The sequence below is a fragment of the Indicator indicator genome, chromosome Z (genome assembly GCF_027791375.1).
Source record: "Indicator indicator isolate 239-I01 chromosome Z, UM_Iind_1.1, whole genome shotgun sequence".
In the NCBI taxonomy this organism is placed as follows: Eukaryota; Metazoa; Chordata; class Aves; order Piciformes; family Indicatoridae; genus Indicator; species Indicator indicator.
Genome location: NC_072053.1, coordinates 32,902,635 through 32,974,587, shown reverse-complemented (window position 1 = coordinate 32,974,587; position 71,953 = coordinate 32,902,635). Strand labels below are relative to the sequence as shown.

The 71,953-nt window shown below is 43.2% G+C and overlaps 2 protein-coding genes across 2 annotated transcripts; both read right to left on the bottom strand.

The window, feature by feature from the left end:
• Window positions 1-23,315: 23,315 nt before the first annotated feature.
• CDK7 (cyclin dependent kinase 7) lies at window positions 23,316-54,269 on the bottom strand. The gene is made up of 9 exons (XM_054397261.1): window positions 54,128-54,269; window positions 53,873-53,932; window positions 46,559-46,669; window positions 45,430-45,548; window positions 44,334-44,433; window positions 42,050-42,136; window positions 28,094-28,243; window positions 26,353-26,500; window positions 23,316-23,355 (listed from the first exon to the last, which is right to left on the bottom strand). Exons 1-9 carry the CDS (start codon window positions 54,185-54,187, stop codon window positions 23,330-23,332), a joined length of 861 nt encoding a protein of 286 aa, XP_054253236.1. The 5' UTR covers window positions 54,188-54,269; the 3' UTR covers window positions 23,316-23,329.
• A 2,437-nt stretch (window positions 54,270-56,706) lies between these two features.
• Window positions 56,707-62,003, bottom strand: MRPS36 (mitochondrial ribosomal protein S36). Its single transcript, XM_054398086.1, has 4 exons — window positions 61,947-62,003; window positions 61,111-61,174; window positions 58,032-58,234; window positions 56,707-56,842 (listed from the first exon to the last, which is right to left on the bottom strand). The coding sequence occupies exons 1-4, from the start codon at window positions 61,983-61,985 to the stop codon at window positions 56,825-56,827; spliced, it is 324 nt and encodes a 107-aa protein (XP_054254061.1). The 5' UTR covers window positions 61,986-62,003; the 3' UTR covers window positions 56,707-56,824.
• Window positions 62,004-71,953: the final 9,950 nt, after the last annotated feature.

The following is a 71,953-nucleotide window of genomic DNA, read 5'->3' as shown; positions in this document are numbered from 1 at the left end:
GCCTACAAAACTTTGCCTGCGAGATATCCAGACATGCACCGCTGACATTCTGCAGCACATCAGCTTTGCTCAGGTCACCAAGCAAGGTGTTGCACTTGGATCCTGACCACAGTTTCACTTGCAGATGTTACACCCTTACATGCATCCACATTACTTACTCCCAGCTCATTTCTACATGGATTATTGCAACTGAAGCAGAGATTCTCCCTGTTCCGCTTCACTGCAAATGCAGTATTACTACTACAACAATGAATTAGCACAGTACAGGGAAATAATAACAGGAATGCTCAGTGACTCTGTGCTTCCTCAGTACTTGCATAGTATATATCATCTTAGTATATTTTAGAGCAAGAATGTTAGTACTTGTGGTGTTTTACTTCACATTTTCTGAAAGGAACCTGCCATTTGGAATGCTCTTTTCAGTATTTTCTAATGTCAGGCTTAAAGGACTTTGGTTTGTGCCAACTGGCAAAGAGAAGAGCACAAAAAGTCTGTATCCGATGAGAAGGAGGAATCTACCACTTGGCTGTTTTTCAGGTAAAATGAAATATTAAAAAAATCTTTCAAAATTAAATTGGAATCAGAAAGAAAATAAAACCAGACTATTATACATCACAGTGACTGCTTACATAAAGTTATTCATTTTCATAGTGTAAATTTAGATTTTATACAACTGTTAAAATACAAAAGATGTCCAAATGCTTTTTAGGTAAATGTGTATTTTGCTGGAGCCCAGCAATTAGACATCAGTTTAAAACGTGGTTATAGGAAGGAGTGGAAATGCCTATGCGTGTCCATGCTCATGTTTTGGGATCACAAAATCAAAGAATCATTTTGGTTGGAAAAGACCTCTAAGATCAAGTCGAGCCATTACCTAACTCTTCCAACTCTGGTGCTAAACCATGTCCCTTAGCACCACATATATGAGTCCTTTAAACATTTCCAGGGATGTGGATTCAACTATCTCCCTGGGGAGTCTATTCCAGTCTTTGATAACCCTTTCAGTGAAGAAGTTTCTTCTAACACCCTATCTAAACCTCCCCTGGTGCAACTTACAGACATTTCCTTTCCTCTTATCACTTGTTACCAGGGAGAAGAGACCAACAACCACCTCACTACAACCTCCTTTCAGGTAGTTGTAGAGAGTGAGAAGTTCTTCCCTCAGCCTTCTTTTCTCCAGAGTAAACAACCACAGTTGCCTCAGCTGCTCCTATAAGACCTGTTCTCCAGACCATTCACCCGCATTGTTGCCCTTCTCTGGACACAATTCAGCAACTCAGTGTCTTTCTTGTAGTGACAGCCCCAAAACTGAACACAGTACTTAAGGTGTGGCCTCCCAGTGCTGAGTACAATGGGACAATCACTTCCCTGGTCCTCCTGATCACACTACTCCCAATACAAGCCAGGATGCTGTTGGCTTTCTTTGCCACCTGGGCACACTGCTGGCTCATGTTCAGATGGCTGTCAGTCAACACCCCCCAGATCTTTTTCTGCTGGGAGATTTCCAGCCACTCTGCCCAAGCCTGTAGCATTGCATGGGGTAGTTGTGAGCCAAGCGTACAAGCCAGCATGTTGGATCTCATATGGCTGACACTAGAACACTGGTCCAACCTGTCCCTCTGTAGAGCCTTCCTACCCTCAAGCAGAACAGTCCCTCCAATTTTAGTGTCATCTGCAGACTTACCAAGGGTGCGTTCAACTTATTCATCAGTGATAACAGAATCACAGAATGTTAGGGGTTGGAAGGACCCGTGAAAGACTAAGTCCAATCCCCCTGCCAGAGCAGGATCACTTACAGTACTCACACAGGAATGCATTTAGGCAGGTTTTGAATGTCTCCAGAGAAGGGGACTCCACAACCATTCTGGGCAGACTGTTACTGTGCTCTGTCATCTTCACAGTGAAAAAGATTTTTCATATGTTCACATGGAACCTCCAGTGCTCCAGCTTGCACCCGTTGCCCCTTGTCCTGTCACTGGACAGAGAAGAGCCTGGCTCCATCCTTCTGACACTCACCTTTCACATGTTTGTAAACATTAATGAGGTCACCCCTTAGTCTCCTCCAAGCTAAGTAAGACCTAGCTCCCTCAACCTTTCCTCATAACGGAGATGTTCCACTTCATCATCTTTGTAGCTCTGCACTGAACGCTTTCAAGCAGTTCCCTGAGGCCCTTCTTCTTCAAGAGGATGCTGTGGGAGACAGTGTCAAAGGCTTTAGTCCAGGTAAACAATGTCCAGAGTCTTTCCCTCATCCACTAAGCAGGCCACCAGGTCATCGAAGATCAGATTTATCAAGCAGGGTATGTCCTTCATGAACCTATGCTGCCTGGGCCTGATCACCTAGCTGTCCTGCATGTGCTGCATAAATGGCATTTAAGATGATCCACTCCATAACCCTGCCAGGCACTGAGGTCAGATTTCCTTCCAGCCCTTCCTGTAGATGCATATCACATTTGCCAATCTCCAGTCATCAGGAACCTCCCCAGTTAGCCAGGAAACTACCACTCAGATCTAAACCAAACCTCTTATTAAGCTCATGACCCAACTGCTGTGATGTTTGCTGGAATAGTTTTCTCTGGAAAAGGTATTCCAGTAAAGGGGAACACCACACAAAGCAGTGATGAGACAGGAAGGAAGTATCACCTAGCAGTTTTACTTGTGTGTGACTGTAAGACCACTCCCAAATCACAGCTAGGTAGCTGCAAGCTGTACTAAACTCATTACTTCCTCATGTTTCAGCATCTGGATTATGGACCACTTCTTCTCAGATCCTCTTAGGTGGCCAGGGACTTCCAGAATCTTGGGATATCTTCCAAAACCCAGTTTATCCAGGAATCATGCCAGGATCAGCTGCCACAGCACAGCACCTGACAAAAAGTAAGTGGGAGTAGTCCACTTAGACATAAAAGTGCAGCATGAGCAGTTGAAGCATCACAGAGGTGTTTGAATGCTTGGCTCAGTGCAGGAAGCCCACAAGTAGGGTATAGCACACACTAGTACTTTCTAAGACCACCTGGTCACCAATTACACTTTTAGCTCAGAATTCTTGGCTGCTACACATTACTTATTTGACTCTCCAGTTGCTACTCTGCTTAAAAATAAATGCCTTGCATTAATGGCTGCAAAGATTCCAATAATAGAAAGCAAAAAAAGTGTAACTTTTATTTCATCTTTTGATGTTTGAGTTTCTAGGATCTAAGATTTTAAGCTGTTGTCAGCCTCTCTAGGGGCATGGGACTACAGCAGCTTTCAGAAGAACAGTTGGCTTGGGATCTAGTACCAGACTTACCTACTATGGTATTTGTTACTATAATTGGATGTTCACTTTCAAGATGGTGTGTAAAGTGCAGGGAAATACACAGAGAAACAATAATAACAATGAAAGCACTGAATGATCTACCACTGCAAGGCACGAGCAACCTGCAACTCTCTATCTCCAGGATGGGGCTGATGACAGAGATTTGTGTGGGGCCAGAAACACAGGTGTAACCATCCCTACCAGAGTATCAGGTTAGTCACAAAGCTAAATGGTGGTATTGTCTACTACATCTTTAGTAGTGTTCTGTAATGCAAAGTAGTATTTTCTAGTTGGAAGTAGTTGTGATAAAGTATATTTTAATATATTTTGCTATTTAATATCCTGGGCAGTGGTATCTTTAAACACTGCTGTAACTTATTTACAAAGTATATTTACAGGTTCTATTATTCAGTTGTGGGTATTACATTCCACATATAAAGACAGTTAAATGACTTAAGCACAGACCTAAGAGTTTCCAATGCAGCAATTCAAATTGGAAATAAAAGTTCTGTGATCTGTGGTTTCCCACAAATGGGATTCTCCAGCAGATTAGCTGGAGACTCACGGCTTGCTCCTCTGTCTAGTATCTTCCTAGATGCTGTGGCTATAATTTGAGTTGCCCTTGGGTCAGAGAGGGCTAGGGGCCTCTCTCCTCTCATGCCCAGTCACGGTCTGGAGCTTTTCCTTGGCTTGGAGAGGGCTAAGGGGACCTCTCTCTCTTGTGTGCTCCATCACTGGACTGTAGCCTCTCCATGGCTCTTCTGGGATTCAGTTCTCTTGGGGATTTCCCCCTTTCTGCCTTGGTCCAGATGCAAGGCTTGGGTGTAGTCATTGCCTGTTAGGACAAGCCCTTCAGCTGCTACTTGGGCAGCATTTGGCTCTTGTTGCTGTCTAGGTGAGAATAAGGCAAATTTCCTACCTTCTCCTCTGGCTTAAATACTGTCCCAAGACAATTAATGCCCTTTGGTAACATAGAAACCGGATAACTGGACCTATAGGATGGTGCATATCCAAAAATGGCCAGGGGCACACACAGTTCACAGCTGTGTCACCAAGTTAATTGTATGTGCTACACGTTTATCTGGACCCCAGAAAGTGTCCAAGTTTGCACATTCAGAGATGCTTACAACGTTAATTATGCCAGTGTGCACTTGCAGCCCAGAAAGCAAACCAGATCCTGGGCTGCATCAAGAGAAGCATCACCAGCAGGTCAAGGGAGGTGATTCTCCCCCTCTACTCCGCTCTGGTGAGACCCCACCTCGAGTACTGCGTCCAGTTTGGAGCCCCTAATACAAGAAGGATCTGGACGTGCTGGAACATGTCCAGAGAAGGGCCACCAGGATGATCAGAGGGCTGGAACACCTCTCCTATGAGGACAGACTGAGCGAGTTGGGGCTGTTCAGTCTGGAGAAGAGAAGGCTCTGAGGAGACCTTATTGTGGCCTTCCAGTACCTTAAGGGGGCCTACAAGAAAGTTGGGGAGGGACTTTATAGGGTGTCAGGTAATGATAGGACTAGGGGGAGTGGAACAAAAATAGAAATGGGTAGATTCAGATTGGAAGTTAGGAAGAAATTCTTCACCATGAGGGTGGTGAGACACTGGAACAGGTTGCCCACGGAGGTGGTAGAAGCCTCATCCCTGGAGGTTGTTAAGGCCAGGCTGGATGTGGCTCTGAGCAACCTGATCTAGTGTGAGTGAGTGATCCATGGCAGGGGGGTTGGAACTAGATGATCCTTGAGATCCCTTCCAGCCCTAACAATTCTATGATTCTACATGTGCTATACATTTGCCTTAACCATCTGGATCCCAGATACTGTCCAGGTCAGCACATTCACAGGTGCTTAACCTTTTGTCTGGGCTAGGGCATGTTTTGGGGTTTGACCCTTCAGGACTGTAGTTATCAAAAAAATATTAAAATAAATCCATGCACTTAGGTAGTCAAATGTTTCAAATACTTTGCTGGACTTTAAGGAAGGCATTCCATAGCATGTGAAGATTTTAGTATTAAAAAACCCACAAGGCTGGTACTTCCAGGGAAATTTACTTAAACACCACCACTCTTTGCCCTGCTTCCTCCCGCCCCCCTTTTTTTTTTTATTCTAAGCTATTTATGATAGCTTCATAAACTGGTTGTTTTGTTGTTTTTTTCACTCCAGAGTAACTCCAAGTGTATTAAAATTTGCATTGTCTACTAAAGAAATGCATTGACTAAACCTTTCTGACCAAGTTAATTTTTGTAACTGAAGTACAGAAGAGTAGTATTACAAAACTTTGCATTGAATTCTCTGGGTACTTCATTTGCCTGTTCTTTGTTCACACTTTTTAGCACAATACCATGCAATGCCAATTACAAATGACATTCTTTCTGACCTCTCAGCTTCTAAATTAGAATTTTATCATATTATGTCTCAGGTTTCTTAACTGCAATACCTTTACCTTACAAATAACTGACATAGGCATAAACATTTAACACAGGTGATACTAAGGAAGAATTGTGCCAGGAGAAAAGGAGACAGTAGTGTTTCCCAGCACATTTACACGTTTCTGATGCTGAAGTGAGAAAACCAGAGGAAGCTTCTGAATATGTATAAATTTCAAGTAGCAAGAAAAAGACATTTTTTGTGTTTGTCAATCCAGGATTAGTCTTCTTCAGAACTATGAGATTGCAATACTTTTGTAAATCATCTGATAATCATCTTTGTCAGTAAACTTTTCATTTTTTTTCTTTTTAATTAATAAATTGATAGCATAGATATTCTTTGAGGATACCTGCCTACCAGCCTGACCCAAACTGGGAGTTACCCTAGGGGGGGGGGTTGGGGGGGGGGGGGGGGGGGGGGGGGGAAAATTTTAATTTTGAATGTGGTGAGAATTAAGGGGGGGGGGGTGTGAGAATTTTAATAGTTAGGGGTGGGAAAGGGGTTGGTATTTGAGAGGTGGTTATTGTTTGTATTGAATAGTTGAGGAGGAGGTTTTTGTTTAAAAAGAGAAGAAGTAGGAGAGTATGTATTGGGGGGGGGGGGGGGGGGGGGGGGGGGGGGGGGGATATAATAGAGGAGGGTGATTTGTTATTTATAGGATGGTTGGGAAGGATATATTGGTTGAAGGTAGTTTTTGATATAATAGGTGGAAGAGGGGGTAATGGATGATTAAGAGATGATTTGAAGATGATTAAGAAATTGGGGATGGAGTTTTGGTTTAGAGAAAGAGATTATAAGGTATAGGTGTGGTTTGTGGGTATTGTTTTGTTTAGGTTTGGGAGGTGGTTGGGAATATTTTATGTTGTTGTTTTTTTTAATATGTGTGGTTTGGTGGAGTTGATTGTGAAAATTTAATTGGTGAGGGAATAATTAGGGGTGTGAATTTTTGTGAGGATAATGATTTGAGGGTGGAATTTTTGGTGAATATTAATTGATTGATGGGAAATATGAGATATAGTTGGTGGAGATATGGGTTGGAAATTTGGAATTGGTTTAGGAGGACTGTAAAGGAATCTTTAGACTGAAGAACAAATATTTGTGCCCTCGAATAAGTGGCTGAGTGGGAGTTTAGCAAACACTGTACATGTAGTAAATCAAGAGAACAGAAATAGTCACAAAAGCCAAAACCAAACACAGGTAAAAACAAAGAACTGGCAGTGCTGCCTGGAATGCTGACAGCATGTGGTATGCATAAGGTAGGCCACAAATGCACAGCAACAACTGTGTATTACAGAATCACAGAATATGCTTGGTTGGAATAGATCTTCAAGATCCAGCCCAACCTTCGATCCAGTACTGCAAGGTCAACACTAAACCATATCCCTAAATGCCAAATCCACACACCATTTAAAGACTTCCAGGGATGCTGACCCCACCACTGCCCTGGGCAGACCATTCCAGTGTTTGATAACCCTCTCTATGAGGAAATATTTCCTAACATTCAGCCTGAACCTCTCCTGGCACAGCTTGAAACTATTTCCTCTAGTCCTGTTGCTTGCCAAAAAGTAGAAGAAGCTGGCACCCTCCTCACTCCAATCTCCCATCAGGTAGTTCTAGAGAGCAGTAAGATCTCCTTCACCCTCATTTTCTCCAGACTGAACAACCCCAGCTCTCTCAGCCCCTCCTTGTAGAAAATGTGCTCTAGGCCCTTCACGAGCCTCATTGCCTTTCTCTGGACATGCTCCAGCACTTCTATGTCCTTCTTATAGTGAGAGGCCCAAAACTGAACTGGTATGACCTCTCCAGTGCCTAGTACAGGGGGATGATCACCTCCCTGTTCCTGCTGGCCACAGTGTTTCTAATATAAGCCAGGATGCCATTGGTTTTCTTAGCCACCTGGGCACACTGCTGACTCATGTTCAGTCAACTATCAATCAATGCCCCCAGGTCCCTCTCCAAGTTGCACCTTTCCAATCACACAGTCCTAGGTCTGTAGCTTATAATGGGGTTGTTGTGACCCAGGTGGAAGACTTGGCACTTGGCCTTGTTGAACTTCATACAATTAGCCTTGGCCCAGCAGTCTAACCTGTCCAGATCCCCCTATAAAGCTTCCCTAGCCTCTATCAGATCAACACAGACACCCAGCTTGGTGTCATCTGCAAACTTGCTGAGGGTGCACTGAATCCCCTCATCCAGATCATTGATAAAGATATTAAAGAATACAGGCCCCAGGACTGAACCCTGGGGACACCACTAGTGACTGGGTGCCAGCCAGATTGAACTCCATTGTGGCAGTTTAGGCTGGGTGCCCCCTGCCACTGCTGCATGAGATACACCTCTGGTGTCCCGGGTGCCCACCCAATAGGGGTGGACACAGGAAACGGCATATTTCTACCCATAAATCCTGCGCCCTATAAAGCCATCTGCAGAGTCATTCTCTTCCTCTTTCTTCCCTATCTGCTCCCATGGGAGATGTCCTCTCTTATCGGGTAATGCCGGGGGAGTATCCTCAAGGCCTCTTTGGCCTGTCTAGGCCTAATGCCAGGAGGAGAACGGAGGGGGGGGCGGTCTCAGACCTGGCCAGCCTGCGACTTGCCTAGCAGTGGGAGGGGGAAGAAAGAGCCCTGGGGGTTTGGGTAGACCCTCAGGTGGCAGGAAGGGAGGATTGGGAAGCTTTTGGGAATTCTGTGAGGGGTTCTGTATGCTTTAGGATGTTCTTTTCCACTATGCTTTGTAGATTGTAGTTCTCTGTAGCTTCACCAATCGCTTTTTTTTTCCATTTAAACTTTCCATCACTCTCCAATCCGTTTGTGTGAGTCTCATTCTTTTGTCCCTTTCGGGGCAAGAGAGGATCTGTCTGGCCCCAAACCAGCAGAGATTTTTGGTAGCAGAGGATGGTTCCTGTGCTGAACTCTGCAAATTGGATTGGAGAAGAGCAGGGGTGGAAAAGTTAAAATGGTATCTGGGCGTGGTTGGTTTTTGGTGGCTGGGCTCAAGGTTTTGTGCTGGGGCGACCGTGTGGGCGTTTTATGGGTTCCGAGGGGACACCCTGGTGCGTAGCCGTGGCGTAGAATCCCGTCTGCTGTTCTAAGGCGGCAGCGGTGACTCTACAGCTACTGGCACTGGGGAAAGCTTAAGAATGCGGTGCCTGTCCCTTTCCCTTTCGTTCCCCGCGGCGCCAGCGGCGAGCAGAGCGGCACGGAGCCGAGGAAGGGGGAGGGACAGTCGGAAGCAGACCAGGGTCGGCTTGTCCCGCGGCGGTGGGGGCTAGCCGCAGCGGGAGGTGAGCAGTGGCTCCCACAACTCAAGAAGGCGGGCGGTGGCTCCAGTTCAAAAGTTGCTTCCGAGGACCCAGGGAGCGAGTGTAGCTTTGGCTGGAAAAGCTGCTCTTGTGGCCCGAGGGGTGGCAGCGGTTTTGATCTGTACCGCGGCTGCAGAGGTGACGGCGGCTCTCGCTGTTATCTCTCCCCTGATTTTCGGACGTGTTCCGAAAAAAATGGCACCTAGCACCTGGCTCCACCTCTCTTCTCGGCGGGTTGCAGTGCAGCCACTCCTTCTCCGGGGGAGGGCTGTGTAGCCGGATGCCTCCATGCCTCAGCATGCGTACGCTCAGGGGGAGCGGTGTGCCTGTGCGTGGTGTGCATCCGTATTAGCCTTGGGCCACAGCTGGAAGCGGTCAGCACTGGGCTTGGGAAAGGTCCGTGCAGCTTTAGGAAGTCTCAGCGTGCTGTTGCCTGCAAGGGGTGGAAGGAGTCGAGTCGAGGAGCCGGATTATTCTGACTCGATTGCCCCGAGGGGTGGAAACATGCCGCTTGAGTGGATAGACAGATGTTTGATTGTGTGTCAGTGGGAGCTGAAATTCCCCCCCCAACCGACAATAACCAGGCTAGCTCAGTCTGGAAGCAAATGAAGGCTGTATTTACAAGCAGATGAAATGCAATGAATATGTACAAATATACAAAATTCACAACACTTACAAATATATACAATCAACAGAAAAGCACAACCAAGCTCCCTTTGCTTCCCCCCGCAAGGGGACCCTCCCAAAGGGGCCTCCCTCTCCCAGGAGCTTCCCCCCCAGACCCCCCTGGACAGAGAAGCAGAGTTAGTTAAGCAGAAAGTTGTTAACTTAGCTGCCAAGGTCAGTACGTGTTATCTTCAGCCAGAAGAGAAGAAGAAACAGCAGCCAGACAGCCCAGCAACTGCCCCCACTGCCAAACGCAGAATGTGCAGAATGCCTACTTTGTTTTGGGTAATAGTTCTTAAACATTTCTATCTATCCAATGGAAGTGTTTAGAACAATCGTTATTTTGCTTTCTTACACCCAGTAGTGACTTATTTACATTCTTTCACTTTCTCTGTTCTGAACTTTGCAAGGAAAAATTAAAAAGACAGTTTCAAACCATCACAGATTGAGAAGTTATGAGGTTGTTTCCAGGTGGCCAGGATGCCCATCGGATCCATGAAGAGTTCACCGTGCAGAAGAATGAACTCTGCGTCGCTGGGAGGTTCCACCAATGAGGGAGAAGAGCTGGACTGAACTGTTACCTGAGCCCAAGGGAGAGACTCTGTGGAAGGACGCCCAGATGGAGACTTGGACTTTGCCAGACATGTCATCTGAAAGTTGTTTCTGATTTGATGATATGTTTTGGGTGCAGGAATTATGGGTATGAAATAAGGGGTGGGATGTGGCAGTTTAGGCTGGGTGCCCCCTGCCACTGCTGCATGAGATGCACCTCTGGTGTCCTAGGTGCCCACCCAATAGGGGTGGACACAGGAAACGGCGTATTTCTACCCATAAATCCTGCGCCCTATAAAGCCATCTGCAGAGTCATTCTCTTCCTCTTTCTTCCCTCTCTGCTCCCATGGGAGATGTCCTCTCTTATCGGGTAATGCTGGGGGAGTATCCTCAAGGCCTCTTAGGCCTGTCTAGGCCTAATGCCAGGAGGAGAATGGAGGGGGGGGCAGTCTTAGACCTGGCCAGCCTGAGACTTGCCTAGCAGTGGGAGGGGGAAGAAAGAGCCCTGGGGGTGTGGGTTTACCCTCAGGTGGGGAGAAGGGAAGGATTGGGAAGCTTTGGGAATTCTGTGAGGGGTTCTGTATTCTTTTGGGATATTCTTGGCACTATCCTTTGTAGTCTTTTGTAGCTTCACCAATTGCTTTTCCATCACTCTCCAATCCGTTTGTGTGAGTCTCATTCTTTTGTCCCTTTTGGGGCAAGAGAGGATCTGTCTGGCCTCAAACCAGCACAGATTTTTGAACCCTGGGGACACCACTAGTGACTGGGTGCCAGCCAGATTGAACTCCATTCACCACCACCCTTTGGGCCTGGCCATCCAGCCAGTTTCTCATCCAGTGCAGAATGCACTTACCCAAGCCTTGTGCCATGAGTTTGTGGAGGAGAATGCTATGGGAGACAGTGTTGAAGGCTTTACTGAAATCCAGCTGGACAATGTCCATGGCCCTTCCCTCACCCACTAAGCAGGTCACCTTATTGGAGAAGATTAGGTTAGTCAGGCAGGATCTGGCTTTCATAAACCCAGGGCTGGGCCTGACCACCTTGTAAGTGCTGTGTGATGGCACTCAGGATGACCTGTTCTGTAACTTTTCCTGGCACTGAGGTCAGACTGATAGGTCTGTAATTCCCAGGATCATCCTTCTGGCCCTTCTTATTGATGGGTGTCACATTTGCTAGCCTCCAGTCAACTGGGACCTCCCTGGTTAGCCAGGACTGTTGATAAACAGTGGTGAGTGGCTTGGTGAGCAAACTGCACGCAAGACAAATGCTGTAACCCAGAGACATAAGAAAGCTCGAAGATGATTAACTCCTTGACCAGCGGCATCATCAACCAAGTCCTAGGGGGACAAGAGGAAAAGTCTATGGCAGCCTAAGAAAGGTCAAACACCTTGGCCCTTGACAAAAAATAATATAAGGCTGTAACTGGGACAAAAAAGCCTGGCTTCAAGGTAGGGAGGCAGAGACGAAGTTCCAGAAAAAGGGATCCTTTTGAAATGGACCACTGAAAGTCAAATGCTGACACAGCCTGGAATGATACTGCAGAAGTTGACTGACCAAAAATTCCTGAGGTGCAAGACCTATCCAAGCTTTCATCTTATGACTCAAGAGAAGATGATCCCAACCAGTGTTATGCCAATGACCACAAGCACTCGAGACCCTCATGGGTTTTGTGCTGATCAAGTGCAAAGAGTGATGAGACTATTGAGACCTGAGGATCATGAGACACATGAGGCAGATTACACAAGGTGCACAACCACAGGCTAAAAAGCCCTGCCTGGAACATACTGGCATCATGCCAAGAATATCCTACTGCCTTTATTTGCCCCCCAAGGGACCTCTTCCTTGATGGCTCTTTTATCTGTGACTACGCTAAAATATCTCTTTGCATTTCCCAACCTTGACCCCTCCTCCCAGAGTTACCTGGCAAAGACCAACCCCTAAACATAGTGCTCAGGTGACTGGGAGGCTGAATCCATCCTGTCCTGGTTTAAGGCCAGACAGATCCTCTACTGCCCCGAGAGGGACAAAAGAATGACACTCACACAAATGGATTGAAGAGTGATGGAAAGTTTAAATGGAAAAACAATTGGTGCTTTACAGAAACTACAAGCATAGTGGCAAAAACATCCTAAAGTGCACAGAGTCCCTTCTACAATACCCAAAGGCCCCCAACACTTCCCTTCTCCCCACCTGAGGGTATACCGAAAATCCCCAGGGCTCTTTCTCTCCCCCCTGCTCCTAGGCTAGTCTCAGGCCAGCACCTGAGACTGCTCCTCCCCCACTGCTTCTCCTCCTGGCATTAGGCCTAAGAGGCCTTGAGATACTCCCCCAACATTACCCAATAGGGAGCATCTCCCACAGGAGCAGACAGGGAAGAAAGGAAGAGAACAACTTTGCAGATGGATTTATAGGGGGCAGGATTTATGGGTAGCAATACGCCGTCTCCTGTGTCCACCTGATGGGGTTGGACACTCAGGACATCGGAGGTGTAGCTTATGTGGCAATAACAGGAAGCACCCAGCCTGAACTGCCACACGCCCTCATCAAAACACTTATCAGGTAACCACGATATTCCTGCAGTTGCCAGGTTCCTTTTCATCACCTACACAAAACAAGCACCAGCAATAAACATTTTTGCAGTCACAGACAGTAGGTCTGGAATGGAAGTGTGGCTTTCTGCTCACCTGCTCCAGTTCTGGTATCAGATGTCATCACACTCTGTAGCACTTCAAACAACAAAACCCAGAAAACTAATCTTTCTTGGCCAGATCTCTTTGTGTAGATGCATATGAGATGTTCACCCCCACCCCTGCTACATCATCTCAATGGTATCAACAACATGCAAAATATACTGCAAAACTGGCTCCATCCATGGTTCTGGCAAGCAGAATTTATGAAATTATGATGGAGTGCCTCCCACTGTTGGCCATTTCACTGACCAAATGAGGCAATTGGAGGATAGTCTCACACGTACTTCTTTGGTTTCAGCCATTGAAACTCTGTCTGGAGAAATAAAGAATTGCATGAAAGAGCTGAAGGAGGAACCTAAAACCTCCATATCCAACTTGATGAAGGGGGATGATGCCAGTTCCGCTTCCTCCAGGTGGATACAAGTTTCAGCTGTCAGGAACAGATGACCTCCAAGAAGGCCATTCCAGAATAGGTCAAACCAAAACAGACAACAGATGCAATCACTTGGCAGTATCTGGATAACTGTGTGATCAGTTTGGTGAGAACATGAACAGATGGGAGGGCCAAGCAACTTCTGATCTTTTCAGGAGGTTACGGGAGCTGCAGAGTGGCAGAGCCCAAGGCAACAATACCAGAAGGGTAGCTGTAAGTTCCTCAGTTTCCCAGGGCAACTCCAATAGCTCCAACAGTGATTCTAATTCTCGTGCTGGACGTTGTGCCAGCTGTACATGTGGATGTAATCCCCACAACTAGGGGTGCCCTGCCTTCCGCCAGGGGGAGGTAAGGGATAATGGAGATAACAGAATCTATAACTATTCAGGGAGTCACTGGTGGATCTCAAGAGTTGTTTAAGATAGAGGTTGATGTAAGTTTAACTGGGAAACAGTGGAAGAAACACACTATTGTAACAGGACCTAATGCACCTTGTATTTTGGGAATTGATTTTCTGAGAAGGGCATTTCAAAGACCCTAAGGGTTACAAATGGGCTTTTGGAATAGCAACTGTAGAAATTGATGGAGGAAAATTGAAGTTGTCTATCAGACCTGAGCTTTCAGATGAATCTGCAGTTGTAGGACATCATGAGATAGAGGACGTGAAGTTGCCAGTTGCTTCTCAAATTGTGCATCACAGACAATACAGAACCAACTGTGACTCTTTGGTGCCCATTCAAAACTTGATTCGTCAGTTGGTGTGCTGGTTTGGGGCCAGACAGATCGTCTCTTGCCCCGAAAGGGACAAAAGAATGAGACTCACACAAACGGATTGGAGAGTGATGGAAAGTTTAAATGGAAAAGCAATTGGTGAAGCTACAGAGAACTACAAACTACAAAGCATAGTGGAAAAGAGTATCCCAAAGCATACAGAACCCCTCACAGAATTCCCAAAGGCTTCCCAATCCTTCCCTTCTTCCCACCTGAGGGTAAACCCAAACCCCCCCAGGGCTCTTTCTTCCCCCTCCCACTGCTAGGCAAGTCTCAGGCTGGCCAGGTCTGAGACTGCCCCCCCCCCCCCTCCATTCTCCTCCTGGCATTAGGTCTAGATAGGCCTAAGAGGCCTTGAGGATACTCCCCCGGCATTACCCGATAAGAGAGGACATTTCCCGTGGGAGCAGAGAGGGAAGAAAGAGGAAGAGAATGACTTTGGACTTGGCAGATGGCCTTATAGGGTGAAGGACTTATGGGTAGAAATACGTCGTTTCCTGTGTCCACCCCTGTGGGTGGGCACCCAGGAAACCAGAGGTGTATCTCATGCGGCAGTGGCAGGGGGCACCCAGCCTAAACTGCCACAGTTGGAAAGTCAGAAAGTCACCAGCAAAACTCATTCACCTTACAACAGTCCAATCTGGCCTGTGTGAAAGCAGAATGGAGAGTGGCGTCTGACCTTGATTTCCGTGCCTTGAATGAAGTAATTCCACCCATGAGTGCAGCTGTACCAGACGTGATGAAACTCCAATAGGAGCTGGAATCCAAGCAGGCCAAATGGGATGCTACCATAGACATTGCTAATGCTTTCTTCTCTATTCCCGTAGCAGAGGAATGCAGGCCTCAGTTTGCCTTCACCTGGAGAGGCATTCAGTACACATTCAATCGTTTGCCCCAGGGGTGGATTCACAGTTCAACCATCTGCCATGCAGTGATCCATGATGCTTTGGAGAAAGGTGGAGCTCCAGAACACATTCAGTTCATCGATGACATCATCGTCTGGGGTGAGACTGCTGAAGAAGTCTTCGAGAAAGGTAACAAAATCATTGACATTCTCTTGCAAGCTGGTTTCGCTATCAAGCGAGACAAGGTGAAAGGACCTGCCAGAGAAATCCAGTTTCTGGGAGTGCGGTGGCAAGATGGTCGCCGTCACATCCCAATGGATGTGATAAACAGAGTCTCCACCATGGCAAATCCCATCAACAAGAAAGAAACTCTGCGTTTCTTAGGCATAGTGGGATTTTGGAGACTGCACATTCCTGGATACAGTCAGATTGTGAAACCTCTCTATGATGTGACTCGAAAGAGAAACAGTTTTCCAATGGGGTCCTGAGCAACAAGCAGCCTTTGACCAGATCAAGCGAGAGGTAGTCCAAGCGATGGGTCTGGGACCTGTCCGAACTGGTCCAGACATTAAGAACATTCTGTACACAGGCCGCGAGTGACAATGGTCCAACCTGGTGCTTATGGCAAAGAGCTCCAGGGGAGACACGAGGACGTCCTCTTGGTTTCTGGGGTCGTGGCTACAGAGGCTCAGAGGCAAACTACACTCCAACAGAGAAAGAGATTTTAGCTGCTTATGAAGGAGTGAAAGCTGCTTCTGAAGTGATTGGAACTGAGTCACAACTTCTTCTAGCTCCTAGATTGCCAGTTCTGAATTGGATGTTCAAAGGCAAAGGTTCTTCACCACATCATGCAACAGATGCTACCTGGTCTAAGTGGATGGCTCTGATAACACAGAGAGCTCGAATGGGAAATCTCGAAAGGCCTGGTTTGGTGGAGGTGATCACAAACTGGCCAGAAGGCACAAGCTGTGCAAAACCTCCAGAGGAGAGAGTAACTCGTGCAGAGGAAGCTCCTCCTTACAGTGATCTGTCTGATGATGAAAAGAGATATGCTTTGTTCACAGACGGTTCCTGTCGTCTTGTTGGGAACAAGCGAAGATGGAAGTCTGCAGTGTGGAGTCCAGCACGCAGGGTTGCAGAGGCAAGAGACAGAGAAGGAGAATCCAGTCAATTTACAGAGGTAAAAAGCTGTGCAGCTAGCTCTTGAAATAGCTGAACGTGAGAGATGGCCAAAGCTTTATCTCTACACCGACTCATGGATGGTAGCCAATGCCTTGTGGGGTTGGCTAAAGGACTGGAAAAAGAATGGATGGCAGAGAAAAGGAAAGCCTATCTGGGCTGCAGATCTGTGGCAAGACATTGCTTCCCGCATTGAGAGAATCCCAGTGAAAGTGAGACACATCGATGCTCACATTCCTAAGAGCAAAGCTACAGAGGAACAACAACACAACCATCAGGCAGATCTAGCTGCAAGAGTTTCCCAAGTGGACAGATGCATATGAGATGTTCACCCCGACCCCTGCTACATCATCTCAATGGTATCAACAACATGCAAAGTATACTGCAAAACTGGCAAAAAAAAAAAAAAAGTATACTGCAAAACTTCAATGAAGTCAGGAATTCCAGGGACATACAATGCACATAGAACAGAAAAAAAAAATTCAAACAAACTCACAATATTATTAAACTGTCTTGCTAGTTCTCAAAACTCAAAACAAAATTACTAATCAGAAACACAAAGCTGCCTACAACTGTACTTTCTGCTGCATATGCTGATGAAACTGGACCCATTCTGAACTTCTTCCCTCAAACAGACACCTCACCTACTCCAAATTCATCTGCCCAAACAGCTGGGCCAGCTCAAAAGCTGCCAGTGCCTGAAGGAACTGGACAGTGCTGCCGTCGGAAGGCCAAGAGCAGCATGACTACCCTAAAGAGAGTCTGTGGCACATATACCTCCCAGGGCCCTGCACAGCACCCTTCACACAATTCCCTGGGGAAGGGGCAGGAGGAACCAGCAGAAGGCAGAAAAGCTGCTGCAGAAAGAGCAGCCAAGTTCTCTCCTCTAGGTTTAACATTTGTAAAAAAACTAAACAGAGAGAGTGACTCTCAATGGAACAGCAATACCTACTCCTTTAAATCACTTAAAATTATGGGGATCACAGGATGTTAGGGTTTGGAAGGGACCTCTGAAGATCACTGAGTCCAACCCCCTGCCAGAGCAGGGCCATAGAATCTAGTGCAGGTCACACAGGAATGCATCCAGATGGGTCTTGAAAGTCTCCAGAGAAGGAGACTCCACAACCCCTCTGGGGAGCCTGTGCCAGTGTTCTGTGACCCTCACAATGAAGAAGTTCCTCCTCATGCTGAGGTGGAACCTCCTGAACGTGAGGAGGAACTTCAAGGGGTGCCTTGGAAGTCTCTCTCATCCCTTAACAGAAAACACCAAAATACCATGGAAATACATGAAGTACATTAGAAATTATAGAAAGCATCCTAAATAATTTTAAAACAGCAACAAAGCAGATGAGGCAACAGAAAGGGTGACCTGAGTAACAGATGCAAAGGCAGGAAGAATTCTGATATGAAAAGAGCGTGAGAGAACATTTTCAAAGCAATAAGGTATGTGACAAACAAGAAATAATTGAAAAACAGAGTCAGGCAGCTTGATAAAAAGTAGACACAGAACAAAAACTTAAAAGGGTACAAGGCAGAGGAGTTAAAAATGCCCAGGCAGGACAGCAGAGATGAACTGTGACACACATGAGAGAACATGACTCACCACAAGCAGGAGTCCTTCACTGCCCCAACACTTCTGCCTCTGCCCCTGCCGCCTCTGCAGTGACACCTTTCTGACTCTGGCCCACTCAGCAGCACAAAGTGGAAGACCTACCAATGCTCCTCATGGAGACTCACACATCTAGGCCATGGAGGCACTGAGCTCTCAGCACCATGTGCTAGCATCTCCTCACTCTGGGATGGTTCAGAGAGACCCTTCCTTGCTGCATGAACTGGTCATTCTCTCCTGGAGGCACCTACCTGCAGGACCCCCTTGGACTCAAAGAGTTCCCCTTCATCCACTCCCTCCAGCAGACATGCCCAGGCAGCTAGCACCTTTTCCACAGTAGGGACAGGCCATACTCAGCCTCAGTGGCTACACTTGGGGTGCTCAAGCCTCATCTGCATTCCATCAGAAACACAGACCGTGGACAAAGCCCTACAGCCCCTCACCTCCTTTCCCTGCACATCTCTATAGCAATCAATTGTGCATAGAGGGGCTGCAAACACATCCACGGGCACAGAAGAGGAGGAAGAATTTGTCTGTTAATGCACAGAAGGGACAGAGATGGAGAAATAAATAACAGAGACACAGAGCAGAGACATGGAAGGTGCCAGCAGGATGGGAAGATAGACAACAGATGTGGAAAAAAATCTGAAGTGATAGGTTAAAAGACATATATAGGCAAAACCTAATAAACAGGGACAGGGAGATCACAGTATCACAGGATGTTAGGGGTTGGAAGGGACCCAAATAGATCATCGAGTCCAACCCCCCTGCCAGAGCAGGACCATACAGTCTAGCTCAGGTCACAGAGGAACACATCCAGATGGGCCTTGAAAGTCTCCAGAGAAGAAGAATCCACAACCTCTCTGGGGAGCCTGTTCCAGTGGTCTGTGACCCTTACAGTAAAGAAGTTCCCCCTTGTGTTGAGGTGGAACCTCCTGTGCTACAGCTTACGTCCATTGCTCCTTGTCCTATTACAGGGAGCAAGTAAGAAGAGCCTGTTCCCTCCCTCCTAACACCCAGCCCTCAGATATTTATAAACATTTATTAAATCCCCTCTAAAACTTCTCCAGACTAAAAAGTCCCAGGTCCCTCAGCCTCTCCTCATAAGGCATATGCTCCAGTCCCCTCATCCTCATAGAGATGCAGAAAGAAAACGTAAAAAGGGGCAGGATACAGTAAAGAGATGGAAGAATTAATAATGACTGACAAGGGCATGGATGAAGGGTGACTTAGAAAATTTTAGAAGCATCAGAATATGGGGATATCAGCCAAGATTTAAAAAACAGATACACAGAGCTTGATAGAGGAAGATATAGGAAGGATATTTGAAAAGCAATGGGTACAAGAAACATATGTAATAATTTAAGAAGTAGGGATGGAGAGTTAGAAATAATGTTCAAAAGCAATGGGATACAGCAAACACAACCAATAACATAGGAAGAGGGAACGTGATGAAGGAAACTGTGGTTTGACCTTGTCTGGCTGCTGGGTACCCACCAAGATGCTCTATTACTCATGCTCAACGAGACAAGGCGGGAAATACAACAAAAATCTTGTGGATTGAGATTAGGACAGAGAAATTACTAAGCAGTTACCATCACTGGCAAAACAGACTTGACCTGGGCAAATTAGTTTAGCGTATTGTCATTAAAAATCAGCTTAGGATAACAACAAATAACAAGAAGTCTAAAACACACACATACCCCCCTCCCTAATTTTCTGGGCTCATATTCATTCCTTATTTGTCTACATCCTCCCTTCTACTTATTTCTGCCACTCCTTCCTCCTCACATTCTTCTGCTTCAGCATGGGCTCCACTCCACAAGGTCACAGGTGTGGACAGGAGCCTTGTCCAGCACTGGCTTTCCATGGCGTCACAGCTTCCTTCAGGTGCATCTACCTGCTCTGGTGTGTGCATCTACCTGCTCTGCAATGGGCTGCAGGGAGAAAACCTATGCCATCATGCTGTTCACCACAGGCTACAGGGGAATTTCTGCTCTGGTGCCTCGAACACCTCCTCATCCTTCTTCACTGTCCTTGCTATCCACATGGCTGTTTCACACTGTTTTTGCTATCAAAGCAACATTTTTTTAGCCCTTCTGAAATATGTCATCACAGAGGTACAACCAGTGTTGCCAACAGGCTCAGTTTTTCCAGTGATAGTCTCATCTCAGAGCTTTTTGTGTCTGACAGGAGAAAACAGTGAAGTGGAAAATGGGCTATGGGACAGAGGGAAGAAATTAAAGCAGGGACAGGGAACTGGAACAGGAGAATCTATGAAACAAAAAGGGTATCAAAATACAGGGCAAAAAAAAGAATTAAAAAATAGGGACATGGAGTCAGACAGAGTAAGGGAGACAGAACTGTGAAGGGCCGAGAGAAATTTTAAAAACTGGATAGAAAGGCAGATAGAAGGGGGGGAAAAAAAGAGACAAAAATAGCAAGAGGCTGCAGGACCGCGACAGAGGATGGTCTCGCTCACACCGGGCACCACTCCGGCTGCAGACTTCCATAGCAACGTGCAGCCCAACTGCTCAAGCACTAACCCCATAGCAACATGGGTATCTGTCTTATAAAATCCTTTTTGATATAGTAGATACACATTTCTTTATTTTTAAACCCTTTAACTATAAATTAATACAATTTCTCAACATCAATATAAAAAATGAGAGACTTTTGTCTGTTTAACTTCTCACACCAGTGATTACAGTTTTAATTTTTTTTAACACTCCCCCCCACCCAAGAATTTTCAGACATTTAAGGAATTCAGGGCACTCGGTCACGAGGCAGCAGTACTGAGCACTGACGGTGAGGCCTATGCCGCTGCAGAATTGCAGTACCCATACTTAAACAGCGAGCGGCAGCGCTGAGCACTGACGGGGGGACACAGGCCGCTGCAGACCTGCGATACAGACAACACAACTCAATCTGGCTCTGAGCCTTCTTTGTCAAAACAAACGGCTGTAGGCATGATGCAGTATTGGCACCAATCAAGAACCAGGGAAACAAGATGAGGCTGTGACAGATAGTACTTCTTGTTCTCCGTGAGAAAATGAAATCAGTTTTGTTGAAAACAGAGAGCATCTTCCCCTTTTGTGTTGTGTTCATACAATTAGTTTTGCTATGTCTATTGAGGCAAAGTGGAAAGAAGAGAACAATTCAATTATATAAAGAATATCAGTATAATGCACAGAAGTTACTCAAATTCCATTAAGTCTCAAGGTAGAAGCCATCAACATTACAAACACAAATACTAGCCTTTCAGAAAGAAACAACAGTAACTCATAATAAAACACTTGGTAAGGGCAGAACAACTGTCTCAATCTAAGAGAAAAGGCATTTAGATGATGTTCCAGTTTGCACAAGTGTACGACTTAAGATATTTGCACAAGCATGCACATTGCAGTCTCAAGACAAACCACCTTTGATTGTCATGGTTCTGAAGAGAAGAGAAGCAGACTGCAGCAGCTGTATGTGTAATGGGTTGGTGTGATAGACTGTCAAAACTGAAGTATCATTAGCATGATATAAAGCTTACAGGATAACCAAGACACAAATTAAACACCACTCAGCTGACTAATAGCTTACTAATCATGCTTTGTACTGAGTCCCAAATACTCCTTCTAAACTTCTGACCTAAGTCACAGAAGTTCAATTGAACTGTCCAAAAGCCTGAAATTAAGAAAAAAAAAAAAAGTGCTGATCCTTTTTTAAATCTTGCCATACTCTGTGATGCGTGAACACTTGATTTGTGACCACCACCACCATGAACAGCAAGGCAACTTTAGCCCCTGACAGTTGCTTCAATGATGAACTCTGCTGAAAATAAGACTTCCTGTATATCCTCACAGTACAGAACAGGCCCCAGCCATATACAGTGCATAATGTGCCACATGAACTGCAGTGTGGGAGCTGGAGGGGAACAGCTCCTGAACTTAGAGAGAACCATTGCTATTTCTGAACATCCGTTGTGGTAAACATATGACTTGAAGCATACAAGATAATAGCCCCAGTCAAATACCTTCTCTCTTTAACCCCAGTAACCATGCTCTATACGCTCAAAACACTCACTACCCATCTAACTCTGTACCTACTCTACAACTATTCCCAAAGGAAGCTTTAGAGGATTGTTCTTCTGGAAGAGGTTTACTTCAGAGAAGGGCACTGTCCAGGCACATGCAGCATTTGACCAGAAGGGAACAGGGTTATTCCTAAAACAGTGCTGAGAGAATACTTAAAAGTTCTCACTGTCATGAGAACTATTTGATATACCAAACAGAATACTCACTGAAAAAAATGCAGTATTTGTTTTAGCAGCTGAAGGCTTCCAGACTTAGAATTGCAGTCAGAATGCTGCCATGGATAGGCTCAATGCAAAAATTTTACAGTACTACTGACTCTCTCACACCTATCCAGGCTAACATATCTGTGAGAAGTAGGACTGCAGTTCGGTCAATCCCCCAGCCTGCACTGGGGAATTCCCTACCTTTCTACACTGTCAGTGAGATCATAGCAGAAAACTTAATTTTCGATTGACAACAACCAATACAGAAGACAGTAGGGTATCAGAAGACTGGTAAGTGTTCTCCTTTACAAGGCCAGCCTGTTTTATATTGACTCAAGGTAGGAGTAAAAGAAGAAGATGGTTGCTTTTCCTCTACAAGCCTCAAAGCCTTCTCCACTGCTGCATACATTAGAAAACAAGGCTGAAAGAGGCTCACAGATACCCCTGAGATGCATTGCACAAGTAGGGTAGGCATGCAGTTAAGCTGCATCAACAGCAGCTTCTTTCTCTCCATTGCAGAAATTGTTACCCAGTGGCCATGTTGCAAAACAGCCATGCTTAGAAGTCAGGCAACAGAGCTGAGCTCAGTATAAAACTTCATATACAATTGTTCAGCTGTCACAGGTTGGCAGAAAGGCCGGTACAGTTTTCCCAGCTAGATCTTCTTCTATCTCTTATTGAAATATTGAGGTTGTGAAAGAAACAGTATTCGTATGCTCCCAGATTTCTCCTGGATGACCAGAGTCTGCAATGAAAGAAGGCCAACCCTTCATAATCAATCTGTGCATCATACTGTTTTCAATATTGTAGACATGTCCTTGAAAAGTCTTAATGCATGACTGCTGAGAGAGGACATGCAAACTCATTTGTTACTAATACTAACTGCAACAACAACAAACAAAACCAAAACATGCTACCCCCCACCCAAGACACTTTTTTTCCCCAGGTAAAAAGGATGATTTGTGTAGTTCTGCTCCTTAGGATGTGCATTTGTACAGGATAGCATGTGATTCTGCAAAATCAAACTCTGAATCTGTAGCCAGTAAGCATTTTCAACATTTACTACCCTCAAAGCACAAGTTTAAGTAACAAGAACACAAATCAAAGAATCTTGTACTATTTTAAAATAATTTTTATTAACAAAAGCAAGGTTAATGAAAGCTGTTTCAGAAAACAACAAATTCATATTTTCCACGTGAAAATATTATAAAATAACAATCCAGCAACTACTCCAGTGTTTTTTTAATCATTGGGACTCAGGCCATTTTCATCCACAGCAATCAAAAAACCAATTTTTTTGGTAATCCTGAAAAGTGTAAATCACATCATTACCAAAGTAAAGGGGTCCAGCCCCCTCCTCATGGTTTTAGCATTTGTTCTTGAGATACTTCTACTCTGAGCTGCTTAATCCTGTTTGTTGTGGTGCCAGTATGTGATAACTTTTCCCTATTAATCTATGAAAGAGCATTATAAAGTTCAGTTGAATCAGTAAATGTATTCTAAATGAGTCCCAAATTCTATACTGAATTGCATCTGGGATACATGTATCATTTTTTCATTGTTGGTATAAAAAGTTAGGCAGTTAAATTTTACTTTTAAACCTAAGAGAGGCAAGCTATTCTAAAGCTTAACCCTCCCTACCACACATACACTTTTGGGATTTTTAACATGCTGTCACTAGCCAGCAATAAGTTGCCTGCAGAAAGTAACAGCCCTTTTAGTCTCTGCCTCATTCTTTAATCATTTTCTCTGTTTAGTATCTAGCTGTAGATGAGGGCAGCTGTACTTTTGATTATATTCCAGATCATGTTCTCTCTTTCTTCATATGCTACTTATAGTGTAGGTAGCATAAACCTTAGCTGTCTTCTGGGATGGATATGAAGTGTACTATGAAAGGGATTCATCTGTTTTTGCCTGCCCTACAGGCAGAGATCTTCTCTAAACAAACACTGACATTGAATCACACTCATGGATTTTAAAGGCCCAAACAACACACCTTAGATATCAATAGAATGCTTAGATACATTTTTCCCCAAAACCAGTGTAGAACAGTTCTGAAATGAGGTAAATCCCTTACATTAACTCAAAAAAAAAAAAAAAGAGTATCTTTTATACTGTTTTGTGAATCTGTGCCTCTGGGTAACCCATAGCATTACTTTTGGGTAACTGCTTGCCAGAGCGGAGAAGACAGATAATGGTTTCACTGCAGTATCAGTGTCTGAACATACCTCACTGATCAGAAAAAAAAGTGGTAACAGCAGCTAGCAATGATTCATACATAATACCTTCCACAGGCAGCCATTCATCTAGGGATAGTATTCCCCTGACAATAAAAGAGGCTGCTTTCTCAAAATACATCTGCTGCACATTGAAGTTTGGTGAACACACCCCACAGGCTACAGGTTTGTTCTTGTGGAAAAGCAGCACATATGGGGATGGCATAAATTCTTTCTAGGGTACACTTAGAAGTAATCATTCAGTCCATTCTGTTAAATTCCAGAATATGACCTCAAAAAGGTTGACAGAAAGCATGTACTGTACAGGATGTAAGCACAGGCCTACGTAAGAATTTCAGAGGCTGCAACTTATTTTTCTTTGAAATTACTTTTGCACATTTGCTCCCACAGTTATCAATAGAAAACATGCTGTACTTCAAATTTTATTTAAACAAAGACTGTGGGATTGTTCTTGTAAACCAATATTCAGACTTTTACTTTAGATGATAATTCTTGTAAGAATGTCAAATGAAATCCAGGATAGCAAATTTGCTAGCTCTAATACTGTTTCTCTCCTTTGATGTTTCTTGGCACCAGAGGATCTACCTTTGAGACACCCTGTTTCTCTCAGCCCAGTGAAGGCATTAACAGAGTATCATGGAAAATCCAAACTAGAAAATCCATTATATTTCCGTTTCCTGAAAATGATACTGCATTTTATATGGATATTCAAATGTCTCAAAAAGTAATGCTGAATTCCTAAATGCCTTAGTTACAGCCAATCTCAAAAGTAGCATTTTTAACACGCAAGTCTGATTCCCTCTTACCAGACACCTTTCAAAAGACATTAAAGCAACTAGTGTTCTAGCGTGATACAGCTCTGTAAACTCTGCTCGTCAAATGCATTGTCTCTGCATTGTCAAATGCAAGACTTCAAATGGTTAAGTGACAGAACTCAAAGAAGCACTGTTTTTTTCTTTCCTGCTCTTTACTTAACAGGCATTTTACGTCATGAACTCCAAAAACACTGATCAGCTCCTCATGTGGTCCTTGCAAAAGGAGCTAAAATGTTTCAATTAATTACCTAGGCTAACTTAATTTTCCACATACTAATTCAGCCACAGTACTGCACTCAGAAAGCATGGATATAGTCAACTGATTAAATTTTTCTTTTAGATTAGAACCTCAAGCCAGTGAACTAATGCACGTCACTTTTAATTTGACAAAGACTAAGAAACACAAAGTCAAAGTGCCTAAAAAATAAGTTAAACTAATAACATAGCTATCTCTGAATTCAAGAGGAAAGGCACTTTCATGAAAGCAGTCACCATTCCAAAAAGATGACTCTTGTATCAAAACAGCACCTCATACCTGGCAGTTACAAAAGGCTGATAATAACCTGACAGCTGGCTACAAAGCATATTCTGGCTGTTAAAAAGATGAACTCTAAGTGGTCTTAGTAATTTAGTATCAGAAACAGATCTTGAATCCTCTGATCTTCATAGCAAGAAAAGCTATGAAGTATATGCAGTTATCTGAGGATGACTGGAGGTTCCATATAGAAGTAAATGTTAGGGAATAGGCTTGCCTTTCAAAAGGATCACAGAAATGTGCTTAATGCTCCTTACTCTGAGCAGTTTTACCAGTTAACTTGCTTAGTTTAAGAGACAACAAGCAGAGATGTCTCTTCTAAATCTGACTTACATTCTCCACTGTCTTCTGAATGAATAACATGGTATGTTTCTCTGACACACCTTTTGTTTTCAAGTAATGTGAACTTATTTCCACCTCAAAAAAAAAAATCATAATAGCCTGTACAGAGACTAATGGAATTAGGTATTTCTTCTAGCAAATAGATTCCTAATGTCTTAACTGAGCCTTTTTGGTACCAGTTCTGTTAGAACACAGAAATAAGTCATAAGTCATGCTCACCCTAAAGCATTTATCCTAAAGCAGAAATCATTAAAGGGTTTGAGATGGTGCTGTTTACCAGGCAAGTAGTCCCATTCACATTTTTGTTCTTTAAGTATCACGTTCTCTGAGCATGTATCTCACATTTTATAACAGGTTAAGCATTAAGAGATTACCTTCATCTAGTCCTTCTGGTCTTTTCCTTTTTAAATTTAAGATTGCATTTTGTTCTTCCTGTATAACTTCTGCAGGACAGTTAGGTCTTGGCAGCTGATTTCCTGGAGTAGGTCCTGGTCGGTTACTGAAATACTTCTGTTTTAATGCCTTAATTATAATGGAAGGAAAAATAACCAAGCAATGAGCATAACATGTCAGTACACTGTTTATAAAGAACTTATACTGAAATAAAGCACTTGCTATTGGGACTTTAGAACTACTTGAACATTTTTATATCCGAAGGTGGCCTTTCAGCAAACCAAGATTGTGTTCTCAAAGAATACCCACAGCACTTCAATTTGTAAGCAAAGAGAAACTGTGTACTGCTGTTTTTAACTAATGCTCTTACCTCCTAACAAAACTCCAGACTAAGACACAGAAGGTCTTATACAAACAGCAAGTTTCTAGCTCTGAATACCTTACATTCTGAATAGGCAAATGAGATGAGGATAAAGAAGAAAAGTAGGAATAAGATTAAAAGAGTATATCTAAATAGAGAGATCTTGATCAGGTCTGGAACCTAGCAGCTACTTTGCTACATTTTACAATAGGGTCTTTCCCAAAAATTTCTTTAAACTGTGCTGTTTTAACACTGTAAACTGTGGTAAAAATGGAGTTTGAATTAGAGTGGAAGACAGACAACTGAGTGAGGTTAGCTTTCATGTAATGGAATTACATACCCTGTTTAAATTTTAGGAATTCCACAGCTTCCATAAACCATGGCCCAGTAAAAAATGCTAAGCTGTCCCTTGGGTAATCATTACTCTTGCTAGCATAAGTCACATGGTATTCAATGCCAGCTATAAATCAAGCCCATGAGTAAGTGCAAGTTGTTTCCTGCCTTAAACTGTAGTATCATCAATAAAAATGCTAGACCAGAAAAATCATATATATTTAATATTCAAGTCACGATCTTGTAACATAACTTCCTAGTTACAAACTAGTATCATTAAGTCCCAAACATAGCAAAACTAATTATTTGGAAACTTTAAATATAAGTTCTTAAAAATGGTGACAAAAAAACCTGCATGTGCTCTGAAAAATTCCTCTATTAAAAAGATACGTAACACATGCACCAATTCCCTGGACTGAGATCTGCTTTGTTTAACAAGCAATGAGAGAATAGGGGCAGCCGTTTCTTGCACGCTTCCCTAAGAAGGAAGGATGACAGAAACTGTTTTGAAACTGCTAGCTGCTGTATCTTCCTCACAGCAGAAATCAGTATTCTGAACTCCATGAAAATCTTGTCGAATGTTATAAAGTCCTTTATATCTCTCCCCATCAAGGAGTAGTGAAATTGAGATCTGTTTTCACCCAAGCATAATGGAAAAGGATATTCAAATCAGAATACTGGCTTAAATCAGAGAACTTCATATAAAAAATGGAAAAAAAAAGTTAAATTGAAGAAGAATTTGGATGAAAAACTTTCAAACTCAAGGATTAAGATATACTACATTAAGACAATGTTTAGGTGACTGAATTTTGAGTATCAAATATAATGACTGAAGGCCATGACTCATACATTTTAGTTGTCTGTGTTTACACTGGGAATGGAGATGATCAGTAAAAAAAACACTGGAAATACATTTCTAGTATTTAATAAACAGAACTATGACATTTAATTTCAAGCCTTTAAACCATTTTTACCAGATGTCAACAGTAGGTTTACGAACATCAGGAAATAATACAAGTATACTATACCTGAGTAGCTGTAACTCTAGTACAAGGATTAAATGTGAATAAACCTTGTAGAAGATTTAGCAGATCATCGCCAGCTGCACTGAAGATATGTTGAAGGGGTGTTCCAGGGAAAGACTTAAATATGACGTAATCTGGAAGACTTGTCATTCCCTACAAAGATCACAAATTAAATGCACCTTTTTCAAGTTCAAAAGAGTTCAGCATTGTCACAGAAAGGAAACTTCATGCAGTTATCCTGCTAGTAACAGCAGGATTTTGAGTTCTTTGATCACAGGCTACTCTACCAGACTCTAGGCCTGCTGACTATAGCCAAAAACCACTTGTCTTCTGGGACAAGAACTGGCAGGGCTGATTGATACGTCTTTAAACTAATTTTGAAGGGCGAAGAGGAAAAAATGAGCCTCACTGGGGACACTCCTGGGAAATGTGAGTCAGGGTACCAGCTCCATTGCTATCCCAGGGGCTGTAGGGGATAGTGGATTATGCGACACCCAGAATGGTAACAGATACTCCTCTGCTAAGTCTCTGAAGTGTCTGTATACCAACACAAGAACATGGGGAATAAGCAGGATGAACTGGAAATCTGGGTGCAGTTGCAGGGTTGTGATCTTGTTGCAGTTACAGAGACATGGTGGGACAGCTCCCATGACTGGAATGTAATTATGGACAACTATGTTCTTTTCAGGAAGGACAGACTGACAAGGCGAGGTGCTGGAGTTGCTCTCTATGTGAATAAGCAACTAGAATGTGTTGAGCTTAACCGAGGGGAAGATGATAAAAGCATTGAAAGCTTATGGGTAAGAGTGAAGGGACATACAAACATGGGTGATATGGTTGTGGTGTTTACTAGAGACCACCAAACCAGGAAGAAGCTATTGACAACTTTCTCCTGCAAGTAGTTGAACAGGAGAAGTGCAATGCTGGACCTGGTATTAACAAACAAAGAAGGACTGGTTGTAGGTGTCAAGGTTGGGGGTAATCTTGGTTGCAGTGACCATGACATGTTAGAGTTTAATATCAACAGACAAAGAAGCAGGCTGATAAGTAAAATTTCAACCCTGTACTTTAAAAGGGCCAACTTTCCCCTCTTCGAGACTCTACTTGGATATATCCAGTGGACTAGGGCTCTGGAAGGAAGGGGAGCCCAAGACAGCTGGTTGACGTTCAAACATTACCTCCTCCAAGCTCAGGAGAAATGTATTCTCTTGAAAAAAAGTCAAGTAAGGAAAGCAGAAGACCTGCATGGATAAGCAAGAAACTCTTAGTAAAACTCAAAAATAAAAAGGAGGTTTATAATATATGGGAAAAAGGACTAGTCAGTTGGGAGGATTATAGAGATATAGCCAGAGAATGTAGAGAAGCAACAAGGAGAGCCAAGGCCCTCCTGGAACTGAATCTTGCCCGAGGGGAGAAAGAACAAGAAGAGTTTTTTCAAATACATCAATAATAAAAGGAAGAGCAGACAAAAGGAGGGCCCACTGCTGAATGATATGGGAGATATGGTAACTGATGATGCAGAGATGGCAGAGTTGCTGAATGCCTTCATTGCCTCAGTCTTTACTCTTAAGACCAGCCCTCAGGAACCTCAGTCTCTAGAAGCAAGGCAGCAGAACTGGAGAGATGTCCTGTCTGACTAATCTGATAAGCCTTCTATGAAATTATGACCAAATGGGTAGATGAGGGAAGAGCAGTGGATATCACATATCTTGACATCAGTAAAGCTTTCAATACTGTCTTCCATAACATGCTCACAGAAAAGCTCACAAAATGTGGCATAGTGGTTGTTACATGAAGTGGATTGAAAACTGGCTCAACAACAGAGTTAAGAGGGTCATCAGTGGGACAGAGTCAACTTGGAGACATGTGGCCAGTGATATTCCCCAGGGATCAGTATTTGGTCCAGTTTTGTTCATTATCTTTATCAACGACCTGGATGAGGTTTGCTGGTGATACAAAACTGGGGGGGTTGGCTGACACCTGTCAGGCTGTGCAGCCATTCAACGTGACCTGGACAGGCTGGAGAGCTGGGTGCAGGCAAACCTCATGAAGTTTAATAAGGACAAGTGCAAGGTCCTACATCTGGGGAGGAATAACAATATGCACCAGTACAGGTTAGGGGCTGCCCTGCACGAAAGCAGCTCCACGCAGAAAGACCTTGGAGTGCTGGTGGACAGCAAGTTCTCCATGGGACAACAATGTGGCCAAGAGAGCCAATGCGAGTGAGGGAAGGAAGGAAAAATGGTAGAGCAATTCAACAGATTAATTCCCTCCTTTTCTCCCTCCTGCAGCTGTGAAACCAATCCATTGTATTCAAATTCTACCATAAAAATTACCTTGTAACAGTCAATTATCAAAATATAGTATTTGAACAGAGTTTCAAGTATTTTAAACCTCTGGTCCTTACACTTCACTAATTTCATCCAAGATGTGCTGGGACACACCCATCCTGGATGGGGCTGAGAAGAACCCAACCCCAGGTGGACAAAAGAAATTTAATCTGGGGAGGGCTTGGCCCCTCCCCTGCTGGGAGAAAGTGGTCCCCTGACTCAGAAGTGGTCTATTCCACTTCCCCTTCCTGTCCAGCAAGCCTATAAAAAGGGGGGACATCTTGCTGCTCTTCCCTTTTTCCTGCCTCGTCTGCTCGAGAGGACTTCTTGCTGCTGTTGCTGTCACTGTCTCCTGCACCGGACCACGTGGCTGGGGCCCTTTCTCTCTCTCAACTGAACCCACCGACATCCAGGGGAACACAAGGCCCTCCAGGCTTAGTTTTGTATATTTTTCTTCCCACTAACCCTCATCCCTCACCTCTGTGAACCCCCCCCTGTTACTGATATATATATATATATATATGTAAAAAAATTTTTTTTTTCCTTTCCCTTTTGTGAAAAAGGAAAAAAATTTACTCCTCCTACTTTCAAATCGACTTCAGAATATTTCTTTCACGAGTTTTTTGGTTTTGGTTTTTTTTTTTTCTTCTTCTCTCTCTCTCCACCCTGCCGAGAAAAAAGGGAGAAGGGCTGGGGGAGGAATTTATATCTATTATCATTTGAGCTCCTAAATTCAGAGCTCAAACCACCACAATATTTCTTTTGGCGCTTCCAACGTGAGGCTTGGGAAATAATATTTTTTTCTTTTGCTTGAAAATAACACCTGATTGGGAAAGAAGGGTTTGGAAGTAGAGATGGTAATTTTACAGATTCTTATGGTTCAAGTTAACTGGCCAATGTGACGCCCATCCACAAGAAGGGACGGACAGAAGAACCTGGGAACTACAGGCCTGTCAGCCTGACCTCAGTGCCAGGGAAAATCATGGAGCAGATTGTCTTGGGGGCAATCACTGCGCACCTGAAGGATGGCCAAGGAATCAGGCCCAGCCAACATGGATTTAGGAAGGGCAGGTCCTGCCTCACCAACCTGATCTCCTTCTATGATCAGGTGACCAGCCCGGTGGACGTAGGAAAGGCTGTGGATGTAGTCTACCTGGACTTCAGCAAGGCCTTTGACACTGTCCCCCACAGCAAACTCCTGGCCAAGCTGTCAGCCTGTGGCTTGGACAGCAGCACTCTGCGCTGGGTTAGGAACTGGCTGGAGGGCCGAGCCCAGAGACTGGTGGTGAATGGTGCCACATCCAGCTGGCAGCCTGTCACTAGTGGTGTCCCCCAGGGATCAGTGCTGGGCCCCATCCTGTTCAATATCTTTACTGATGATCTGGATGAGGGGATTGAGTCCATCATCAGGAAATTTGCAGATGACACCAAGCTGGGAGCAGGTGTTGATCTGTTAGAAGGTAGAAGGGCTCTGCAGAAGGACCTTGACAGGCTGGACAGATGGGCAGAGTCCAACAGGATGGCATTCAACAAGTCCAAGTGCCGGGTGCTGCACTTCGGCCACAACAACCCCATGCAGAGCTACAGGCTGGGGTCAGAGTGGCTGGAGAGCAGCCAGGTAGAAAGGGACCTGGGGGTACTGGTTGACAGGTGCCTGAACATGAGCCAGCAGTGTGCCCAGGTGGCCAAGAGAGCCAATGGCATCCTGGCCTGCATCAGGCATAGTTTGGCCAGCAGGAGCAGGGAGGTCATTGTACCCCTGTACACAGCACTGGTTAGGCCACACCCTGAGTACTGTGTCCAGTTCTGGGCCCCTCAGTTTAGGAAAGATGTTGATTTGCTGGAGCATGTCCAGAGAAGGGCAACGAGGCTGGTGAGAGGCCTTGAGCACAAGCCCTATGAGGAGAGGCTGAGGCAGCTGCGACTGTTTAGCCTGGAGAAGAGAAGGCTCAGGGGAGACCTCATTGCTGTCTACAACTACCTGAAGGGAGGTTGTAGCCAGGAGGGGTTTGGTCTCTTCTCCCAGGCAACCAGCACCAGAACAAGAGGACACAGTCTCAAGCTGTGCAGGGGAGGTTTAGGCTGGAGGTGAGGAGAAAGTTCTTCACAGAGAGAGTGGTTGGCCATTGGAATGTGCTGCCCAGGGAGGTGGTGGAGTCACTATCCCTGGAGGTGTTCAAGAGGGGATTGGACGTGGCACTTGGTGCCATGGTTTAGATAGGCATGAGGTGTAAGGTGACAGGTTGGACTCGATGATCCTTGAGGTCTCTTCCAACCTTCTTGATTCTTGATTACATATTTATTTAAGTTTTTGGATGGGATGTTGGCTGGATCTTTTGGACACATGTGTATAAACTACTGACTTACCATGTGCTTTAGTTAATTATAGAGATGCTGCTTGACTGGATAAAAACTCTGCCAATGCAGTTTTTCATGTACCTTTTGAATTCCATCAATCTTACTGGCGGTGGGCACTTCTCAAACTTTTCTGACATAAAAAATTTCTCTGAAACCTATTATGAAACTAAACGTGTGGATAAAAATATTGCTGAAGGAGAATGGGACTATGTAAAAATATGCTCTGTAGGTTTAAATGTAATCTTGATAATCATACTCGCTCTGGCCATGTGGGGAAGGGGGTGCCCCAACCCATTAAGAGCTATCTGTGGAGGGACAATTGGTGTAGGGAATTCTTTTGTAAGCCTTAATGGCCCAAAGGGGGAGAGCTGTAAGCACTGCAGGCACTGTGATAATGTTTATGAAAACAGGAGGGAGGGGTCTGGCTGCTGTGAATGCTGTCCAGCCCGATGGAGGCTGGCCAAACCTGAGGCCCAGCCCCGAGGGTTTGACCCCCCACCAACAGCTTCACACATAACCCCTGATGCTCCTCCACCTGTAGTTTCCCTAGCACTGGTTACCACACGCAGGAAAAAGATGCAAAAATCAGCTCCAAATACGGATGGTGAAGAAGGCATCTCAGCAGGACCCAGCACATCTCAGAACCCACCAGCAGATGGAGAGGACTCAGATCAGGAGATCATAACCATCACATCTCTGCCCAGAAAAGAATTAAGGCAAACTCGTCTGGACTATGCACGGAGAGAGAGTGAGACAATACTAAACTGGACCCTAAAATGTTGGGATGAGGGTGCAGAAACTGTAGATCTAGATAAGAGGGAGGCAAAGCTTCTAGGCTCCCTGTCTCATGATGCCGGTCTGGATAAAGAGTTATCAAAACTCGATGGAACACACACTCTCTGGGCCCGGGTTACTAATGCTATAAAGCGCAGGTACCCTACCAGAGAGGATTTGCCTTGGGCCCCAATTAAATGGACGGCTATGGAACAGGGCATTCGGTACCTGAGACAGATGGCTGTGCTGGAGATCATCTATGGAAATGGCCAGCTCCCCTTGGACCCAGATCAGGTGTCCATGAAATGGTCCTTAGTAAAGAAACTCACCAGGGTGCCCCTCAAAGATATGCACACACACTAGGAGGGATGCTTCTGACTGGACAGGATGGAAGTCCTAAAACTGTGGGTGAGTTTGATAGTGACCTGAGGGAATATGAGGACAGTGTCAGTCACAGGCCCATAATCTCAGCCATAGAGGTTATGACTAAAGACATCATCAAAGAGATTAAGGCCTCCAAGCCTGAACTGAGGGAAGGGGATGACAGCTTTTCTCCCCATTCACCTTCTCCATCAGAATGCATCCATGTTTCAGCCATCAGGAATAAACGTCATTCTCCTCCCCCTAGGAGATCACCCCAAGCTAATCAGGGGATGTCAAGGGTGGCTCTGTGGAGAGCTCTCTGTGACCATGGGGAAAACATGAACCACTGGGATGGCCAACCCACCTCTGCACTCTGGGCCAGAGTACGGGAACTGCAAGGTGGCCCCAATGGGAATAACTCGCCCAGGAGAAGGGCAGCCCCAGGTTCCCAGGGTGGTTCCTCCCGTTCAAGAGACCCTTCTCCCAGTAACACAGGGCCCTGTGACAAACGTGGGCTTTGCCACCAGCATTAGAGGTGCCCTGCCTCCAGCCAGGTGGAGGTCAGGGACAACAGAGTGTACTGGGATGTGTTTGTGAAATGGCCTGGCACTTCAGAAGCCCTGAAGTACCGAGCTCTGGTGGACACAGGGGCCCAATGCACCCTAATACCATCAAGCTACAGAGGGACTAAGCCCATAACCATTCAAGGGGTCACAGGGGGCTCACAAGATCTGACTGTACTGCAGGCTGAGATAAGCCTGACTGGGAATGAGTGGGGAAAACACACCATAGTGACTGGTCCAGATGCACCTTGCATTCTTGGCATTGACTTTCTGCGGGAGGGATGTTTTAAGGACCCTAAGGGGCACAAGTGGGCATTTGGGGTAGCAGCTGTAGGGACTGCAGACAGGGAACAGCTGTCTGCCATACCTGAGCTGTCAGATGACTCCTCTGTAGTTGGCAGCCATAAGGTGCAGGATTTGAAGTTACCAATTGCTTCTCACATAGTGCATCGCAGGCAATACAGGACCAACTGAGACTCTCTGCACCCCATACATCAACTGATTCGACGACTGGAGAGCCAGAAGGTAATCAGCAAAGCTCATTCACCTTTCAACAGCCCAATATGGCCTGTGCGGAAGGCAAACAGGGAATGGAGATTGACTGTGGACTACCGTGGCCTGAATGAAGTGACTCCTCCAATGAGTGCTGCTGTGCCAGACATGTTGGAGCTCCAGTACGAACTGGAATCGAAGGGGGCCAAGTGGTATGCCACAATAGACATTGCTAATGCTTTCTTCTCCGTTCCCATTGCAGAAGAATGTAGGCCACAGTTTGCTTTCACCTGGAGAGGTGTCCAATACCAGTGGAATCGTCTTCCCCAGGGGTGGAAACACAGTTCTACCATCTGCCATGAAGTGATCCAAACTGCACTGGAGAAGGGTGGAGCCCCTGAGCACCTGCAGTTCATTGATGACATCATTGTATGAGGTGAGACAGCAGAGGAGGTCTATCAGAAGGGTAAAGAGGATAATTGATATCCTGTTGGAGGCTGGCTTTGCCATAAAGAGAAGCAAGGTAAAAGGGCCTGCCAGAGAGATCCAGTTTCTGGGAGTTCGATGGCAAGATGGCCATCGCCACATCCCTCAGGATGTGGTGAATAAGGTAGCCACTATGGTGCAACCCACTAGTAAGAAAGAGACACAATCCTTCTTGGGGCTTGTGGGCTTCTGGAAAATGCACATTCCCGGTTACAGTCAAGTAGTGAAATCCCTCTTCCATGTAACACAGAAGAAAAATAGTTTTGTGTGGGGATCTGAGCAACAGGTAGCATTTGACCAGATAAAACGAGAAGTGGTCCATGCTATGGCTCTGGGACCTGTTCGAACTGGGCCAGAGATCAAGAATGTGCTGTATACTGCGGCTGGTGAGAGTGGTCCTACATGGAGTTTGTGGCAGAAAGCTCCTGGTGAGACAAGGGGCAGGCCCCTAGGTTTCTGGGGTAAGGGGTACAAAGGTTCTGAGGCCAACTACACTGCAACAGAAAAGGAGATCCTAGCTGCCTATGAGGGAGTCCGAGCTGCTTCTGAGGTAATTGGGACCGAGTCACCACTCCTTTTAGCTCCAAGGCTTCCAGTCCTGACTTGGATGTTTAAAGGGAGGGGCTCAACCCCACATCATGCCACAGATGCCACCTGGAGTAAATGGATGGCCCTGATAACTCAGCGAGCTCGAATGGGGAACTTTGAACGCCCTGGCATAGTAGAAGTGATCACCAGCGGGCCAGAGGGTGCTGACTTTGGGATGCCACCAGAGAAGACAGTGACCCATGCTGAGGAGACTCCCCCATATAATGATCTCCCTGATAATGAAAAGGGCTATGCTCTATTCACAGATGGATCTTGCCGTCTTGTAGGGAGCAAGCGGAGATGGAAGGCAGCTGTCTGGAGCCCAACAAGGCAAGTGGCAGAAGCAAGGGACAGAGAAGGTGAATCCAGTCAGTATGCAGAGGTAAAAGCTGTCCAGCTGGCCCTAGATATAGCAAAACGGGAGAACTGGCCGGTGCTTTACCTATATACTGACTCCTGGATGGTGGCAAATGCCTTATGGGGGTGGCTGAAGGAATGGTAGAAGAACGGATGGCAGAGGAAAGGAAAGGCTATCTGGGCCGCAGACCTGTGGCAAGACATTGCTGCCTATCTGGACAAGCTGCCAATAAAGGTACGGCACATCGATGCACACATTCCCAAAAGCAGAGCCACTGAGGAACACCAGCACAACCACCAAGCAGATCTGGCTGCTAAAATCTCCCAGATAGACTTGGACTGGGAACACAAGGGTGAGCTATTCCTAGCTCGCTGGGCCCATGACACTTCAGGTCACCAAGGGAGAGATGCCACATACCGGTGGGCTCGGGACAGGTCAGTGGACATATCCATGGAAGCCATCTCCCAGGTTATTCATGAGTGTGACATCTGTGCTGCCATAAAGCAGGCTAAGCGCATGAAGCCTTTATGGTATGGGGGGAGATGGTCAAAGTATAAGTACAGAGAGGCCTGGCAGATCGACTACATCACCCTTCCTCGATCTCACAGTGGCAAGCAGTACGTACTGACCATGGTGGAGGCGTACAGGGTGGCTGGAAACCTACCCAGTACCTCATGCCACTGCCCGCAACACCATCCTGGGCCTGGAGAGACACGTCCTGTGGAGACACGGCACCCCAGAGAGGATCGAGTCGGACAATGGAACCCACTTCAAGAGCCATCTCACAAGGGACTGGGCAAAGGAACATGGGATTGAATGGATTTACCATATCCCATACCATGCACCAGCTGCAGGGAAGGTTGAACGCTACAATGGCTTGTTGAAGACCACCCTAAAAGCCATGGGAGGTGGAACCTTTAGGAACTGGGAAAAACACCTAGCTCAGGCCACTTGGTTAGTCAATAGCAGAGGGTCTGTAAACCGAGCTGGTCCTGCCCAGTCCAACCTGCTGCAAACAGTGGATGGAGATGGAGTTCCTGTGATCAATGAGAAAAACCTACTAGGAAAATCAGTATGGGTTTTCCCTGCTGTTGGTGGGGGCAAACCAACCCGAGGGGTGGTCTCTGCTGAGGGGCCTGGTCACACATACTGGGTCATGCTAGAGACTGGGGATATTCAGTGTGTGCCACAACGAAACGTGACGTTGGCTGAGAAGGTATAGCCTCTGAAGGTAACACCAATTAATGTAATGTAATCACTGTATAATAGTTATAAGTCGTTGTAAGTTTTCTCTCCTAGTCTGATGACAACCTGGTGTCCAGGATCCAGCATGAACCCACTGCACACAAGCATCAGCTCAAAAGGACTTCTGCATCATCTCGCCTACACCTGCTCCTGCTTCCCATACAGCAATAGACTGCTCCTGACTCCCCTTCAGAGGTGAAGACTGTTTCCTGTTCTCTCTTATTCTTCTCCATGTTCCTGCCCAGCTCAAGCACCACCTGCATCAACTGGCACCAGAGAGAGAGACACAGCCAGGATAAAGAGAGACTGCCCTGAGAGAGAGAGAGACACAGCCAGGATAGAGAGAGACTGCCCTGAGAGAGAGAGACACACAGCTAGGATAGAGAGAGACTGCCCTGAGAGAGAGAGACACAGCTGGGATAAAGAGGGACTCACAACATGAACTCTAATACCACAACTCATGACTGGATAAAGAAACTGTGACAGGAAAGTGGAAGTGAAATAGAAGGGGTGGACTGTGCTGCGACACACCCATCCTGGATGGGGCTGAGAAGAACCCAACCCCAGGTGGACAAAAGAAGTTTAATCTGGGGAGGGCTTGGCCCCTCCCCTGCTGGGAGAAGGTGGTCCCCTGACTCAGAAGTGGTCTATTCCACTTCCCCTTCCTGTCCAGCAAGCCTATAAAAAGGGGGGACATCTTGATGCTCTTCCCTTTTTCCTGCCTCGTCTGCTCGAGAGGACTTCTTGCTGCTGTTGCTGTCACTGTCTCCTGCACCGGACCACATGGCTGGGGCCCTTTCTCTCAACTGAACCCACCGACATCCAGGGGAACACAAGGCCATCCAGGCTTGGTTTTGTATATTTTTCTTCCCACTTACCCTCATCCCTCACCTCTGTGAATCCCCCCGTTACTGATATATATATATATATATATATATATGTAAAAAATTATGTTTTTTCCTTTCCCTTTTGTGAAAGGAGAAAAAAATTTACTCCTCCTACTTCCAAACCGACTTGAGAATATTTCTTTCACGAGTTTTTTGTTTTTGGTTTTTTTTTTTTTTCTTCTTCTCTCTCTCTCCACCCTGTCGAGAAAAAAGGGAGAAGGGCTGGGGGAGGAATTTATATCTATTATCATTTGCGTTCCTAAATTCAGAGCTCAAACCACCACACAAGCAAAGTAAAATATTAACACTAAAATGAAAAATGTGCTCAATCAGTGACATTAAAGGTCTGTATTCTTGAAAAGCATCGGTTTTCACATTAATCTGTAAATGTATCCTCTCTGTCATGCTAGCAAGTGTCCTATTCTTTGCTTTTCCCACCTGTATCTTAACTCTTTCTCTCCAAAGAAAGCTGAAATATCACTGTAAAAATCTTGTTTCATGTAGATTCCCGGAGCAACAACACATTTGACTGTAGCAAAATGCTGTGTTGTCTTCCTACAAAAAAAAATAGCTCAAGAGCAGCAGGACACTCAGCCTGGAAGTTAAGACTCTCACAGCTGTGTTCAAAGTGTGCACAGAGAAATCAGAGTACCTCATAGCCTCCCACTGGCAAAATTTACTCAAGAAAAATTTGATGAGCAGCTGGAAGCTACAGAAAAGCAAGTATCTGCAACAAAAATAATTACATCACATCTCTAACCACATGACATTAGCTCTCACTACATGAAAGAAAAGCAGGCTATCAAGAGTAGCCAGCATGGATTCACTAAGGGGAAATCTTGCTCGACTGATCTGATAGCCTTGTGTGAAGGCATGACCAAATGGATAGATGAAGGGAGAGCAGTGGACATTGTCTACCTTGACTTCAGCAAGGCTTTTGATACTGTCTCCCATAACATCCTCAATGGTAAATTCAAGAAAAGTGGGTTAGATGACTGGACTGAGAGGTGGATTGGTAACTGGCTCAACAACAGAGCTCAGAGTTGTGATCAGTGGTGCAGAGTCTGCCTGTGGTCAGTGGTGTTCCCCAGGGATCAGTACTAGGTCAAGTTTGTTCAGTATCTTCATCAATGACCTGGATGAGGAGATTGAGCATAGTCTCAGCCAAGCTCCCTAATGATACAAAACTGGGAGTGGGAGGTGGCTGACACACTGGAAGGCTGTGCTGCCATCCAGTGAGATCTGGACAGGCTGGAAAGCTGCGCAAAAGTGAACCTCATGTAGTTCAATAAGGACAAGTGCAGAGTCCTGCCTCTGGGGAGGAGTAACAGCAGGCACCAGTAATGTGCCCTTGTTGCCAAGAGGGCCAAAGGCATCCTAGGGTACGTTAAGAAAAGTGTGTCCAGAAGTTTTAGGGAGGTTCTCCTCTCCCTCTACTCTGCCATGGTGAGACCACACCTGGAATACTATGTCCAGTTTTGGGCTCTCCGATTCTGGGAGAATTGGAGAGAAGGACCTGAGGAGAGAGAGTTCAACAGAGAGCCAAGAGGATGATAAACAGCATTGAACAGCTCTCTCCTGTTAAGAAAGGCTGAGAGACCTAGGGCTGTTTAGTCATGAGAATGGAAGACTGAGAAGTGATCTTATCAATGTCTATAAATATCTGAGGGGTAGGTGTCAAGATGAAGGTGTCAGTCTCTTTTTGGTGGTGCCCAGTGAGAGGACAAGGAAAAATGGGTACAAGCTAGACCACAGGAGGTTCCACTTCAACATGAGGAGACATCTTTATGGTGAGGGTGACAGAGCACTGGAACAGGCTGCCTAGAGAGGTTGTGGAGTCTCCTTCTCTGGAGACTTTCAAAACCCACCTGGATGCATTCCTGTGTGGCATGCCCTAAGTGATTCTGTTTGGCAGGGACTCAAACTCTGGAGGTCCCTTCCAAACCCTAACATTCTGTGAAAGCTTCATATACTAACCAAGAGGTCTGGGAAGGAAATATTTGGTTAGAGCTAGATTCAAACAAGGATATATCAAGTTCTTGAAGCCTAACCTTAAGAATCCTGTCAACTAATGAAACTGGGTATGATGCTGAGAAGCATCACAACTATCTCCACCCACCCTTTCACAAATACACACCTAGCCAAATTAAATAAGGGCTATCACAGATCTGTTACTGTGGATACTTCGGCTGGCTTGCATATAGAGGGGGAGATACCATTCAAATTTCAGAATCAGAAACTCAGACATTCACTTTAGGCTCTCAAATCTGACTAGAAAACCATGAAGACTCATATTAACTACTGAAACAGGCAAAGGGGCAGGAATAACAAACTTCAATAATCATGGTACCAAAGATCAAACAAATCCTGGAAAGTGTTTTTTAAAAAAATTAAGCCAAATACAGTTGGCAGGAGTTCTCTTCAGGATGCCTCCCACCTTTAGGGGCATATGGAACATCCTACTTCTTTATCTAGTTGCTACCTTTATTTTGAGTGGCTTCTTACTTGTTTTAATTGTCATATTTAAAAAACAAACAAACAAACAAAACAAAACACTTGGATTTTGGCCTGCACTATTCTGATGGTTTCTTGGCATAACACCTTATTGACTGTATTGCCTTGATTTCGTCCCTCATTACTCCATGACCAGGATACGTCTCTCCACACTCCCAGTGAGGTGCATAGTGTCAGCATCAGTCTTGGCCTTACAATGCTGCCATGGCAAGAAACCACACAGTTGCATAATTGAGGATTATAGCTTCATTTGATGAATGAAGTGCGCAGCATTGAAGCACTATTCATACAAAAGAAAACTGGCACAGCGGGAGAGCAGACGTGGGATGGGAATACTGGTTAGCAACTCTGGAGAGTGTATCCACAACTCAGCTGCAAAAGAGGACAGTCTGATCAGGGAATTCAGGATTCCCCATATCTATCAGCTGGTCCAAGTCACTTCTCAGAAGTTATGGCGTGCTTCCTGTCAGCCTGCCTGACAACCATGGTTAGGTAGGTCATTGCATGCGCTGACACAAAGTTTGGCCTGGTATTACCCAATTACTGATTTACTGTCATCACAACAAAAATGACTATACTCACTTGTATTTGTTACACTACTGTTACTCTGAGATAAGTTGCTTATCCCTAGAGCTTTTGCTTTGGTGTATCTTACTGTATCCCAAAACCTTATCCAGGCCAACTTAAGTCTCTCCAAATTGTCCCCCCTTCTGAAGGCTAATTAATCATCTCAAAATCATTAAGCAACAACACTAATTTCACAGCAAAAGTCATGGGAAACTGTGGATATACACAAAAAGGAAACAAACAATTTTCATTACTTTTGCTTCATGTGAACAGCACTGCTATACAGACCAGAGATTTGAAACAATAAATCTCAGCTTTGCGAGACCAGGAAGCAATCTTCTGAAAAAATCTACTCAAGTATACTCCTTAATTTCAAAAGCTAAAATAGAGTACCAAGTAAAACTATTATCAGTCTGCTAAATGAAAGGACTCACAGGCCATTGTTCTTCTGTTGGAGTGCCCAGTGCTTCAAATATTTTTGTCAGCTGGTCAAGATCAGAGCCTCCAGGTAAAAAAGGAACCTTGAAGAAGGCAACAGTATTTGATTAAATTAAATTCTGAACTCCAGTTCCAGAGAAGAGTTTTGATCTATCCCTTACAAAACATTTTTGTATACAGCTGCCTACAAAAAGGTATGCTGAAATCTTCCAGTGACGGTCAAATTACAAAGGTTTCTCACAACCCAGGCTTGACATCACTGTCTTGATAGCAGAGAGCTAAACTTAAGATTAAACCACTGCTACAATGTAGAATAACTAAGTACAGGCACGATTTTACATCTCAATTTCCAGTTCAGAGTCAGTTGGTCACAGTAATTTTTCCATCATCTGAAGTTAGGCATTAAAACGTTTAAAGTTAACTAAACCTGGATTACAGAAGCAGCAGTTAATCTGATGGAATGGCATCACACAGTGAGGGATATAGTGACCCAGAAGGACAGAAGCTCTCTTATCAGTATTGTGCCTCATTTAAACAAAGCAGAAGATAGAAAAGGGGATATCTGGCCAGTTCAACTTGTAGTTTATGCATCAGGCACACAATATAGGAAAAAATGGACTTTGTGACCAAAGCAAAATGATAAGGAATTAGAGACAGTATTTAACTAATAGGACAGAAAGGCCACAATGAATATACCTACTATAAGAAACATTAAATTTTGGCATCGAAGAACTCTGAACAAACTACTTTTGTAATGCTCCATAAACTGTCAGTGTCCCTCAACCCAGCACACTCAGGAAGAAAGGGGATAGATATTTAAAACTATCACAAGGATAAAACTGAACTATAACACAGTTCTGCTTTGTGAGAAACCAAACAATCAACAATTCAACAATTTCTTATTCGCTTTCTGACTTTCCTGGAGTGTATCAAATTTTTGCAGGTTTCATGCATATTTATGTATGTATCGCTAGTGCTGCTTAAACATCCACTGCACGCTTTCATTTCTGAACTGCCAGCCAAATTGTTCCAGCACATGTTTGTGTGATAAACCATGGCAAGAAGATTTCTTTCTAGTTGTTTTCAGACAGACCACTTCAGTCTAGTCCATGACATTTAAAGTGTGGCACAAAAACTATCCAGAAGCCATTTACGAAAGATAAGTTGCACTGCAGGTTGCTTCATGGTTCCATCTCTGTTTAGGTCCCTACCCTCTGCTCACACCTCACAGTCATGCCTTCTCCAAAGAACCACATAATAAATTGTCTATTTAAGTATAACATACTTAAGGACCATTACATTTCAGGAGTGACATAGGATTAGCCTGACATTAACCTTCAGCTCCAATCTAATATTGTCAACTGAACACTGCTTAGAAAAATATCAGTTCTTGTATTGATTACAAACAAATCCACAATTAAGGTACTGATGATAGTTATTTACAGTTGGTGAGGAACAATGTATAAGGGACAAGGTATACATGTATGTCACATCTCTAGAAGGATAGGAAATGAAAATTGATAGAGGGTTGTGTAAAAGGATAAATCCACTCAAAGGGACTGGAAGAGTTATCTACTCAACCTGAAGGAATTGATTTAGGGACCAGAACCCCAGACATTGTCTTACTGATAGAAAGAGATGCTTTAACCCTGATGGGTGGCAAACCCTGGGAACAGAGCGCAGCTAGAAGGAAAACACAGACAGGTCAGCTCCCTAGAGACCACTGTGACCTAAGGGAGTTATGCAGGGACCTGATAACAAGAACAAAGCAAAACTTAGGACAGAATTATGGAATCCCTTTATTTCTTGCCTGACGCATGCTTAAGCCTTGGAAAAAATATATGCGTTTGTGTGATACTTTCTCTCTGTATCCAATCATGAATTTACAACTGTAGTATGGACATACTAATGACCAATTACAAGCTGCCTTCTGATACTATGTTAACCTATATAAAGGAAAAGCTTTGTACAATAAATCGACACTTGGCTTGCATCAGGCCGCGTCCCGTCTCTCGCATCACAGCACAACCTTCCCCAAGAGAAGGCTCACAATTTGCTTCAATTTTTCAACTGAGCCATTTTAAAAGACTTCCACTTATAGAACCTATTTCCAAAACTTCACTTTCTCTACAGTTAGCAAAGCTCTTTTCCCCCGTCCTCTTCTTCCTTTACTAAATAGCCTGCCTTTGCCTGCTGCTGTTAGCGGGAGAGAGGAAGCCCACATATGAAGTTGCAATGCACTGCAGAACAAATATAAAATGCTTACATTTGAAGACTTACTCTGAGGAGCAATTCAGCTAAAATACAACCAACAGCCCACATATCAACGCCAACACCATATATTCTAGCACCGAACAATAGTTCTGGGGCTCGATACCACCTGAAAGAAAACACATTTTGGGAAAATCATCTGGCTTTGCTCATGTCAAATGCTGTATATTGTAGCAATGCAAGAACTACAACAAAAAATATTTCTGCTTATATATTTTTCAGATACTGAAGAGCTGCACTCCATCCTGCAAAGTGTTTTAAGAAAGACTGTACAAAACCGAGCATTCCTCACCAAATCATGTACAACCACAAATTAAACAGTTCCAGCTGAGCTGATTAACAATTAGAACTGCACGTGTGCAAAGGAAAAAAGTATTTAACACAGGTTTGCATGTTATAAACCAACATTTTTTTAAAAAAGTTTAGAAATCAACTTCCTTCCAGGCTCCAAAAAAAAAAATCTTTATACCAACAGATGTAACTAGAGACCAAAAATGAACCTTGACAACAGTTTAAAATAGCTGCTTCCATGACTTAAGAACAATTAAGTTTAACACAATGAACTGATGCATGCTGCATTTGAGACTAATGCAGCATTTCTGCTTTTTGAATAAAGCTGAAAAGAAACCAGCTTTGCCTGAACAGACAAAAGGAAATAGCTGGTGGATTTTGCAGTCCTGTTTTTTAAAGCATACCTTAGTTAAACATGCCATACATAGCATAAAATTTTAATTGTTTCAAGGTTTTGTCTCATAACAGGTAAACATGGCTAGCTACAAAAAAGTTTTTAGCTCTCACAATTAAGAGACAGTAATAACTTTCTTGCTGAGAAAGCCCAGCTTACAGGCAGATACACATTTCCACATGTTTCTAAACAGCACCACAACCCAGAACAAACCCTATGGATACATATCCTGGCAGTTCTTCTGCAGACTTTGCTAATAGTGCTTTCTGATGTTTTCCTCATGAGGCTTTTGCCGCTTGAGCATGCCAATTAAGCTAGGCATCAAACTTCAAACGTGTTGATTTGACATGACATACTTCAAGAAACACTGCAGTACAACTACACAGCCACTGCAAAGGAAACAAACCAGGAATGTCTTACCTTGTTACTACCTGGGGTGTATAAACTCTATTTGGGCTTCCAAAAGACTTTGCCAAGCCAAAGTCAGCCAATTTTAAAATGCCATTTTCATCTAACAACAAATTATTTGGTTTAAGATCCTGTCAGAACAGAAAGCAAAGAAAGAATTTTGTCACTGTTAAAAAAACAGACATGTAATGGCAGGCATGCCATAACAGTATTCTAAAATGTATGCTTTTGATCCTACTGTAAGTCTACATTCCGTGGAAAAAAAAATTAATAAAACAGGAGATCAAGTATTTCATCACAGATGACAATCTCAGCAAAACACACCAATTTGAATAGTTTTCAAAAAGTACTGCCTCTTTATAGGCATTAGTTTTTCTGCAGGAACAGCAGTTCTGCTGCATGGTAGCTAAATGAATAATAAGGCTTTGCAAGCGTTTCAAAGAAGAAAGAAAAATTTGGAAGCAATATAACAGCAGTTTAACAAGTGAAGGAAAGAGGGGAAAAAAACAAACATACAAGCAATGCAATGGAAATAATTTATGATCTCTCATAGGCATTGTAATAGCCAGTCTCTAAGCAACAGCCACCTTGGACAGCAAAAAACCCACCTTCTTCCTCTGCCAATTTTTATTGCTGAGTATGGCATTATCTGGCATGTAATATCCCTCTGACCAGCTTGGGTCAGATGTCCCAACTGTTTCCTCTCCCCACTTCCTACCAAGCACCAGCCGCCTTCTGTGGTGAGGGCAGAGTGGGAAAATCAGAAAGGCTTGAGAGCGCCCAAACACTGTTTAACAACGTGCTTGGTGCATTGCCAAAAAATTTTAGCCACAAATCCAGAACACAGCACCATACAGGCTGTTGCAGAAAAAGTTACATCAACCACAGCCAGGCCCAGTTCAGTGCTAATTACATACACATACAACTTGAAACACTTACATAAATAGCTAAATGATACCTACATTAGTAATTCTCTTCTGGTATTGCTATTTTCTGTTGACCCTCCCAAACAGCTCGCATGAGCATTTATAGCCTAAGCATGCCTGAACTTCAAAACTATCTTTATTAGACTTTAGACTTAAATTCTAGCAAATATGACCTTTGTTTCAGCATAAAGGCTGTCAATTTAGTACATGCTTACCCTGTGCAGAATCCAATGCTGGTGTAAGTATTCTAATCCTTGAAGTGTCATCAACATATATGCCTTGATGTGAGACTGTGTCAACACAATACTAGGATCCTTTATTATAACCTGTAAAATGTTAAATTGGTAGTAAAGCTTACCATGCAAGACTAATTTACGTCTACTCTTTCAGCTCAGAAGTTACTTCATCCTTTCAGACAAAGACACATTTGTCAGTCACGGTTTTTCTGTATCACTCTCGCCCTTTTTCCAGAAAAAAAATCTGTTCTGGAGATCAGAAATTAAACTGGCAGATCCAGATGGCCTACATGAACTTTGCAGAACCAGCAAATTCTGAGAAAAACAGGAGACATGGCTGTTTCATCATAATTTAACAAATCTACTTGGGTTTCCTACATACTTTGACTTTTAACATTGAAATTTTATGTAAACATCCTGTTGAAAAGTATTTCCTTACTACTCCCCCAAACCTGCTTGTTAATATTACTGTCTAGTTCAGCAATAGTCTTTCCTAAGCTTTGAGTAGTTTAGAAAATAGCTGTCTAAGACTACACAAAATCTCATGTATGCAGAATACACCCAATCCCAACAGCCTGTGGTCCCAAATGGTGATCTAAGTGATACCACAATACCAGAGCATTATGTAATACAAGAGTACTCCATCTGTCTTTGTACACTGTATATTCTTCAGCTCTTAAGATATTACGTGTAATAAGATAGCTTAACAACTACGTAAATTTACCAATCCAGAGTAGGTGTAATATGTGCACATACAGATCTGACATGAACTGCTGCCTACTACAGTCTCAAAAAATGAAGAACCTTGTGTGTCGGTGTGAGCTGAAATTCCCCCCCCACCAACAAGTAACCAGGCTAGCCCAGTCTGGAATCAAATGAAGGCTGTATTTACAAGCAGAGTCTAAAATCTACGATGAAATGCAACGAATATGTACAAATATACAAAATTCACAGCATTTACAAATATATACAATCAACAGAAAAAGCACAACCGATCTCCCTTTGCTTCCCCCCAAGGGGACCCTCCCAAAGGGGCCTCCCTCTCCCAGGAGCTTCCCCCCCAGACCCCCCTGAACAGAGAAGCAGAGTTAGTTAAGCAGAAAGTTGTTAACTTAGCTGCCAAGGTCAGTACGTGTTATCTTCAGCCAGAAGAGAAGAAGAAACAGCAGCCAGACAGCCCAGCAACTGCCCCCACTGCAGAACGCAGAATGTGCAGAGTGCCCACTTTGTTTTGGGTAATAGTTCTTAAACATTTCTATCTATCCAATGGAAGTGTTTAGAACAATCGTTATTTTGCTTTCTTACACCCAATAGTGACTTATTTATACTCTTTCACTTTCTCTGTTTTGAACTTTGCAAGGAAAAATTAAAAAGACAGTTTCAAACCATCACACCTTGCATCAAAATCTTAAACAAAGACTTCTCCAAAGACCAACTGGCTTGGGGTCCTAGAGAATGAAATATTCTTAAAATGATGATTTGCAAGTACCTAGCATTGGTACACGTAAACGAATGGTTCTGTTCCATGTGATTTTAGTACCAGCTTATCACTTGGTATGCTTTAGCATCACAATTACTTGAACATGCTTGCTGGTATTATGCTCAAGAATTGCACTCTGAGATGCTCATCCATGACTGAGATTCTGTGCTCTGAGTGGAGTGCCAAAAAACTAACATAGTAAATATAACCTGTTTATCTTAAAGATCATGATGACAAGTTTTGAAAATTAAGGCATTACCAGCTGTCAGAAAAACTGTCAAAGTATCCAAACTTTTTAGACATGATCTTAACCAACTTAAACAATGGAAGTCACCTTCTTAATATAATAACAAAATGTAAGCCTGTTACAGTACTACCTTAAAGAAAACATTTGAAGATACTGAAATAAGTGTCTTTAAAAAGGTCTTACCTCCAGATCAGTTTCCATAAAATCAAACACCAAACTAATATTGGACTTATGCCTAAATGCATCTAGAAGCTGCAAAACAAAATATATTATTGATGAAACATACTCCTACTACATATTTTCTAAAAGTCTGTACCATTGTAGTCTACTTATGGATTTTCAGCTTGCAGAACTGTTTTGACTTGCAATACAAAAATTCTCAGTTTTGTTTCTTAGTCCCCAAAAAGTCCCCATCAAGTATGGTAATAACATTTTAGACAATTGCCCCTCTGTTCTGGAGTAAGAAAAAAACCCAGAAGAATTAACTTTACCATGCTAGCTACAACAGATAACCTAATACACACCTTGTACTCTCCCCAAACTTTGTTCTAACAAAACTCCTACCCCCCAGACTGTTTTCTGATGGATTCAGTTCTGTGCATCTGCATCCTGTAAATTCTAAGTGTTAGCTTTATTAACTTCATTTGCAAGTTATTAAATGTGTATTCATCTTTGCAGAATAAATTAAACTCTGGAGAATATCCAAACAGTGCTTAGGATGAAGCTGCGTAATGACAGAATCACTTTTTAATTCGAGATAACACAAGCATGACACTGAGTAAGAACAACAGATGATCCAGCCTGATATTCTGCTATCAGGTAGATCAGGAAGGTGTACCTCCCATGGCATGGCTCATTCCTTAGTGTCTGTATGATGACCATGTTAATTGCCCAACTGCAAGATAGTTGTTTGCATGGTTCTTAACAGTGATTGTGCTTACACTCTTCCTCTGCAGAAACCACGCTAACAAGAGATACTGTGAAGGGCATCCTGCAGGCTTGGCCACTTTTTATAAGTCATGACTCTTACACACACATCTGTTCTGGTTTCAGTCCCAGCAGCAGCCCAGCACCACTCAGCTGCTCACACAACTGCCCCCTGTCAATCCTGTCCACCACCCCCTGTAGGATGGAAAGCAGAAATTGGGAGCAAGATACAAAACCCTGTGGGTTGACATAAGGAGAGTTTAAAAGAGAATTATAAAGAGTAAATGAACAATTTAAATAGCAACAGCAAAAAAAAAAAATGTATAAAGCAAGTAATAAAAGCAACATACTCACCTGCTGCCACCCCTACGAAATTTATGGTATCGGAATACCCCACTGGCTGGCTCAGCTGGCTGTCCTGGGTACAGTGCGTCCCAGCTCCTTGCTACGAAAATTTTAACCCTATTCTAGCTGAACCCAGGACAACATCCACAACAGTTTTATCAGGACTGCTTAGAGAGACACAATCTTGTCTACTGGTGATAATAAATTTGTCTAATTCCTTCTTGAACTGCTGATGCTACCTGATTCAACAATGCCTGTGGCAACACACTGAAGAAACTCACTGCAGGCTATATCAAGCAGTACAATATCCACCTTCCCCACCCCCTGAAACAAATGTTTTTAAAACATCTCTTATTTCTAGTGGGATTTTGCAAACACCAGTTTTGCACGCACTTTATCACCTCAGTTTTGTACCCAGCCTTTTTTTCCTAGAATGAGGAATTCCAGACTTGTTCATAAAGATGTTGCATCCTTTTGCCATTTTAGTTGTCTTTCTGTGCACATACTCTAACTTTGATAGGTAAAGTGACCACTTTGAAATTAAGTTCACAACCCAGAAGAGAACTGCATTCCCACTCTGAAAAAGTAGTAAAATAAAATGTCTGGAAAAAAAACAAACACAAAAATCCAAACATATTTGGGCTAAAATTTATGTCAGACCTTCAAATTATGACCATTAGCTAACGTTAAAATATCTTTAGTTCCAGCGGGCTATCTGTAAGCTGGAAGCCAACCTAAATGCAACTGGAAAGATAAAGGTTTTACTTTTCTCAGCAAAGATTTTAAATATTGACAGTGAAACCTAATAAAGCACATGACTCTCACTTTACCATTGCTTACAAAAGCCTGCTTTTGGCTGTCACCAGTTTCATGTGAGGCAACGAATCAGGCAAATTTAGTACTGCCAGTCATTTGCAAATGTATTGCACAAAATCAGGTAATCTGAATTTCCACAATTCTCCCCACCATTAATAGGCACATAGCCCCAGGCTAAAACCAAAACAAACTAATCAACCAAAAACAAACAGGAAAAAAACAAAACATAACTTTGCCTTTGTTGTTGAAACAGGTTATTTTGCCATAACAATTGTTTTACTATCTATTTTAGCTAGGAAAAAAGAAGCTCAAAATTAGGTAGTGTTTCCACACTACAACTAATTCTAAATTTCAGTCTAACCTATACCAGAAGTATCTGAGGACTGATTCTAGAAGTAGCACTCATTTTACTTACACCAATAATATTTGGATGGCCTAGTTCCTATAACAATTTTATCTCCCTGAGGGCTGTTCTGTTGATTCCTACATTGCAGAAGGAAAAAAAAAAAAAAAAGAAAAGAGACAACAACAAAATTTAAAACTTTTCATTAAGCTCCAAAAGAACGTCTAGTTGTTACTCACTGACAATACTACAAACTACATTTTCATCGATTTGTTAAATACAAAGTACATTGCCATAGCCAAAGAGATTCCTGCAGAAAGAAAGTGACAGTATGTTTTCTTCAACAGCAAATAAATTCTACACCTCAATAATCAGATTTAGGTTACTAAGCAAAGTTTCCCCCTTGGAGTAAAATGGGAAAGTTCTAGTAAAAGCCAAAGAAAACCCAAATCATCTTTTTCAGAGTAATTAAAATCGTGATTTTATTTTAAAGAAAAGTTACATCTTGTAAACATGCCTTAAAAAAGTTGTATCTTCAGTGTGTCTTACTTCCAGGCACACCGACAAACCTTTCTTTTCTTTTTGATATAGAATTATTTAATAAGGCAGGGCATCTATATTTTCCTAGACGTAAAAGATGCAGTGGCCAAAACCTGCTCACTCTTGTTTGAATCCTTTAATAGCCAGATTTTATAGAGGAAAAACTGGGAGAGGACAGCAGCAAGGTGACTGCACTGTAGCAGTCACGCTGACTGAACTGCATCAAACCATGGTTCCCAAACAGTAACAACTGCTCCTTCAAAAATGCTGGTTATGCACAGCTTGTATGAAAACTGGCTGGCAAGGAAGCGTTCCTCCAGTATAATGTGCAAGAGATTTCAGCTGCTTATGAGCTGAAAAACAGTGTTCTCACAAAACCTGGAATATGATTCAACACATAAGGCTCCTGCAGAGTTTTGGGCAAAGCTAAACTTTACACTCCTGTTTTGCCTATCTTAATCACATCTTCTGGAACAAAGTTGACAGTTGCTGCTTTTGGGTAGGCAAGCCCATATACTTAAAAAGAAAAAAGTATGCCAGGTTATCAGGTAACACAGGGAAAACAGACATGGTCATTATTTTTAATTACATCTTTGAATTTTTCCTAAACATATTGTGGGCCAAAAGTAACTACTGTTCTAAGGACATCACTGAAGGCCAGGTGGATCACAACTCTCCAATATCTCAGCTGTGAGACTGTGATGAGCATTCAGTTTCTCTCTAAAGATTCTTCCAACAGAATTGTAGAGTTGAGAGCAAAGATTTTTTCATTGGAAAGCTAGTAACCTCAAGTAATACCCCTGAAGGTTGGAAGCCTAAACACATACAAAATTCTACTGCACCACATAAGCAACACAAGAAGACTAGGATTATTTGTTTTGTTTTTTTTTTTCCACTTGCAATACCTACATGTAAGGGCACATGGCTGGTCAGAGCACACAATCAAAAGACAACACTATAGAGAAGCGGCTACAGATCTGCTTCTCAACATAGAAAACAAACCTACACAAAGACAAGAGTTTTAAAATCTTTGATTCAGTATTTTCAGCATAAATCACAAAAATATAACAAGGAAAACACAGATAATACTCTCACCTGTCTTAGATAGTTAAGACACAGAGACGCCACAATAAAAAAAGACATTCTAAATTCTGTAAAGATTATAATTCTGTGCAATATCCATGTTTGTATTCCACCTGAAAAGCTCGGTGGAGGTCATACACTCATATCTAGACACCGTCTATGCATGCCATCTCTGCTGTTTTTTTCTGTCCCCAAAGTCTGGGAAGCAATTCTGTAGTAAATGTTACACTGTGAGTTAAGCTCATTTTTCTCAACCAAGTTACAGTGTGGGAAATTCATATACCAATTTACAAAACCAGAGTAAGCAAGGGACAGCCTTTGCAGCACAACTTTGTTTTAAAACTTACCATCTTTAGCTTCTGATCTATGTCCCAGTTTAATCTGAAAAGAAATGTTTCATATCATATAAGGTTAAGTCAACGGCCCTGGCAGTAAAGGAATACATTCTTTAGTACTGCACTAAGACAGAATGAGTTTCAGTACCACGAAGAACTTCAATATCCAGAGCTGTTTTTCAGTTTAGGGTTTCTTTCCTCTCTTAAAAATAGTTGTGTCTTTACAGCATGATGTGAAAACACACGTAACACAAACTGTCAACATAAAATGCTTTATAGCCACAAAGCTTTATTATGCCACTAATAAGCTTCTCTTCATGCAGAAATAAGGGCAAACTGACAGTCACCTTAGACTGATTCTACTAATATCGGTATATTCTGTAAACTTGGACTGGCTTTAAATCCTTCTATCTCAATCATCTACTGCCTTGAAATTTTCAAGACCAGAATCACACCGTTGATCTTTCTGGATGATAAAAGTTAGAAGAAGATTCTGCCAAAACCAATAATGCTTTTCACAACAACTGCTAATAGTAACAACCATAGTGGAAAAGTATTATAATGCTAAAAGTGTATCAAACAAAATTATTATTGATATGGTTTACCTTGCCTTAACAGAGTCTTTCATCAAAGAACTGCAATGTGTAATCCCTCACAAAGAACATGTAATCAGCTAATTTCCATACAAAAACTTCCTGCAATGTCTTCAGATACTATGAAGTGAAACATTTTATGACAACACTGACATTTTTAATACTTTTATTCAAATAAGTTCCAGATTTAAGACAACTTTCGTCAATTTTTTTTCAAAACCTACCAATTCCTTACATCAAGGGTAACATTGCTAGACTGAAAGAAATGCAGAACAGGAAAAACATTTAAAAAACAGAAACCACTATCAAGGACTAAAAATATCTGATGTTTTAAAATGCCCCCCCCCCCCCCCCCCTTTTTTAACTAAATGTAACAATACGCCAGACTTCAAGCTACAGATCAAGTTACCCTTTAGAAACTAAAAAAATACAGTGAGCCTAAAGCTAGGTGTTTTAAATAAGGCAATTTAGAAACAAAAAATATATATTCTCCAATTACCCATTAAATCAGTCACAAAGAAATCAGGCAGGTTAAGAATAGCCAGATACTCAATCACACAACAGAAAAATATTCTGAGACTCACCTTTTTAATAGCCACAATTTGGTTTCTGTTTTTATCCCGTGCTTTATAGACCGTGGCAAACTACGGAGAAAGAGGCTCACATTACTAGAAGGCCAGACAAGCCACAAGGTGTATGCCCCCACAGCCTTCTCAGGGGCTCAGACCCTGCCGCGGCAAAGCTGGACCCCCGGGCCCAGCGCCTCAGCCTGAAACACTGCCGGCTCCAGGGCCTTCCCTCACGCACCGCCCTTCCTCACGCGCCTCAAAGCCGCTCACCTGCCCCTCCCCCAAAAAGCCGAGCTTCTCGTAGCGCTTCGCGCGCATCCGTGCATCCATCCTGCCACCAGGAAGGGGTAAGGGGAGTCGGCGAAAGAACAGCAGAGCAGCAGCGCAACCGGCAGCGGGGCTCTAACACCGACAGCCGGGCCCCACGCCACTTCCGACCCGAGAGCAAACCCCGCCCCTAGCAACCGCTGCCGTCACTTCGCTCCTCGCGCGTCCAGCCGGCGGCGCCTCGCAAGAGCCGGTTGAGACCCCGCCCCCACACCGAGTGATGCGCGTGCGCGCGAAGGGGGCGAGAGGGGGGGTGATGCAGTCTTGGGGTCCAACGACCCAGCGGCCGCAGCGGAGCCTACCGGAGCTCATCCGTCGCCCGAGCGAACGGGCTCGCTTCCCGCTGTGCTGTTGAAGGCCACAGTCAATGCCTAACCGCTACCGTTTTATTAACCCCCCCCTAAATCAAGTATATTGTAGACCTTTAACTGTAACTGGACACACAGTGTTGGCCAAGTGAAACCATTTGAGTGAATATCTAGCTTACACTGATGTGGGTTAATGTACTGGTCTTGTAAGGAGGACCATTGATCAGGGGTTCTATGGGGCAAAGTTGTTCACTGTGAATAAACAATGCACCTTGCTAACAACTCTGTCATTCAAGGGTGGCTGCTAGGTTTTTTGAGAGGTCCCAGCTGAGTGGAAATTGGCAAATCTGCAAGAAGTACTGGAAGGACAGCCTGGGAAACTATAGACCTGGCTGGCTGTCCTAAGTGTAGGGGAATGTCACCATCTTGACTGCCACTATGCAGTGTGCAGGACAACCAGGTGATCAGGCCCAGACAGCATGGATTCATGAAGGGCAGGTCCTGCTTCTGTGACAACGTGCCTCCTTCTGTGACCTCCTTCTGTGACAAGATGCCCCACCTAGTGGATGGGTGAAAGGTTGTGGATATTGTTTACTCAGACTTTTGTAAAGCCTTTGACACTATCTCCAACACCATTTTCCTGGAGAAATTGGCTGTTCATGGCTTGGATGGGTGGACACTTCACTGGGTAAAAAAATGGATGGATGGATTGGCCCAAAGAGTGGTGGCGAATTGAGTTAAATCAAATTGGTAGCACGTCACAAATGGTGTTTCCCAGGGCTGAGTTTCTGGGACAGTCTTGTTTAATATCTTTATCACTGACTGGGATGAGGGGGTTGAATGCACTCTCAGTAAGTCTGCAGGTGATACTCAGCTGTGAGGAGTGTTGATCTGCTTGAGGGTAGGAAAGCTCTACAAAGGCATCCTGACAGGCTGGATCAGTAGACTGAGGCCATTTGTATGACATTCCACAAGGTCCTGCACTTGGGTCACAACAACCCCATGCACTGCTACAGGCTAGGGGCAAAGTGGCTGGAAAGCAGCCCAGCAGAGAAAGACCTGGGGGTGTTGATTGACAACTGGCTAAACATGAGCCAGCAGTATGCCCAGGTAGCCAAGCCAACAGCATCCTGACCTGTATCAGGAATAGTGTGACCAGCAGGACCAGGGTAGCAATTGTCCAACTGTACCAACTTGAGGTCATACCTTGAGTAATGTGTTCAGTTTGGGGGATCGTCACTACAAGAAAGACATTGAGGTGCTGGAGCAGGTCCAAATGGGTAAAGAATCTGGTGAAGGGCCTGGAGAACTGGTCTTATGAGAAGCAGCTGAGGCAACTGAGGTTGTTCAGTCTGGAGGAGAGGAGGCTAAGGAGAGATCTTCTCACTCCCTACAATTACCTTGTCTCTTCTCCCTAGTAACAAGCGATAGGATGAGTGTAAACAGCCTCAAGTTGCACTGGAGAAGAGAGGCAGGAAGGTGTATAGATTTGATATTAGAAGAAATTTCTTCACTGAAAGGATTACCAAACAGGATGAATCACCATCCCTAGAGGTATTTAAGACACATAGATGTGGTGCCAAGGGGCTTGATTTTGCATCAGACTTAGTAGAGTTAGATCATGATTGGACTCAACGACCCTTAAGGTTACCTCCAACCAAAACAATTCTAGCTCATGCTAGGAGTTCCCATCAAACAAAAATCTGTAAGAAGCAAGAACTTGTTGTTAGCAGGAGAAATTTTTATCAAACAAACCACAAAAATGTAACACTGTTGCAATATATGTTCCTAGTGAGTTTGCCTTATTAATTATCATTGTAATACTAAAATACACACCCCTGTAAGCCAAGAAGCCCCTTAGCTACAAGACCACCCCTCTCAGAGAACATGCTATCAATTTTGTAGATATTGTTGCTTTAACCGAAGGTGAGAAAGCTGCTTAAACTGTAGTTTGGTGGTAAGAAATTATACATCATATGTGGGGAATCTGGGAGGTGTGCTAGCTTTGTGGGGATACCCCCTAGCACCCAAATCTGCACAACTTTGTAAAAGTCAGCATCTTGGCTTGTGTGCATGGACTGGATTTGTTGTACACTGGGTGAAAGAATCTGTTTTTCAGACAAGAACAGGGCTATCTTCTGAAACTGCTAGCAATTTAAATTGCCCCAGAAGAACATGTATGTATACAGTATGTTGTGTTGAACTTGTCACCCTTCATATGGGTTTTTATTAAAGCTATTAGACTACAAAAATTTCTAACATCAAGGAAATGCATTTATTGTGAATACAATACTTCGTTCTTCAACAGGGACCAGTGAGATATCTTCCATACTTATTCTGGACCTCCACGCTGTAAAAAAAAAAGCAGATAGTTAAATGTATTCCACTGAAAAAAACATGAAATTGAGACCAATTTGCACTGTCTAGAGTAACAAACAAGCGTTCTAGTTTTAATTTCTGATTTTTAAATTCATTTTTCATCTACATAAGAACATGCACATAGTGTCAAATATTAACATCTGCCAGTAACAGCTCCATTTTTATCAGGGGAGAATATAGTGTACGCAACCTACCATTACAAGCAGATCCACTTCTTCTGCTCAGAAAAACCTGACTTTTACTCATTTTAGAAAGGTCTGACAAACACAGCAGTAGTGAACACAAGTTTTAGAATTATTTTCACTGCCCAAATTCCAAAGTGTAAAGTAAAATAAATGGGTCACGACTCATCCATTATTCTCCAAAGAAAATTATTTAACAATTTACTATTAGAAAAACGGTGCTATGGTCAAGAACTGTGGTACTGTTTTATTTCTTTATAATACCCTATTCTCCTACATGGACGAAAACTCATTTCCTCTACTATAATGACTACACTGTAGGTGTCCTTATCATTTAACAAAGCTATGCAAATATCTTTCCATTTCAAACTCACACCCATCTCACAAGTTCTTCAAATCTTGTGCATTTTCCTCTTTCAAGCATGTGTTTACAGCTGAGAATTGTTACAGAACAATTAGCAGGTTTTTCTTCCCTTTCACGTAAAATACTATGTTGGCAAATACTGCAGGAAATGTATCAAGTTTAATAAAGTATTGTGGCTACAAGAAATACAAGAGTTAACTACTAATAATAGTTTAAGAAGTATTTTGGACCTCAATCACCTGGCAATACCCTTTGCTGGTCTTAGAGCAGATGCCTCTACTCCTATCCAGCACTTTCAAACTACACATTAACAGCTGTTGCAAAAACAGGTGGTGATGCAGATTAATGTATGCTCTGACTTATAACTAGCTATCTGCACGCCTGTTTTTTATCCCTCTACTGAGTGACACCACATGCTACTAATTAGTGAGATTTAGGTATACCCTCTGTATTAAAAATGTGTTGCTTCGGTATTGTGGATCAAAGCCATGAAAGCTGAGAGTGCACTCTTACTAAGAATTAAAATGTAACACCAGATTTGAAATTTCAAAAGTATAAAAATAAGCTAAATGTTACATAAATACAAACAATAAACCCCAGTAAGTGACACTTACTTGAATATATTCAATCTCTTCATCAGACATAAGTTTCCTTTTGTACTTCTGAGGTAAGATTCTTGCTAATTCAGAAGTGTCTGGTACACCTTGTACTCTACTAACAGGTGAAATATTCTGAAAGGCTGGTGATATGCCTCCAATGGACTCCTGTGCTTTAGAAGCATGGAGAGATGGCACACTTGCTTGTAGAGATTCCTGCACTGAAACCCAGAAGGCAAAACTACTTACAGAGATATAACAAGACTGTAAAAATAATTAATGTGCAGCCAACAGAAGTCACCAGCTATTGACAGTCTTCTTCATTATAACAAATACTTAAAAGAATTACAACACTCCTCACAACCTATTTTTATTGTTGTTAGATATATGAAGAGCACAGTGAAAATACTCTGACAATGAAAGAAAGTATGTTTTGAGTGGTAGAAGATAAACCAGCCTATGCCCCAACAAAGCTTCTTCACTGGGAAGCTATACTTACAGAAAAAGCATAAATACCCTAAATGTATATGTGGAGGCAATTATGTAGAAAGATAATTAAGATAAATCACTGAGATAATGCTCTTTATTCACTGTGACTGCAAAGGCAGAGACATGAAAAAGAGGAAGAGGCTTACAGAAAAATCAAAGTCACAATTGTGGCATACCCCAACATGCAATGCAGTGTCATACCCATTTTCGATATTACAAAAAGGCATCATATCTAATTTTGTTAATAATGTGCAGGATGAACATCAAATACAGGGTATCAGCAATCACTGTCAATGAAGTTCAGAGACCAAGGAGTGCATGAAGTACTTTATAGGGCAGAGCAAGGAGCTAGGCTTAAAGAATTTGCATTAGTGAAGCTGCTGGAATAGCAATGCTGTCCAAGTCAGCATTCTGAAGCTTAGGTCTGTCCCACCACGGCTGATTTTACAATGGGAACAAACAGTTGCCCCACCAAGCAGGATGGAGCCTCACAGTAATATATTTACTTCATAAGCACATAGATGTCTCTATGTAAGGTTAAAGCAGATTCCACCACAGGAGGTCTCCCTCAGTGCTCCTGAAAAATGGGCATTGACAAATGTAACATCTAAGCAGCTGGGACAGAGGGATAAAACAAAATAAGCAGCATCAAGACCGGATGCGTGAGAGAATGTGAGGAGTTAAAATACCACAGCATTGCCAGCCCCTTTCCTCCTGTCTCCAACAAGAGGAGCCAGGTTTAGCCACAGTAAGTCTGAACCACTGTCAGGATTGGGACTTCAAACACCTGCAGCAATGTGATAAAAGCATAATTGATTGGGAAAAAAAAAAGGCATCACTGACAGCCACATTAAGTTCTCAGCCATGACACTGTATCTGAGAGCCCCAAGTTCAGGAACAAGGTATCATAACAAACAGGGGAAGGAGGAATAGAGTCCATCAAACGGAACACAGTCAAAACAGGTAGCAAAGCAAATTTGTTTCAAGAAATAGCACACCTTACACATGAAAAAGAAAAAAACCCAAGAAACAGTTTCTCCAAGTTTGTTTCATGCACCAGGAAAATGTCCAGAAATTTGCCAAGGATTGTATGTTTCAGTCTGAAATGTAGTTCAAGTAGATGCATTGTATTAAAAAAACCCAAACCAAACAGAAGACTTAGAAGTACCAGACTTGATACTGTTGTTGTTTTAGTTCACATACTACTACATTTTTCCCTGATTGGGGTAGGCTTTTCATGCACCCATGACCTTAAAAGTTTAGTTTTGATCTGCAGAACTATGTAGAAGCAACAGCCTGGTACAGTGAAATAGTTATTGCTACAGCACTCAAGCAAGATGAGGTAGATTCCAATTTACTAATGAAACAACAGAACCCCATCAAGATAATAAGTAACCTACTGAAAAGCTACAATCACAACACCCTTCTGCTGCAGAGATAAACAAGGGCTAACACAATTTCAAGCCTTTAGGAAATTGGTTTGCTGACATGTGAGGTGGGGAAGTTGCCTGATGGATGCACAACACATAAAATTCTGGCAGAAAGTTACTGCAGAATGTTATCACAGAAAATAGTTCCTAAAGAATTCACAGGTTAGTGAAAAGTGGCACAATGTGAACTCTAGATACTTTGTACTGTTAATGGATAAACTGAAGTAAAAGCTAAATCATAAATATGATGAGGCTGTGGCAAATAACATGGTATGTTATTTCTAAATAAGTAAGAACAACAAAACAGAGCTTCTTAAGATGTCTTCTACTTTAGTTTCAAGGGCTTTGTTGACTCAAAAGGAATATTACAATAATTTATCACTCATATAACTTCGATGTTTAAATGTAACAGCATTGGGATTTCTATGAATGTCAATACAGACATAGGTATAAAAATTGTCAAGGATCACAATTAAGTTTTATTTTCTCAGCATTAAATAGCAGCACAAGGAAATATTTCTTAAAATGTACACTGAGATAGCTCCAACTATGATCATAGTTTTAAACACCACAGATATTGCATATTCCAATTAAGAAAAGATGACGAAAATGCAACATTGGAAGAAATTCTTCACAGAGTGATTTGCCTTTGGAACGGGCTGCCCAAGGAGGTGGTGGAGACACTGTCCCTGGAAGTATTTAAAGTAAGACTGGATGAGGCACTTAGTGTCATGGTTTAGTTGATTAGATGGTGTTGGGTGATAGGTTGGACTAGATGATCTTGAAGATCTTTTCTAACCTGGCTAGTTCTGTGATTATCTCCTCAAATATCACCAAATACCTAAAGCTGCTTTGAAATGACTTGGGCACAATCATTTCAGGCAACTATTAGTATTTTTAAAAAATATATGTAGAAAAAACAACACTGGAAATCTCCATGAATTTGTCTTTACCCAAGAAATAAAGATGCATATATTATGTGTATTCTCATAGTGGTATAGAGTCTGAAAAAGAAGAGTCAAAGAGTTGTGTTCAAACTAGAACAACTATGTTTCAGAAACTCTACCTAAAGTCAGTTGAGCTGTGCGTGAAACAGGAAAATTGTGTGCTGCTTCTTATATAAAACAGTTAATGTGAAGAAACGCGGTGCAAGTTGTATCTGTAGATGAAGTACTTACTTTTGGGTTTAGGACTACTTTTCCTGTCTGGGAACTTAATTAATGGAGTATGTGGCTTGACCACCTAGAACAAGGCAAGGCAGTAGGAAAAACAAGGAGAATAAAATATATTTCTAGGCACACGTTACCTTCACAACAAGAAAATGGAACATACAACATATTAAACCATCTGTACTGCGCTGCTTTCTGCACCACCACTCCGGCACTGTGTTTACCCCGGGAGAAATTTCACCTTTAAAGGCATTCCTCCGACCCCACGTCCAGAGCAGGGACAAGCAGTCTCTTCCTTTTCTCACAGCAGTCAGTATGTGTGGTTGTGCAGAAATGGTTATCGCAGTCACATAAACACAATTATGAAGCTTCAGCACAGGAATTCAAGCAGTGCTTTGCTTGTAGGTATTTGTTCAGCTGTCTGGACGGCTTTGACCAGGCCCATTAAGAAAAAGCTTTAAATTATAAAGCTTGGTAGTTGAAACCACACAGCTTATTTTTGAAGCACATCCTTTAAAGCCTCTACATCTCACCTTCACCTTGCAGAGAGACTGCCGGCTAGCGCCCTTCCGCTCTTGAAAAGGGCATAAAAGCCTGTGTATTACCCTGCAGCATCCTCTGATGCCAGAGAGCCAGACACCGACATCAAACGCCCGGCAACACCGGGTGGCCCCCTTCTACACTCCCTCTTTCCCCACGCCAAGGACACCGTCCTGCCCGGCGGCACCCAGGCCCCAGCTGCATCCGGCCCTGGCGGTCACACCCGAGGCGAGACCCACCGTCCGAGCCAGGCTTCCGGCCCTAGCCAACCCCGACTCCCCAGAATACAGGCCGAGCACCGTTACCTGAACGACCCTAGCGGCAGCCGCCATCTTACTGCCCATGGCGACCTGCCCGCCGTGGCGGCGCCGCCCCGCCCTATGCGCCTGCGGGACAGCGCCGGGCACAGCCCGCTACGGGCGGGGCCTAGGCTACCGTGGGAGTGCGGAGCCCCAGCGCTGGGCAGGGATCGTGTTGGAAGTCAAAAAACACCCTCCCAAACAAACCAACAAAAACTCCAAACACGAGAATAACGCTGTAAGCAATTTTGTGCTTTATTCGATTAGGATAAACCCACACTTTTTAAATGCTGGTAGTCACTCAAGAAAATACAAGCAATGACTTTACCGTATCACATGCTCTGATACAGCAAGTTTTCCTCAAAGCTGAAGTGAAACTGCCACTTGAACATTTGAAATTTTGTTGTTGCATAGTTGATAGCACTAAGTCACCACCTCCATTTTACTTGATTTTTCCTAGGCTTGTCATATTTTACTTCATGGAACAGTATCTACAGGTTGCAACTGCTGCTGGAAGCTATGCTTAATTCATCAGTATGCAGCACAGTCCAAGGGGCTGTTACAATTAACTTTTCAGCGTTTAAAATGATACACAATGTTCCGATAAAAACTTCATACAAACTCCAAAGACTGACTCAACCACGTTTTCCAGTTTGGGTTTTTCACAGGGACAGTGCAGAGTCATGGATCCTGTCTGAACTCTGCAGCCTGGTGGTGCTCAGGGGAAACTGACAGAACCTTGCATTCTCCTCGTAAAAGCCTGAAATTAATATATATTATTATTTCTTGTACTACTGTGGCCTTTTGGCTAGAGACCAGCATTTGGGACAGGACAGTTATCAGGTAGTTTTCATGAGCTATGCCACCTATTCAAATACTTGTTGTGTACCAGGAATTAGAATGGGGACAGGAGGTGAACTGAGTCTGTAGAGAGAATAGCCACCTACAGAATGGTTAAAACTCCATGAATGTCCTCTAATGATTCATACTAGCCTATCAAGTTTAGTACATTGATTATATACATTGTATGAAATTAAGCAGTTTATCTTGATTCATGGGATACTGACATATTTTTCAAGCTGTAGAAGAGTTTCCTTTAGAGATGGATCTTCTGCCCAGTTAACTCGGCTTCCAAGTATGATATTCTATTAAAAAGAAAGGTTACTGGTTAAATAAAGCCTTTAAAAACAATTATTCCTAGTAAAATCTCTCAACTGATACTCAAGTATCAGTTGAGTATCAACTGATACTCGAAAGGTATCAGTTTAATTTTTAATTGTGAGACCTTAAAATTCATAGCAGTGTCTGAAACAGACGGAATGAGGGGAAAGAGGAGGAAGGGAAATATCTTTTTAGATCCCATTGTTAATACATAGGGAAAAAAAAGGCAGTGCTTTTAATTTCCTAGAGATGTTTGCACATCATCCTTATTTTAAACATAGGAATTTAGAGGACTGTTTTTTTAAAAACACATGGAATAGTTTGCCTCAAACACTAAATAACATAGTTAACATTCTCACCCTGACATTCTGGAATGAAAACACGAATCAATCTAACCAAAGCAAATTTGCTTTACTTACGTAGGCTCAGAAGATTTCAAGAATAGAAAACCAGGAAATAGTTCTGGGAATACTCCACTAAACCCCACTAAAATGTTTAACTTACTATCGACTTGAAATGTATCATTACCAATAGAAACTAGTAGGAGGCAGAGTGCAATACAATCACATGTGACTCTTTCTGTCCTTAAAATTCTTCTGAACATCCAAATTCACAGCATGGTTACATGCCATCTATCTGAAGCTCTCCAATATATTCTTTTTCCCAGTCTAAATTTTTAAAATAAACTTTGTGTACTTAACTGGGATTTCACAACCTGTTCACAGTTGCAATTTACCATTCACTGTGCCTCCTATCTTTGTACTTTGCAGTGATCTGTGGGCCCAGGCAAAGGACACCAGGACAAATCACACAGTGAGAGGCAGACCTTTAATAGAGCCCCTCTGAGCACTGGAAGCTGAATGCAGAGGTCCTTCCACCCTTCATGAGGTTTTCCTCTTCATGACGTTGAAAGATGCATCGCTGAAAAGTATTTGGAAACCAGCTGTGGCTGCAGGCCAAGGCTTTCACAGCAGGCGATGCAAACAGAACCACACATGGTCAGCAGCAGCAAACGGAGGAGCAGCAATCTGGCTGCTGATAATCACAGGATTAAGATCTACTTATTTTTCCTAACTGTGAGATAAGGGAGCTTTAAGATTTAAGGGGATGTAGGGGTGCCTCTCATTGTTAGGAAGTACACTGAGATTTCCTAACTCCAAGAAAATGCATTCTTTTTGTACAAAGGAATAAAGAAAGAATGATAGTCTATCTCTAAACTCCAAAAACAATTATTCCAAGGATGTTTGTGACAATTTGGCATTTTTAGTCTTTAAAGCAATAGTTTTCCTTTCATACAGCAATTGTTACATTGTTAAAGTTTTTAGAAAACAATTTGGTTTGAAGTTACATTTAACATACACTACCTTATCTAAACTTCTAATATTTCTAAAAGCTGTAATATATTACCGCTTTTAGAAATATTAGAAGTTTAGATAAGGTAGTGTAATAATGTCTCTTTCTGCTCTTAACCTCCAATGTACTTTCTCCAGTATTTCACTAACTTCGTTACTTGCTTGTTCCTCCTTCTGTTTTTCCATTATGGCATGAATTTCCCGTAGTATCTGCTGTCCAGCTTTTTGTAGTGCTGTTCATTAAGAAAATGAAGGTTTAATGAACGGTTAGCTTAGCAGAAGAACTTAAATATACTTTTTTCCTCACTGACATCTAAGGCACTTCCACTGCAATAACCCTAACTTCATACTCCACCCCCTCTCTCCAATACATGTACCTCAAAATATTCCTTTCACACAAAACAAAACACATGTTGTGGCTACCTGGTATCAAAGTACATTGACTGAGTTTTGCTAGCTAGAGTACTTTGTATGCTATCTGCATTTTCATCAGAGACAATAATTTGAACATCTGTCCTACACTCCGGCTTCAGCTGTTGCAACTTTTATAGTCAGAAGCATTTATAACCCTTTCCCCTTTTTCAAATTTGATCAAAACCAAATTCTAAATATATATTTTTATATATATATAGAGAGACATATATACACCAGTAATATCAGTAGCTTTTACATGAAACTAGACTGAATAAAACCCTTTATGAATAGTTCGTGTATTGAAAGAATGCTGACACAGCATTCCTTCTCTTATTTCTAAAGATATTAGGGATGTTCACTTTTCCTATGAAGACAGACATTTCATTGTATTTGTTCGTTGCTGTAATGTACATAGCACTTTATATGCTTGAAACAATAGTTAAAACTATTGGCAAACCTGGTCATATGACAGTAAAAGCATTCAAAAAACATTATTTGCCTTATTAAGTTCCAAAGATTGATTTCATATCTAAATATGACCCCCTATAACAAGCCTACACCAAATACCAACATATATAATATTATGAGAAATCCTTGTAAGTAAATTCCCCTCCTCTATTCTGCAAACATTTAATAAAGGTGCAGTCTAATTTAAAAATTCCTTTAGATGTTGTAGAACAAATTTAAATTACTAAACGACAGGGAATTTTCTGTGGAGTTTACACTGAGTAATAAAATGTCATCACATTCTTTGATTATCAGTTTCATCAAGTAGATAAGACACAAGCTCATTTTTACAGTACTTTTTACTCTTTTCAGAGGTTTTATAAGTATGAAGTAATTGCAAAACTCTCAAAAGATAAAAATTAATTTTGCTATAAGAACTTCAAAATATGAACTATACATTTAAATATATACCAACATACTTACAGAATCTTTTCCTTTTAATGTCAAATAACTTCTGTTTCTTATTTGCTTCCTGAAAGAAAAAAGTATTTTCCGGACTCTTGCCTCAAAAACAATATTGAAAGATGATAATTCAATCCACAAAAACAGTTAAGGGCAGCCCTAGAAGGCGGCTTTCTCACATACTCACTTTAAGCAATCATTCCAGTAATTTTAACACCATTGGAAACCACACCCTTTGGGCCACATACTTAGCTTTGAATGACTTGAGCAATTCTGTTACTTTAAAATTACACTCCTGCTCACATTGAGGTTGGTAGACCTACACAACTGCCACAAAGACTGCAAGTGCCACATACCTCCTGACCTTCAATTATTGCATCGCTCAGCATTACTATTTGTTTCACAGTATCCATGATCTGTCTAAGGAAGGAAACACAGTTGTGTACCTTAAGACCATTAATGTAAATTAGCGGCATGAAAGTTTTAATCAAGGTTATATGGATTAAACAAAAAATCCCCACATCCCCCAACACCAAAATAAAGCATACTTTTTTAATATACATGCTGCACCCATTTTCATGGTTAGTATACCAAGTATAACATCAAATAGTTTCCTTATTTTCAGTCAGTTTCCATAACATTTCCATTAAGTCTTTCTCACATTTCAATTCACAGAGCTTGGAAAGCATCAAGGAAGCTTAGCCACCTGAGAACAGCTTAAACATGAAGCACCTGAATTCTAGCACATGGCAGGGACTTCCTGGAGATGGAATGTTTTCAGCTGTGTTTCTGACAGAAATTGTATTTCTCACATTACATTTCATATGTACACGTCTGTTAATGTTGGGCAAGAAATCAAAAGTAACATTAAACATGTTTGAAGCTTTCAGTTCTTTTTCAAAGACATTAAGTTCCTACACAATTAATGAAGGCAGCAAAGCAGAGGCAAGGCTCTGTTACAAGCCTGTAATATGTGCTCTGCTATTATAAATGCAGGTAACTCACACATTAATGACAAACTACTTAACTACAAACAGTTCCCATTAGTGAATCAAAAATTAGATCTTTAATCAAAGGTTGGTTAATTCAGAGCCCAAATATAAATCCACACAGAGTGTATCATTAAGTCAAAACTAGAAGGAAGGTTGCTTTTAAAAAAATGTACAATGAAATAACGTAGAAAGGCATCATATTAAGCTGTACAAAGTCTGTTCCTTTTCTAGCCATCCTTTCCCCAACACCACCTTACCTGGAATCATTCTCATTTCCTGTCATTTTGTTTCTCAGGGCAGCCATAATCTGGATCCTGCATAGTGTGGGGGAGAAATGTAACTAATGAAAACTGATCTATACCTACTTCTCTCAGTTTCTTATAAGTAACAGAAGAGATATTTCCAAGTTCACATTTACATTCACTTTCACGTTGGCATTATATATATCCACAATATATACAATATACCATAGTCTGTACCTTTTAAATATCATGCTCCTTACGTAACTGGGCTTAACTCATAAGCCTGTAAATGATTAATTGCGAGAGTAACAATTCCTTTCTCTCTTGCCAGACTCAGACACCATTAATCCCAGTGTTTGGCCAAGGGAAGCTAGGCAAAGGCAGGAATTCAAATGAACTGCCACGCAACACAGCTTCCATCTTTTCACAGGCATTTGTAACATACTGCCAAGAAATATTATTACTAATTTATGTATTAAGACTTTCACAATTTTGCAGGAACCTTTGGGTTTACACATTCAATTTGTAACTTTTTGTTGTTGTCCTTTTTAATCCGCATTCTTACTAGTTCAGTTGTACTAAAATGTTTGTAACACACACAACACATCAAAATCCCGTTTTAATTGGAATTATGTATACATGCATGTATGCATGCACACAAAGAGAAAAACTCCAGATAATCAGGAAAAAAATTCTACCTCTGCAAGGCCAATGTCTTGTTCTGGAAAGACGCTTTTACTTCTGCCAGATCTTTTTCCAGATTTTGTGTGGCACTGAAAGAAAATAAAATCAACCAACACCAAACAGTGTGAAGATTAAAAGAAAAAAAAAATAAAAGGAACATCACATTTTAAACTTTCTCTCTGTGTATCTAAAATAAGAATTTTTCCTGTAAACCACAAATTACTGAGGTCAGGAACATTTTAGCACAAAGAACTATAGTAGTGAATCCTAGCTAATACAAGAAAGACTGCACATGTAGAAGCAACATCAGATACAGAAATACATTAGAAGATTAAGTACAATATTTCTTCCTCGTTTTCTTTCTACTTCCTTTACTTTCACCAGGCTTCTGCAAAACACTGTTCATTAGCCCAAAGATTTACTAAGCGGGAATATAAACTGGAAGACAACCTCCAAGCTCAGTTCCTAACATTGTTCCTCTATTTTAAAATACATCAAAAGTTTGAAGTTACCTAGTAACCTAGTAACATTGCCTAGTAACATACCTCTTGAAAACCTTTTCATCATTGACACTTTGGATGTTGTTTTCTCCATCTGCAAAGAAACAATGTGCCAAAAAACACAACAGAAACTTGTAAACACAATCTACAGAGCACAAAAGATAAGCAGTTTGATGGCTATAGTAACAAGGTGTTATTCCCACTTGCACACATTATCATATTTTCTATTGTTAGTGAAACTACACTATAAATCAGCTGTGTAAGAAAAATAGACTTTAAAATACTTCTGTTTAGCATGGCTCTATATAGCAGCTGGCTGGTTCAGTGGAAAAAGCCATATGTAATGGAAACAGTGGGAATAAGGAAAATCACCTTAAATCAGTGTTGCTACTAAACAATTTTGCAGAATTTTGGGGGTAATACTTCAACCCTAGCCATGAGATTCCTGAAAACTGTCATCACGTGTCAGAGTGTTACGAGGAGTCTGAAGTGAAAACCAAAGAGGAGAAAGAGCAGTGGGAAATAATCATATGGAAGTTTTGCAAGCATTTGAACTCGTCTTCAGATGCTATCCAGAAAACGCAGCAAGAAGCTCAATCATCAAAAAGGTTTCATTATTACAACGAGCACGTTATATAAACAGTTTTAAAAACTTTGTATTAGCCATGTCACATTCTTTAGATCAAGATGAAGCACGAGAGGAGCAGGGGCAGGAGGGTGCTGGAGGGAGCTGGGGTGGGAACAATCTTACCGTAACGACCTGCGCTCCTGCACTCCATGAGCTGCTGCTTCATCCGGTCCCTGAGGCTGGAACACACGGAAAGCGACAACGGTCAGACCGCACGCTGTGACCCTGGAAGTTCAGGGGGCCGCGCCGCTGCCCCCATCCTGCTCAGAGCGTCCACCCAGCGGATCCCCGATGTCCCCCCGACCCCAGCACTGACCGAAGCAGGGTGAGGACGTCCAGACGTGCCGCTAACCTATCCTCGGCGACTGACTCCTGTGACGACGGCTCCATGGCTGCGCCTTCAAATAGCCCGCGCGCGCGCGCTTCAGTAGCGTGGTCAGTGATTGCTTCTGCCTGGCTCTCCAACAACCGTCGCGCTTCCGATCAGACCTAGGCTTCCTTTCCTGTATCGGGGTTTCGGCGCTCGGCAGGCAGGGGAGCCGCCTTTAGGGGCGGCTGGTGAGGCGGGGTGAGTTGCAGGCGTGCACTGCGGCCCACAGGCCTAGCCAGAGCGGTGCCGGCGGCCATCACAAGGACAGAAGTTGGTCGCCAAGTTTATTCCCTACGCAAGCCGTCCCAGTAAAGAGGGATTTTCCAGCGGTGGGCGCAGTAAGGCAATGAGAGAACTTCATGTCTTTGGCATTCCTAAAGTAATAACGGAAGGGAAGGAATACAGTTTAGAAATTTGTGACAAAGACATGTATGGGAAGAGGGGAAGGGCAAAAGACAATTATCGTTTCTAAGCGATACAGCTCTGACCATTATTTGTTCAAAAGAGCTGATGGTATTAGGTAAGTCCTTAACAAAAATGTGCTACAATAAGTGAACAGTTAATAGATCCAGACTCTAATTGGACTAATCTGGCAGACACCATTGCTACTGCTGTATTAACAGAGCCTGTGCCACCACTCATGTCTGTACCCAGAGGATCAGCAGTCTCAACTGGGTTAGCCCAGCGGCACTGGCCAAAATACCTCTCTGTTCACAGCCCCTACCAAGATGCCTCAAATGAAGAAAATTAATAGTGCTACCACAATGCAAATAAAAAGTACAAGTGCTTTATTAAAGTTCAGATCACACAAATAAGATACATTATATGCACAGTGGCACATAGTGCCAACATTCTGTAAGAGTTCATGCACTAATCAGTACCTGCACAAGCCAGTCTATTAATATGGCAAGCATGTTTCCATCGATTGCCTGGCCATCCAAATACCTGGGTCTGACATGACCTTCCTGTGTGGAAGGAATAGGATTGATAGATCTAATGACTCAGCTGAAGCATTTGCAATGCCTAGCCTCTGTTATTTTAGGACTTGGCAAGGAGTTCTTTATGGGCATAGCCCATAGGAATATGCTGCAAGGCACAACGTTTGTTTGTTTACTAGATGTTGGGTAAAAAAAATTGTGGTACTACTGGTTAATCGGTCTAACAGATGCTGATTGTTATGAGCTTGGTTTAATCTTATTTTGAAGGATCAAAAGCCTTAACGCCTTAAGGAAAGATATAGGTTAAAGGGACTACTAGCTCCAAGCCACACACGTGGCTGGAGGTGTCGAACCTCCAACCACGACAGGTTCACTGTGTTAGCAGATGCACCTTGTGGTTCTGACCTACTCCTTCTAAAGGGCTTTCTGATACTTGTAGATGTCTTTATCATAGGTAGTTCAGAGTATTATGTGAACACCCTTTGCATGTACTTCTTCTGCATCAAGCAAGAGACCAGAAGGAGCCGACACAGCACGGACTCTGGCTGGGCACATCCAGATGTCTCCGCTGAAAACTAAGGCTGCAACAAGAAAATCTGGGATCAGTGCGGGCAGCACCTCCCTCCACAGCCCAGTGTTGGCTCCTATGGGGAGATCAACCCCGTAGTGCCCAGGCAGCGAATGAAGCCGTGCCCTGCTACGTCCTACTCGGTCCAGCCTTGCTGCAGAAGCAGCAGTGACCGAAGCTGCGGAGGGGGCATACGGCCCCAAGGAGGGCACGAGCGGTAGCTGGGAAAGCTCCGGCTCGGGCTCCGTCGGCTCGGGCTTCACGGCTGGCGGCTGCACTTGCTCCTCGGCGACGGCCGTCGGCCTCCTTGGAGCCATCTTTTTACGGGTAACGAGCAGGGGTGCCAGGATCCCGCCCGCAGCCGTTGTCCGCTATCATCCTCTTAGGGGCAGTCCCCGTTTTCGGTTCAGAGCCGCGGCCGCCGATGCACCCCGCGAACCGTGCGAGAGCGCTGCCCCATCTTGGGCGCCGTACCGTCGCGCTTTGGCGCAGGCGGGCAAGTTGGTCTTTGCCGCGGCATCGGTTGACATGCAGCAGTGCTGCCGTGAGAGATCGGGCGGTCGGCGGTCAGCAGCACCGCGGCGGCGGGGCAGCGGGACCCACATGCAGCGCCCCACGAGCAGGAAGGTGGCGGGGGGCGGGAATGGTGGCTACACCCTCGGAAATGGAGAGTTGGGACAGGGAAACCGAGAAAGGGTTGCATGCACCACCACCACCCGGAACTGGTGGTCTACAGGCGAGGGGTCAGGGAAAGGTTGCACTGCTACACACTTCCGCAGCGGGAGCGTTATACATACGGCCCTGAGGGGCTGCAGAGCTGTCGTCCCTACATTCCCCTAGCCGGCTCTCCTCTTCAGTAGTCAGGTTGGGACGGGGGTACTGAGAGGGTGCCCCAGGAGAAGAGAAAATGTGCGCACACCCCACCTCCCTCCCGACTAAAAGGGAACCGGGCCGAGTGGAAGAACTCAGGAGGGCTGCCCTGCAGCACCCCTCCCTGCCCGCGAAGCTGGAGGGTTCCTCGGGAACGAGAAGGAGGGAGTAAGATAAAAGAGGTCCACACGGCAGTTTCTCCCCGCAAAGTTAGCGCAAGCAGCATTCCTCCCCAACCTGCAGCGTGAAACCGCACTCTGCTCTTCTCCCTGCCTCTCGCGCATTTGCCCCGGTCACCCTGCCTGCCATAGAGGAACACAGGCGTGCGGAGCAATCGCCGCCCCCCGCCGCCGCTTTTAATGTGTCAGCCGTAGCCAGGATGCAC

Coding starts and splice junctions, on each gene's coding strand:
- MRPS36 (XM_054398086.1), bottom strand. CDS start 61,985: ATGGGCAGTAAGATGGCGGCTGCCGCTAGGGTCGTTCAG. Junction 61,175..61,946: donor CTGCCGCTAGGGTCGTTCAG/GTAACGGTGCTC, acceptor GCCTTGTTCTAG/GTGGTCAAGCCACATACTCC. Junction 58,235..61,110: donor AAGTAGTCCTAAACCCAAAA/GTAAGTACTTCA, acceptor TCTGGGTTTCAG/TGCAGGAATCTCTACAAGCA.
- CDK7 (XM_054397261.1), bottom strand. CDS start 54,187: ATGGATGCACGGATGCGCGCGAAGCGCTACGAGAAGCTCGGCTTTTTG. Junction 44,434..45,429: donor ACACCCCAGGTAGTAACAAG/GTAAGACATTCC, acceptor GTTTTCTTTCAG/GTGGTATCGAGCCCCAGAAC. Junction 42,137..44,333: donor TAGCTGAATTGCTCCTCAGA/GTAAGTCTTCAA, acceptor GCCTTCTTCAAG/GTTCCTTTTTTACCTGGAGG.